Here is a 72,089-nt window from a genome sequence, read left to right as displayed (position 1 = left end):
CTTTAAAAATACTCTTCTATTTATGAAAAAAATCTGGCTAGCTGAATTTTCTTTGATTTATTTTCTTGACCATGCTTGACTTATGATACCTATAAAACCTGACACGTGCTTTGGTGTTGGTTGTGTTCCCAAAGCAGAATTGTATCAGGGCGCGATGTTATGGCGCTCTGTAGTTACTGTTATCAAATGCTGAATCTCATTTTAGCTATGATAAAAGGCCCCTAGTATTAAAACACTGGGTTTATAGATGATAGATGAAAAATGTATTTTTCAAACCATGGCCTTTGTGGTAGAACATGACTTGCTTACTATGGAAATATCTCCAGCTGCCTAGAAACGTTGCCTAGCAACCCCTGGAAACACAGAAAATCTAATATCATCCCTGAGTTGCTTGTGGGTAAAGGGATTATTAAAAATATCAGTTAGAAAAAAAGGACTACCAAGTTTGTTCTTGGGCACCGCAACAACTAATACTTCTGCGTTTAATAGTGCCTCTGTGCCCCTCTCCCACAGAATTTCAAGCACTTTGTGTGTGTTCCCCCATGAATGCTCTTGTTTCTAAGTCTCAACAGTGCAGAAAGGAGGGTCATTTGAAAGGTCACGCCCTTGCCATCAGAGGATTCAGTTCTCCTTCCCCTAGCTCTCGGACCCCTTCCTGCTCTCTGCTTCAGTGAACAGCAAGCTTTAGTCGCTGCCTATTCCCACAGCCTCCAGCTTCCTTCAGACCAGGCGATTTCTGGGTGGACTACAAGTGATTTGTAGTTGGCTGCTGCCTTGAGTCTGTTCTGCTGCTCAGCCAAGGCTGGAGGCAGTTTGTTCCTGGAGGAGCACCCTACGATCCTGCCCTCTGGTCCACTGCCCTTGCTTCTGCCCACACGTTCCACTTAAGTGATGGCACGAAGCTTGGGGAGGCTCTTGCCTTTATAGCAGGAAGATATGTGTTCTGTGTTGTAAGCAGAGTAAAATGCCTGACTGGGCTCTGGCTTTACTCTGTTCAAAGTCCCCATTCTGTTCATAGGATTAGAAGATTTAGTTTGATAAATGTATTGATGGATTTTTGTGTGTGACAGTAAATGAATCTTCTGAAATTCATTTGAACAAATGAGTTGTATACAAACTGAAACTGAGTATGGCTTTGAGTATGAATATTTTCTCCTGGGCAACTTTCAAAAGCCCTTCTCCATGAGAATTTAAAGTGTCTTTTTTTTTTTTTTTTTTTTGGACAGAGTGTGTGAGCAGGGGAGAGGGGCAGAGAGAGAGAGGGGGGCGGGGAATCTTAAGCAGGCTTCATGTTCTCTGTGCTATCATTTGATTTTTTATAACTGTCTCTGAGAGGGATAGTGTTATGTCCATTTTATATCCATAGAAACTGATGCTCAGGAAGTAAGATGATTTGTTCAAGGTAGTAAGGGAAAGAGGTGTTCTTGAACCCAGTTTTCTGGTTTTCAGTTCAGTGTGCTTGTCAATAGGCACTTAGGACAAGGCTTGTCTATAGGAGAGAGTGCATAAGTGAACAGTGTGAATGAAGGTCCTTGCATTGAGAGGGCTGTACTGAAATCATGTGTATGATTTGGGGGGGAAATCACAAGTTCTGTGGACATGAATTTCTTCATTTGTTGTATCAGGAATTAAGCCAAATCATGTTTAAATTTTAAAATTCTTTAAAAAATGTTTTTTAATGTTTATTTTTTGAGAGAAAGAACAAGAGCAGGGGAGGGGCAAAGAGAGAGCGAGAGCGAGAGAGAGAGAGAGAGAGAGAGAGAGAGAGGGAAACAGAGAGTATGAAGTAGGCTCCAGGCTCTGAGCTGTCAGCACAGAGCCCGATGTGGAGTTTGAACTCATGAACTGTGAGATGATGACTCAAACCAAAGCTGGATGCTTAACTGACTGAGCCACCTAGATGCCCCTAAATTTAAAAATTCTTAATAAAGAATGAAAATAGCTTGGATAAAGCCACAAACTAGTTTCCATTGCTGTGAAAAACTTCCAAAGAATTAGTGATGGTGCATGGATGATTAATTGAGGAGGCAATTCCTGGTTTCAGGATCAGTCTTCATTTAATTTGTCTTCTGCTGGAGAACTAATTTTACTTTTTTGGCAAAAGCCTGAAAGAGTGGGAATATCAGTCCCAATGTTCTATTAATTTAATGTTGAGTGCTTACCATTGTCTTACCCCGAGCTAAGCACCTCACATACATTACTGGGTTAACCATTTCACCAACCCTGAGGAGGGGTTGGTATTCATTTTACAGATGGCAAAGTTGTTCAGTTTGCCCAGAGTTACACAGAAGAAAGCTTCAGAACCAAGCTGAAGCCAGGCCGACCTGCTGCCATTCTGGGCTTTTTAATCACAGTACTTCACTGTCTCCAGCACATGGCTGTGAGGGGGACACTGTAACTGACCCATTAACAAAGAGGCCTTCATTTTAAGAATTCATTTGGGCTCAGTTTCTTTGCAGTTAGGATGGATTATGCATGAATTTACATGTATTTGACTGTATATCATCAGGACCTAAACAATATTATATTCCTTCCTTTCTCTTCCCAAACTTCCCCTAACTGAAGTGGACTTTCTCCCTGGACATACACACCCTTACATATATGCTATTAATAAGTAATACCTTGACATGGGCCCATGCATAGACGACAAGATTATATTTTATTCCTCTACTGGTCACCTGAACTAGGGGCCTGCTTATATCAGTTTTGGCTCATTCAAAGATGACTCATTTTAGTTTCAGGAAATCCTTAAGCCAAATGACTTTTACTAGATCACCAGAGCCCAGGGTTTCTAACAATATGGCCCATGGACCTCTACATCACAGTCACTTGAAGATGTTTTTATTAGTTGGATTTCTGAGTACTACACCTAAACCTAACGAGTCATAACCTTTGAGAAGGTGGAACCCTGGAAAATGCATTTTTTGGTTAAAATTTATATTTATTTTTTGTTTTTTTTTTTTAAACAAGTTTTTAATTACAGTTAGTTAACCTAGTTTGGTATTAGTTTCAGGTGTACAATATAGTGATTCAGCAATTCCATACATCACCAGGTGCTCATCATAGCAGGTGCACTCCTTAGTCCCCATCACCTATTTCACCCATCCCCGTACCCACCTCCTTTCTGATAACCATTGGTTTGTTCACTGTAATTAAGAGTATGTTTCTTGGTTTCTCTCTCTCTTTCTCTCTCTTTGCTTATTTGTTTCTTAAATTCCACATATGAGTGAAATCATAGGGTATTTATCTTTCTCCGACTGACTTATTTCACTTAGCAGTATACTCTCTGGCTCCATCCATGTTGCTGCAAATGGCAAGATTTCATTCTTTTTATGGCTGAATAATATTATGGCTGAATACACACACACACACACACACACACACACACACTACACACTACACACTACACACTACATCTTCTTTATCCATTCATCAATCAGTGGACACTTGGGCTGCTTCCATAATTTGGCTATTGTAAATAATGCTGCAGTAAACATAGGAGTGATTTTGTCTTTTGAATTAGTGTTTTTGCATTCTTTGGGTAAATACCCAGCGTGTGATTATTGGATTGTAGGGTAGTTCTATTTTTAACTTTTTGAGGAAACTTCATACTGTTTTCCAGAGGGGCTGTACCAGTTTGCATTTCCACCAACCGTGCAATAGGGTTCTTCTTTCTCCACATCCTTGCCAACATCTGTTGTTCCCTGTGTTGTTGATTTTAGATATCCTGACAGGTGCTATCTCATTGTAGTTTTGATTTGCATGGAAACTGTATTCTTAACAAACTGCTGCCCAGGGGACTCCTGAGCACACTGAAGCTTGAGAATTCCTGAGGGGCAGGCATCTTAGGCCTTTCAAAAAATTTATTGCATTAATGATGCCTGCTCATGCCTGCTCCCTTACTTCTCCATTTCACATCTTCCCTCCTTTCTACCTAGAGGGAAAATCTTAAGGGCCTCCTGACTCTTTCCTTCATTTATCTCTTGCTTTCTGCTGCTACCACTTCTTGCAGCCTCCTTCCTTCCTCTCATGTTAGGAAGAACCACAGTTATTCAGAGAAGAGTTATTGCTTCCTTGAATATTTGCAAAGTTTACACAGTACTTATGTATCTTTCAACTTGGTAATTGTCCAATACAGTCATTGAAGAGGTGCTGTGCATACTTCACACGCCGCTGAATTTCAATTTCACGGAAATCATCAGTCATTCTCCCTTCTGGGCTGGTTGTTTGCATCTCTGTCACCGAAAGTCACCAGACCTTGAATGTGAACACTCAAGGAAGAAGGTGTTCCGTCAATGTTGCTAGATGGAGTACAGGTCTGTCAAATTGGCCTCTCAATCTTTTTCTACTCATTTCTTTTCTTCCCCTTTTACTCTCCAACTCCCATAGGTACTATCCTTACTCATCCATGAATAACTCCTTTCTTGCATGCTTTCTCCAACCCTTCTGATATCCATGGTAACCAGGCCAGATCTAGAACATATGCCACAAAGAGGTCTGCTTATGAGAGCCCTTGGAAGGACTAGAATTTCTATAGTCTTATAATCTCTGTGTGTGACTGTTTACAGAGAAAGAAGTAGGCAACTTATGATGTACAGGGCCCTGCTCTTCTGCCATCATTTTGGTTTAATCATTTCATCTCTGGTTTCACTCAAAATGCTCATGCCTTGTAGGGTTGAGCTGGCTATTCAAAAACACTGGGCTATTAGTCTCTTTCTATCTGTTCAACAACGTAAATAGCATGTCGTAGAGTGTGTTCTTACAGTTCCTTTAGACTCTTCTGGTAGGTGGGGGTGGTATAGGGAAGGGTACTGAGAGCAACTTGGACACGTTGATTTTTTTTCTTCCTCTGGAGCATCCCAGTGAGGAGTCACTTAGGAGAGAAATTTGATTAATTTAACTTAATTTTACAGTTATTCCATCTCGAAACACTTATTAATATAGGGTTCTGTGGAACATAATCCTGTGGAATTCTCTGGGAGATGTAGCTGAAGAACCAAGGGATTTTGTTATTTAACTGGTAGGTTAACCATCATTGTTGTTTCTTTGGATCTACTACTGGGCATTTGCATGTCTGTCAGAAGACAGAAGAAGAAAGGTTAAACCAACATGGCTTACAAATGGCTAACAAGCTTTTACAATTCCCTTCTTAATCCAGGATCCATTTTTTACCTCATCCTGACAATGTAGGTCATCTATCGTGTTGTATTACCTTTCCAACCATCACCCTTCCTGTGTTTCTGAACATTTTTTCTGCTCTAGCCACCTGCTGCTTCATGTTTTCTCTCCTTTATGACCTTACTTATGCTATTACCATGTTTAGAATGGCCTTTGTTTTCATCTGTCTCTTTATAAACCTTTTCCTGACTGACACCTCCCCTTCTTCTGCTTGCTTAGCCAGTGAATTCATTGAATGCATGCCAATTGAATGCTTATTGTGTGAAAGACTAGGTTGGGCCCTCATGATACAGTAATAATGAAGATAGACCTGGTCTCTGTTATTACAGAGATGTGATTCTCTATCTTCTGAATCCCACCTCAGTTTGCTTATACTGCCCTTGCAGCAAGTGCTTTGCTTCTTTTCATAATTTTTATTTTGAAACAATTTCAAATTTATAGAAAAAGTTAAATAGTATAATTGGCTCAAGTATATCCTTCACCCAGAAACTTCATTTTAATTTACCTTATGACAATGGGATACGATCAAAGACTGTATTTTACATCTACTTGTCATGTTTCTCAAATCTTCAACCATTTGAGAACAGTTCTTCAGTCTTTCTATGACTTTCTATGATCTTGAAGAGTTTAGAAGATTATAAGCCAATATGGGTGTATTTGATATTTCTTTATGATAAAACCCAAAATTTTGGGCCAGAATTTCACAGAAGTGATGTTGTGTTCTCATTTTATCTTATCTGGTGACAGTTGCTGTCTACTTGTCTTATTGCTCTTGTTAACTTTTGATCCTTTAGTAAAGATGATGTCTTCCAGGTTTTTCCACTGTAAAGTTGCCTTTCCCTTTGTAATAAGATATTCTGTGGAGAGACACCCATCCCACATTTAAATATCTACCAGTTTTAACATCTATTGATGTGTCTTGCCAGAAATAATTATTACTCTAATGGTGGGCAAATGGTGCACAAATAATCAATTAATTTTCTAATTTCACTGTTTACTAGTTGGCATTCTATAGTATGTAAGTTTGTGTGTCTGTGCATATGCATGTATTTATATTAGTGTATACTCAGAGGATTACATTTTATTCAATGAGTTATAACTCATTATAATCATTATTTATTTTGGATCTCAAATTGTTTGTTTGTTTTAATGGAGGAGTGACATTTAAAAGTCAAATCTATGCTTTGTGTACTTTATTGTGGCTCAGATGTTGTTGATCCTAGGCCCTCTTAGTGGACAGAGGGAGGAAACCTATACAAGTGTATATATATATACACACACATGTGCCCATATGTATTATATATATGCATACATATATATACCCCCTACACACATATACACACATTTACAACTCTATAGATTTCTCTTTATTTCTAGATATAAATTAAAAACTGTGTGTCCCCTGATTCCTTCAATTCCAATCTAATACTGTAGGGATTATTCCTGCTTCCCCCTTTTCATATTGTACCTTCTCTGACAATGAAAGGCTTGGCCCCCATTATCCTCCATATATTTACTTATTTACTAAATTTCCCAATCTTCTGACCTTAGTGGGCTCCCATCCTGCTCTGAGTGTCTGCTTGTGTGGACCTTGGCTGTCACTGGACTGCCTTCTAGCCTTCCTGCCAGGCTCACAGCTTGGGCTCATCACATGGGACAAGGAGAGGGGGTAAAAAAAAAAGAAGTGCTTTTTAAAAAAAGTGACATCTTGAAAAATTGTAAATTTTATCTCTACCTATCTCTTTTTCATACATAGATAGAGATATAGATACAGATATAGATATATGTAAACTTGTTACTTTCCTCTAAAGTCAATAAGTAAAAATGATGACTGTATTTGAGCAAACATGTTTGATAGACTTTTTTTTTTTGATAAAAAAGGGTTAGTTTGCCTTTTTGGCTTAAAACCAAAGAACACTATTTAGAGTCATTTGCACACATGTTTTATTCCTACCCCAGGACTCTAAGCTCCTTGAGGTCAGAGGCTGGCTTCTGTCTGTTATTAAGCCAATGGAACACCTTGCACAGTGTCTAGAGTGGGACATGTGTTTGATTTGTTTTAAAAAAAAATTTTTTTTTAATGTTTATTTTTGAGAGAGACAGCGACAGAATCCAAGTGGGTTAGGGGCAGAGAGAGGGAGACACAGAATCCAAAGCAGGCTCCAGGCTCTGAGCCATCAGCACAGAGCCTGATGTGGGGCTCGAACCCACAGAACTGTGAGCTCATGACCTGAGCCAAAGTCAGGCGCTCAACCGACTGAGCCACCCAGGTGCCCCATGACTTGTTAAATTAATTACTTTCCTTCTCTCGGAACTGATCAGCTATTTTGCAGCATTGAATGAACTTATCCCAACATTGCATACAGGTTGCTTCAGTCTACACAAATATCTCACCTGCAATGTCTTAGGAACTGTGTGGGGAATGCAGAGGTCAGAAGTTTATGCACTAGAAAATCTTTTATAAACTGAAGAATGCCTGGAAAGGAAAGGAAAACAGGAAAAATTGGTGTGGATGTAACAAAGGAGGCATGGTAGAGACGCTTTGTTACATAAAATTATTGGGGATATTTACTTTTTCTAGCATATGAAATTCTATGCAGTGAATAGATTCTGTTTAAAATAAAAATAATCAATTAAGGGAGATAGGTGCAAAATTTTTATATTTGAAATTGTAACATGGAATAATAGTACATTGTAAAAGGTAAGTTTTAAGCTTAAGAATAGACTTGTTTGAGGTATAATTTCACACTGTTGGCATCATGACTGGTGTGTGGTAGTCCTTACCAGACTTTGAGTACCCGCTTATACTATGTTCAAGTTAACAACAACTTTAAGCTCCCACTTGATTGTGGGACTGTGGCTGCAAATCAGTTGTAATTCTTATTGCCACTGCCATCTTAAGATGAATTCAGGAAGGGTCTATTTTCACCCCTCTCCTGGCCTAATACATTAGACTTTGGATCCACTTAATTTAGTCTAGTTGGGATAGATTAAAGAAATGATGACTGATATCTGGTAACATATCAGCCAAGGTTGAAATGCAATTTTCAGTTCATTAAACTCCACAGAAAAGGTCAACCTTAATAATATTATAATCTGCTAAGATAGGTTCTCAAGTCTTCTGGTAGGCTAGCTTGTGACAGAGATGTACACATTTGAGAAAAGATGACCTCATTATGCTTAAAAATCATGTGTGTGTGTGTGTGTGTGTGTGTGTGTGTGTGTGTATGTGTGTAGCGAGAGAGAGAGAGTCAACTTGAGATTTACTTGAAAAGACTCATTTAGAAACAAGTTTAGCCTAAACAAAATATAAATTGATTTTCTTCTTTTTACTGGCATTAGTGGGACTCTCTGGAATTGAAGATGGAGGCTGATCTGGTCTGTAGGATTGTCAAAGATGCATTTAACTCATGGTGTTCATGGCATTATGGGAGTAGGCAACACATTTCAAGTCCTGCTTACAAGCATAAGCTTTCTCAGAAAGTTATATATGTGAAATGTCTCTCTACAATATAATAGCACTTCCCAATCTCTCCCAATTCAGCCTTTTCAGTTACCATGGGAACTCACATCTTATAATAAACAGTGGTGATCACTGTCCACTAAAGGGGAGAAGTAAGCTGTAGGTTTGTCCTCAGTTGTCTTTTGTAGTGGTCCTAAATTTTCTCCTGGATTCTTTTTTTTTTCTTGTTGCCTTTTGAAGTCTTTTATTTTTTGTTTTTTTTTTCAAGTTTTTATTTAAATTCCAGATAGATAACATATAGTGTAATATTAGTTTCAGGTGTAGAATTTAGTAATTCATCACTTATGTATATCACCCAGTGCTCATCACAAGTGCCCTCCTTAATACCCATTGCCCATTTAGCCCACTCTCCCCCGTCTACCTCCCCTCCAACAGCCTTTTCCTGGGTTCTTAACATGCTGGGATACAAAACCTGGACTGTTGAGCATTTAAAATTCTCTATCTGGATTAGTGCCCAAGAAAAAGTATTCACTTCAGTGTATAGTATTCATACATTAAAGATATGATTAAAAACTAGGTTAATTTAGTTGTGAAAAAAATGTTCTTTTAGTGTGAAACAGATGTAGATTGTAATCTTGGCTCTGCTACTTTCTAAGCAAGTTTCTTTACCTGTCTAAGTCTCAGTTTTCTTGTCAATCAATTCAGGATATTAATACCACAAAGAGTGGATGTAAAGATCATATGTGATAATATCTACAAAATGTTTTACATAATGCGTGATATAGAATAAGCATTTAGAAGTAATAGCAATTATTATAATTATATACATGTTTGTGGAAGAAAAGGAATGTCAATTTTTATTTTCGGCTCATATCCCATTCTCCAAATGAGACTGTGAGTGTTTAACTCAAAGTATTATACAAGTTATTACAGGGCAAATAATAAGCTGATATACAAAGATACAGGAAGTGAGTGGTATCAACTAATCAGTTTAAAAGGGGCCAGGAGAGGAGAGGGATGCAGGGAAAGAGCGAAGTGGGTTTAGAATATGTACTGCTTTCCTTTTTCCTTGATTTTAGATGAACAGTAGAGCTGTCCCCTTTCAATTGAAGTGACCTCTTATGGGCCTCCTTTGAATCCTTCACAGGATTCACAGGGATTCTTCAAGATTACCATTTTAAAGCTAAAGTAATCCTAATTACTAAAGAATAAAACACAACTAAACAATCCTGAACAGAAGTCTTCCGTGTACTGTGAAGAATATCATGTTTTCATACTCAGATCACTCATTTCATTTAAAGTTCCTCTGAGTTTGGGTCCTGGGCTATCTGGCTCAAAGGATCAAGCAAAATCAAACTGATGCTTTCAACATGCTTTCTCTTACTGCTTTTAAAAAAGTACCTTCCTCTGGTTATAAATAAGAGATCATTTATAATTGTAATAATATTAAGAACATGGTTGGAGTATGCAATTTTGGTCAAACTGATGCCTGATAACTGAAAAAACTATCAGAGCATTTCCTTATGGTGTCACAGTTTAAAATTTACACACTAAAAAGTCTATTGAGTAGAAATCTTAGACACAGTAGATGATAATGTTAAAAACAAATAATTTAAGTTATTGAAAGAGGCTATGAATCAATGTACTCTAACCAAGGCCATACTTGTTAGTAGGTCTGCTGGTGGCTCAAGAGGGATTTTGAATATGCCCATATATTCTCACAAGGCCAGACATTTCGTATGTCCTCCACATCTCCATGTTTCCATTTAAACCACACATCCAGCTCCTCAGAATAGGGTGTGTCTTACAGAGATCACACAAGGAAAGGTGTAATTGACCAAAAAGTATGTTGTGTCTCTTCCTGGGCATCCTGTAGCTCTTGTAACATCTCATGTCCTTTTACTAAAGAAAGAAATATTTCATTGTGATCAATACTAGTGTACTCATTTACATAATAGAAGTAGATAGCATTCAGATATAAAATGTGTATCTCTGGAATTGTAAAGGGAGAAGGAAAATCAGAGAAATACAGTGTCTTGAAATTCAAGAGGAGAAACTATTTTGAGAAGGAGGTGGTAGTCAGTAATACTACGTACAGTCTTGGAAAGTGAAAGTCAAGAAAGGAAAGTGAAGGTCAAGAAAAAGCTACTAGATTTGGTGAAGTCATTGGTGACCTTGAGGAATTTCAGAAGAAAAATGGTTTGGAAAGTCTGAAATTATTTTCTTAATGTTTATTTATTTTTTTATTTATTTTTTTTTTTTTTGAGAGAGTGAGAGAGCGAGAGAGCGAGGGAGAGGTAGAGAAAGAGAGGAAGACACAGAATCTGAAGCAGGCTCCATCCTTTGTAGCTGTAAACACAGAACCTGATGTGGGGTTCAAACTCATGAACTGTGATATCATTATCTGAGTTGAAGTCAGATGCTCAACTGACTGAGCCACCCAGGTGCCCCTAGAAAGTCTGAGTTTTAAAAAATGAATGTGGAGTGTTAGTGGTGGGTTATGACAGAAATTTGAAGGTGTATGAGTCAGAACAGAAGCACTGTAAGTAGAATATCCTTTAAATAACTTTGTGAAAGGAAGGCTACATTAAATATGTTGCTGGAAAGATCCGTAGTAGCATCAAGAAAAGGCAATTACACCTGTGTATCTTTGAATACATGGGGGCTCATACCTGTGAAAGAAGAGGTTGCAGATTTTGAGAAGGGAATGTTTGGATATAAGAACTAGATCCTCTGGATGTAAGGAATGAATTTCATTTTATACTTCCTAAACATTGAAAATAGTATCAGCATTTATTAGAATGGTGATATGATATAGGCTTTGTAAAATGATATCAGTTATGCAGAAGTCTTTTTCCCACAATTTATGACTAGAAATCAATGCTGACAGTCTTGAGTATGACCTATTCTACAAAGTTTTCTGGTTAGAAACACTTTTTTAAGCAGAATGTAGGCTAATAGAAAGGACTTGTCAAAGTTTTAGGTTATATTAGTTCACTGAGGTTGGGGTGGTTATGGATAGTTTACATCAACTTGTCACACGCTGGTACCCAAATATAGTAAACACTCCCATCAGAGCACAGAACTTAAAAATGGTGCCATAAATGGCAATTCTAGGTTGTCAGTGAGGAGTGATTGCTGCTCCCAACATCCCGGTTCTACTCTTTCATTCTAAAGGGCAAATGAGTTCTGAGAGTATTTATGTTCTATTCAGATTAACTAATTGAGATTTTGGCCTTTTTCTCTAGTTGCCTATTCCTTTACTTAAAATTAATTTGTTACAAGGCACGGTGAGTTAATTAGTATGATTAGCTCCCTCATCTCTATGCTTGCATTTTTAAGAACCTTAAAGGCAAGGTACTGCTTACACAGATGATTATTTGCAGGCAGTTAATTCTTGAGTTATTGTCTTGGGATGGGCATTATCATATTATTACCATGTCTTTCATATTTCCTGATTGTTTTGGAAGAAGTGTCTCATTTTTACATCTCTTTTTAGAACTTTCATTGTCAGTAAACATTAACAGTAAGCTTCTGATCTGTCAACAACATTTTTGTGAAACCCTGCAGAGATGGTTGGCATAGGAAGAACCTGAAGCCACCTCTTCCCATGGCCACAACAGATTTACAGCTACATATGGAATAATTTCCTCTGAAGAAAATCTTGAAAAATAGATGGAAAGCACTTCCACAACAAAGGATAAAAGGGCTGCATTGAGATGGGTAGGAGAGGCAGAAACCCCCATGGCCCACATGGTGACCCACAACTGGGAGGGATCTTAAAAATATGGAATTTTTCTCTGAGGAGCAAGGGGTTTCTGCACACATAAGGCACCCCGACCCTTGGGTCCTGCACTGGAGAGATAAGCCACCAAAAGGTAAAACCAATGGAGGTGATGTCCAGGAGACCATAGAACTTGAGGGAGTAGAGAACCTACTCTAACAGAGCTCCCATGCAGACTCAGTCACCCTAGGTCCAGTGCAAAATCATCAGTCTAAAAATGCCAGACCATGTGTGAAGTTGACTCACTAATCTTAAAGTGGGTGCTAAAGAGAGGCAGGAATCTGTTGGGACTCTCTCCAGGCATGGAAGCACTGTTAGGTGCCATTTTTGCCATCTCATGCTACCTTGCTAATGCCAATGCTGGCAGGTACCATTTGGCAATCTTCCTTTAACCTGCTAGCACAGGCAGGAGCTCTCTACCCCTTGTGCTGCAGCCATGTCACAGCTGGCGAGGCACCCTACCCCTTCCAGGCTGTGATTGTGACACCCCAGGAGCTGGAAGGCACATGCAACCCACACAGGGAAGGCCCTGGAGCACTTGGCTCCAGTGGGCAGTGAAGATTGCACTTCTCAACCCCACAGGTCATCTCCTACATAAGGCCACTTTTTCAAGACTCGGAGAGTAAAGTATTTTGCCTAACACATAGAAATGAATACAGAGAATCAGGCAAAAGGAAGAGTAGAGGAATATGTTCCAAATGAAGAATAAGATAAAATGTCAGAGAAAGACCTTATGAAACAGAAGTAAGTAGTCTACCTGATAGTTCAAAGTAAATGTCATATAGATGCTTTCCAAACTAGGGAGAAGAATGGATGCATATAGTGAGAACTTCAACAAAGAAATAGAAAATATAAGAAAATACCAAATAGAAGTCATAGAGCTGAAGAATATAATAACTAAACTGGCAAATATGCTGGAAGAGTTCAATAGATGACTAGATGTAGATGAAGCAGAAGAATGAATCATCAAGCTGGAAAACAAAATAATAGAACTTACCCAGACAGAACGGCAAAAAGAAAAGAATTAAAGAAATTGGAGTACCTTAAGGACATGGGACAACATCAAGCAGGAATACATCCGCATTATAGGGATCCCAGAGGGAGAAGAGAGAGACAAAGGGACAGAAAACTTATTTGAAGAAATAATGGCTGAAAACTTCCCTAATCTGGGGATGAAAACAGGCATCCAGGTTCTGGAAGCCCAGAGAGTTCCAAATAATATGAACCCAAAGAGTTTCAAAGAAAGACACATATAATAAAATGTCAGAAGTTAAAGATAATCTTCAAAGCTGCAAACAAACATAAAACTTGTTACATACAAGGGAAGCCCTATAAGGCTTGAAAGTCAGCAGATTTTCAACAGAAACTTTCAAGGCCAGAAAGTAGTGGCATGATATATTCAAAGTACTGAAAGGAAAAAGCTTTCGACCAAGAATACTTACACCAGCAAGTTTATAGCGAATGGAAGGAAGAATTTTGTAGATAAACAAGAGATAAAGAAGTTCATCACCATTAAACCTGTTTAAGGTGAAAAGAAATGATACTAAATAATGACAAGAAAACATACCAAAATAAAATTATCACTGGAAAAGGTAAATATGGAATAAAAGTAGTAGATTAATCACTTATAAAGTTACTATGAAGGTTAAAAGACAAAAATAGTAAAATTACTAAAACTACAATAATTAGTTAAAAGGTACTTAAAAAGATGTAAAATATGACATCAAATGTATAAAACATGGTGGAGGAATAAAAAGTTAGAGTTTTGGAATGTATTCGAATTTAAATTGCTATCAGTTAAAATTGACCATTATATATATGATATTATATGTGAACCTCACAGTAACCACAGCAAAAATTTACAGTAAATACACAAAAGAAAATGGGAAAGTAATCTAAACATAGCACTAAAGAAAGTTATCAAACCACAAAGGTAGACATCAGGAGAGGAAAGGAACAGAGAGGAACTACATAAACAGCCAGAAAAAAAATTAATAAAATGGCAATAAGCACATATCAGTAATTACTTTAAATGTAAATAGACTAAAATCTCCAATCAAAATTGGAGAATGGACTGAATGGACTAAAAAAAAACCCAACAAAACTCATCTATATGTTGGCCACAAAAGACTCACTTCAGAAGTAAGGACATACCCAGACGGAAATTGAAGAGATTGGAAAAGATATCCCATATAAATGGAAACAAAAAGAGAATTGGAGTAACTCTACTCATATCACCCAAAATAAAATAAAGACTGTAATAAAAGGCAAAGAGGGATAGTCTAATCAATAAATGGTGTTGGGAAAACTGGACAGCAACATGCAAAAGAATGACACTGGGCTACTATCTTACACCATATATAAAAATCAACTCAAAATGGATTAAAAACTTGAATGTGAGATCTCGAACAATAAACCTCGTAATAGAAAAAAAGGTGGCAAGTTCCTTGATGTCCATCGTAGTCCTGGTTTTTGAATCTTACTCCAAAGGCAAGGGCAACAAAAGCAAAAATCAGTGAATAGGACTACATTGAACTAAAAAACTTCTGCACAGTGAAGGAAAATATCAAGATAAAAAGGAAACCTACTGAATGGAAAATGATATTTGCAAATGATATCTCTGATAAGGGGTTAATATTTAGCATATCTAAAGAGTTCATATAACTCAATAACAAAAAAACCAATCTGATTAAAATACAAGCAGATGATCTGAATAGACATTTTTCCAAAGATGACCAACTGATGACCAACAGGCATGTGAAATGATGCTCCATTTCACTAATCATTAGGGACCTGCAAATCAAAACCATAGTGCGGTACCACCTCTCAGCTGTTACTATTATCAAAAAGACAAGAATTGGAGAGGATGAGTAGAAAAGGGAGCCTGTGTGCACTGTTAAATGAGTGTAAATTGGTACAACCACAATGGAAAACAGTACAGAGGTTCCTCAAAAAATTAAAAATAGAGCTACGATATGATTCAGCAATTCCACTTGTGGGTATCCATCAGAAGAAAACAAAAACACTAATTCAAAAAGATATGCACATTCATGTTTTTTTGCAGCATTATTTACAATAGCCAAAATACAAAAATAATCATAGTGTTCATCAATAGGTGAATGGATAAAGAAGATATGGTACCCCCCCACCCCCACACACAACCAATGGGATAGTAGCCATGAAAAAAGAATGAAATCTTGCCATTTGCAACAACATGAATGGGCCTTGAAGGTATTATGCTAAGTGAAATAAGTCAGACAGAGGAAGACAAATACTGCATAATTTCACTTATAAGTGGAATCTAGAAAACAAAGCAAGCAAACAAACAAAAAACCAAAACCAAATGCAGACTTACAGATACAGAGAACAGAGTGATGGTTGCCACAAGGGAGGAGGCTGGGGGCAAAATTGGTGAAAGGGATCAAGAAGTACAAACTTCCAGTTATAAAATAAATAAGTCATGGAGATATAATGTATACCGTAGAGAATACAGTCAATAACATTGTGTTAACTCTGTATGGTGACAAGTGGTAACTAGACTTATGGTGGTGATTATTTCACAATGTATGTAAGTGTTGAATCACTATGTTGTACACATGAAACTAATATATGGTTGTATGTTAGTTACACTTGAATAAAAAAAAGCCCCCAACATTTGTGTTATATACTATCAAAATATGAGATTACAAATTCCAAAGGATTTGATTTCCTATACATAGGCTTAGGGAAGTAGTGGCAGTCAGCGTTTTCATTCATGATGTTGCAATCATAATGAATAATCGATGAATGTACTTGTGCCTGTTGAAATTTGATGCCAAGCAGAAAAGTGCACCACTAGGTGACACTCTGATCTTAAAACATGAACCAACTAATGACAATTACAAAAATGACAATGAAAGTGACATCAATAGATTATTTATGGTACAATGGAGGAAGTTAGTGTGAATTTAATATTGTAAATCTGGGACATCAATTTTTAGGCTCAGTGAGGATTTTTGTTCACAAATAATTTTTTTTAGATGCTATACAGATGCTTTGTATTAGTTGACAATACTAAATCATTCTCCATATCAGCAAATTTGGAAATACTACTAACTTTCATGAAGGAGAAAGGTACAGTTTGATTAGTCTAGGACAGGGAGCCATCAATTTAGCATTGATATCAACTTTTACTACCACACTGGGAAGGGTATTTAAATGTTCTTTTCTGGCTTGATTACCCATAAAGAGATAATAAGCTTCTCTGCCTCTCAGGAATGTTATAAGGAAGAGTTGGTTAAAATGTGCAGTGTCCTGATGACTATAACTATTAAATATTGTGTAAAGCAATGCAATAATAGTAAAATCAATAAAATGCTTGAATGGAGTTGTTTGGTGATCAAGCCTACAAATTAAAATATCAGTAATGTGTGGTAGATAAAAGTTGTCTCTGTACAGAGTGTTTCCATACAAAGAAGGCAAAGAAAATTTCCCTGTATTGTTGATATTTGGCTTTAAATATAGTTACTGTTTCATAAAAACCTACTTGAGGATCAGACTAATCTAATTGACCTAGGATTTGTGGTGGGAGAGCTGTGAGGGGCTCTCTTCACCCAGAAGACTTCTGTGGAGGAAATCCTTGATATTAATCATCAACAAAGCCTAAGCTAATTAACGTATGTGCTTGGAAGTCTGTACCTTTCATAAGCATCTCAGAGAAATCCGTGACACAAAGAAAGGTTATACCCACTGATTATGGATGATAGTGGCAATAGCTAGCATCTTATCCAAGGGCCTAATTTTAGGCAAAATGCAGTAAAATGTACATCAAAAACACTGTAAAGTGTAGGAAAGTGACAAAAGTTCCACCTCAGATCTGAATAGGAATTTTGGTCATCATATGAATTGCATATGTGGTTCTATATAAAAAAAGGTGCCAAGGATTCTTCTTTTTAAAAACTATTTTTAGAATCATATCTTCCTTCAAGTGCTGCCTTTTTTGTTTCTGCCTATTCACTCTCAGAATTGTAGTCCATTTTCCTCTAGCTTTTCAGGAAGCAAGAGCTTGTGTATGACCTTTGAACCAAGTCTCCCTGCCTATCATAGTCATAATGTATTCTTCTATTATATATGGTCCAGTGGGAGAACTGCAGTTAGAATAATTCTTCTTGGCCTGGAAAGATTTCCAGGGAGAATGAATGAAGAGAGAAGATATGAATATTGAGGAATAGGCAGAACTCGCGAACTCAGTTAAAATGAAGAGACATTGTCTCCTGGAGGCCTGTGTTGGGACAGTCACAATGCAGTATGGGTAAATGAATTGGCTACATTCCCAGCCTACAGGGAATCAGAACTTTCTCCAGTTATGGCTGGATCATATATTGAGACACATCTAAGGGAAAATTCATACTTTCTGATTCACTGACACTGAAAAAATGAATGCTTCCATATTATGGTAACTAAGAAATTTTGGTTGTCGTCTCTATTCACATTTGAGTAAGATACTGCTCTATGACTGCCTTTAGGTTGTGCAGCAAGTTAGTTTAAGGGCCCAAACTGCTGCTTCTGACTCTCTCCTGCTCAGGTGGAACAACTTTCTTGTGCTTCTTATTAGGTGACTCAGCTTTCCCTCTCCTGGGCTTTTCTTCTATTATGAGCTCCAACACAGAAGAGAATTACTGGATCTGTGTGGTCCTTGGCACCTAATTATTTTCCTGTCTCTCATGCTGCTCTGATATATCTGGGTTTCCTAACATGTTTAATCACAGTTTTACTGTGAATTTAATTTACTTACATCTTACTGTTTTTTAATCAACCAAAGATTTAAAATGTAGATAATAATAGCATGTACGTACTGTACTTCAGATTATAATTTAAGAGAGTATATTCACCTATATGATTAAATTATCATTACTCTTAATGAAAATGACAATAACAGAAACACATACTTGAATTGACTACATGCCAGGTACTATACTAAGCACTTTACATGTATTTACTAATGTGATCACTACAAGAAACATATGAAGAAGATACTATTAGGGATAGAATTTAGATATAATCCAGTATTACTTTAAAAAAGAGAAGCAAACACCTAGATATATATTTAGGAATAGCACCTTTAGTTTGAGCTGCTGTATTTCCTTATTTAGACTCTCAAGTTAAGGTCCTCTGGGTTTGCAACTGTCAGTTTATAGCTGACGATTATCTCACCTGGTTTGTCACAACCAGAAAGTGACATAAATTGCAAACAGTTTATTAAAAAATCAGGCTTTAGGAAGCAAACTTCAACACCTGGAATGGCATTTGTCTAATGAGTAAGGAAAAGAGGACTTGAGAGTCTTGATGAGAAAAAAATAAATTAAGTGCAAAAGTAAATACAGTTAGCTCTGAAATAGGAAAAATCTACCTTGTAGTTAGTAGCCTTGGAAATGTCTAATAAGTATCACAGGATAACCTGTGAAAAAAGTGTGACACATTCTCTGACCCCCTGAAAAGTGTATATGTGTGTGTGTGTGTGTGTGTGTGTGTATATATATATATATATATATATATATATATATATATATAAAAATATGTGTGTGTGTGTGTGTGTGTATACATACACACTTTTTTGTATATACATGTATATATGTATGTATGCATACATGTATATATGTATATATACAAATACATATACACATATGTACATATATACACATATACATATATATACACACATATATACATACATACACACATATACATATATACACACATATATACATACATACACATATATACATATATATACATATGTATATACATATGTATATATACTAGATATATATACATACGTATATACATACACACATATATACATACATATATATATACATATATATACATATGTATATACATATGTATATATACTAGAAGTTCTCTGGCATTTATATATATATATAAAGAAGGGAATGGGCATATAGAATGAAAAGGGAGGGGATACAGGTAAAAAAGGCTTAAGCTTAGTTATAAGGCTACCAGAATGCCAGAGAACTTCTAGTATAGCATTAATCTCTACTGTAGACTAATTGTAGGGGAAGGAAAGGAGGGAACTCAACATAATATTTGAATATAGTAATAGTTCCTGGATGTTCAAGAGCTATGGTAGTGCTCAAGAGCCACAGTATTCAATTAATCAGAACTCTTTTTTTTTGAGTGATGTTTTCACTTTATTTCACCTATTTTATTTTATTTTATTTTATTTTTTTTGAGAGAGAGAGAGAGAGAGAGAGAGAGCGAGCTTATGTGTACTGGGGAGATGGGAAGATGGGGAGAGAGAGAGAGAGAGAGAGAGAGAGAGAGAGAGAGAATCCCAAGCAGGTTCCATGCTCATTGTAGAGCCTGACGTGGGGCTTGATGTCACTACCCTGGGATCATGACCTGAGCTGAAATCAAGAGTCAGATGCTCAACAAACTGAGCCACCCAGGCGTCCCTATTTCACTACTTTTAAAAGAAGGTAAAGAAATCAGAGAGAGCTGAGATAAAAAACACAAGATTTATTCATGAATTCATTTGTTCAACCTACTTTTTCTGCCACACATTGTATTTGGTATTGGTGATATAGCAACAAACCCTTAGGGAACTTACATAGTATGTGGAGTTCATGGAGTTGCCATGAACTGAAATGGAAAAACTACAAGAGGGGAATGTTTGATTTGAAGTGGGGAGAAAATTAGGAGCCCAGTTTTGAGGATGCTTAGTTTGAAATTTCACTTAGATGTCTAAGTGGAGATGTTGACCAGAAAGTCAGATATATGAATCTTGAGTTTAGGGGAAAGCCTATGCAGAAGATATAAACCTGGGAGTTTTTGTATTCATTACTGCTGTTTACCAAATATTTCCATTTCCCCTTCTAATATGGCTTTATGTTAGACTAGTATTTTTCTGCTTATGGTGATCATATGACTTTCTCTGACCAATTGAAATAGAGTTCAAGTATGGGTGATATGTGTTACTTCTGGATTGAAGCTATAACAGTCAATGTACAATTTGCCACAGCAACTGGAAATGCTCCAATGGTAGCTGCTTTATCAACTAGTGTCCCAAAGAGAGGACAATGTGGAGCAGACTCCCAGGCAAACCGCAATCAATGGGTAATATGAATAAGAAAGTTTATTAAGCTACTGACATTTGTGAGGCTGTGGTTGTTACCACAGCATAACCTACCTTATTCTGACTTGAATGGGAATCATGATAGGTAGGTGTAGATAGATATAGAGAGATAACAGGAAAGGGAATTTCCAGGCAAGTAAGCCTGGGAGCACTCCAGCCTTAAAAGGAGGAAGCAGCCAAAAGACTGAGAAGAAGCATTTGGAAAGTGTGGTGTCCTGGAAGTCAAAGTGATTCCCATTGTAAATATCATTGGAGAGTTTGGCAAGAAAAATTTTGAGGGAACAATCTGCAAAAACATAATCTGGGTTTACATGAAAGCAGGAAGAAGGAAATTGAATAGAGCAAGTATATTCCTCTGTTGCAAGTTGTTGGGTGGGGTGATAGGTGGAGAGGGAAAGTAGGATCATGAGTGCTTTTTAAAAAAGATAGAAATACTGCATGACGAGTACAGATGGGAAAAATTAATGATGTAGGAGGGAGGAAAGATTATGGGAGTGCTATACTTGGAACAGAAAAAATGGCATGAGATCTAGTGCTCAAATAGAAGGGTCAGCTTTGTTGGGAAACTGGTGGTTATGAATTTAAAGTGAGATCAGTCAGCACAATTACGTGTTTTTCTTCATACTCATTCAGCTGTGTGGTTGCATGTGTAGACTAGATGAATAATTGGATTCAACCAGGCTTGGAAATGACTGACTTGATTACCATTTTAAAGTATATTAGTTGTTCTCAGTGTTTGTGGGAAATCAAATAAGAGGAATGGGTTTTAATAAAAGCAAACCCAGCCAACTAACCAACTGCTGTTGTCTCCACCCCCATCCTGAGATATTTGAGAGAAGACATTCATGGCCATTTAGAACCAAAGAAACAACAACAGCAGCCATGAAATTTCATTCCTGAAGAAGGTTGGATGATATCTCTTTCAGCTGATCTTCAGTAAGAGAGCAAATATTCTCTGTTACAGATCCTTAAGAAAAGTGAGAAATTCGAGTCGACAATCCAAATACCAGCAGATGCTAATTGTTTTCCAATAGGAAATAGGTCTTTGTGTTTTAGTTACTTTTATTCCTTGCATATTAATCATTTTGTGTCAGTAGGCCTCTAAGAGGGCATTAAATAATGAGATAGTAATACAAGCAAGGGGTTTTGAGCTCAACTCCAGCTAAGTTATTTGCACATGTTTTATATGGCATCTGTATGGGAACTCCATAATGAGTGAGATTAAGGCAATGAAGTGAGAAAATGAAAAATTCATCCAGGAGGCAAATGTCCATGGCCAAATTTCCAGTGTTCATATACATATATAACAACTTAGCATCAATGAGTTCGTTGCAGTAGTTATAACAGGCCTTTGCAGGGAATTTTAGGTTAGAAGAGGATTTGAGTTTATTATAAAGTGGAGTGTTACGATGTTTTCTTCAACTTGTTGGGGTTTCTGAGCCAGTCCCTCTGATGAGGGGAGGAGACATGACTGAAATTAGGATATCTGGGAATAGTTGGCTATTCCAGCACAGAGGCCAGCTGTGCCACACCTGTTCAGAGCAATGGGCTATTTATATGAGACGATACCAGGCAGAGAATGCTGGGAGAACATTGTTGAAACCATGCAAAGCCAAATGTTTCAAATGTGTCTTTGAGAATGGCTCACTTAATAATGATGATAAAACATGCTTACGATAGGATGTTAAGTGAAATAAACTAGGTAGCAGTTTTATGTATAATATGCTTTCAACTGTTTTTTAAAAGGCATGTAAAAAAAGCCTGGAAGGAGATGTATGTTAACAGGGTTTGTCTTTGCGTGATTGAAGCCTGGAGCATTAACTATATTGGGACAAATCTTGGTCAGACACTTAGGAGTATTAAAAGTAAAAATTATTTCTGTGTTTATTTCCTTTTTGATTGCATATTTTGTTTGTATTATAATCTGTACACATGCAGTCTGCTAATAGTGATTTAATATATGGTTATTGCCTCCAGTACTGTATTAATGACGGCAGGATATAAGTATTTAGATATAAATACCATGAGTTCTGTTCAGAAACCTGAAGATATATGTTTGTATAACATGTAACATATTTATTGAACAAGTGTTATGTGTCACATACTCAACTAGGCATTGGATATATCAGACAATAACTAACCTCATGAACTTTGCAGTCTAATGGAAGGTATATTAGTTTCTATGGCTGCATAAGAAATTACAATACACTTAGAGGCTTAAAACACTTTTATTATCTAACAGTTTCTGTAGTCAGAATAGTGGCACAGATGAGCAGGAACTATCAGCCAGGCTGTGTTCTCATATAGATGCTGACCTGGGAAAGAATCTTCTTTCAAGCTCCCCTGATTTGTTGACAGAATGATTTCCTTGCAGCTGTATGATTGAGGGTGCTAGTATCTAACTTTCTGTTAGCTGGAGGCCAGCTCAATTCTTAGAGACTGCCCTCAACTCTTTGCCATGTGGGCCTCCCAACATAGACAGTTCTTCTGAGCCAGCTAAGGAGAGAGAATCTCTAGAGTGAGTCTGCTAGCAAGATGGAGTTGTATATAATGTAACATAATTATAGGAGTGCCATCTCATCCTCTTTGCATGTCCTGGTGGTTAGAAGAAAGCCACAGTTCCTATAAATAGTTAGCCACTGCTGTTTGCTATTGGGAGCTTACTCTGCTGGGAACACCTTGTAGAATCCATTCAGAATTGACTGTAGCTGATGTTCAAGGTCAGGCATGGTTTGCCATATGGGGGGAGAACTCTCACTTCAAAGGGTGTAGATGACTCATTTCAGAATGACCTAGTAGGTTCTCAAAGGCATGTCTCCTGGGGGCAGCAGAGAAGCCCAGGGTGGAAAGACATAGCTACCTAGAGCAGCTGAAGTCAGGTGTTGTCAGGTTACAGATGTGCAATGCTGGTTACCACAGTGATGGCTGGAGTTAAAAATGTGGGTCCTCAGGGTGTGAGTTGGGGACAAGTGTTTGATACACACAGCCAGTGAGAGGCAGAGCTGGTGGTTCAGCCTTCCAGACTTCACTGTCCCCAGCTGCCGTATCACCATCTCCTGCACTTTAACAAATACCTTTTTCATATGCACTGCATTTCTTTTTTGCACTGAAATTCTCCATTTAATTTTCATTGCTTTTAGTAAAACTATTTACAGCAATGCCTCTCAGAATTTAATGTGCATACAAATCACCTGGGGATCTTGGTAAATGCAGATTTTGACTCAGAACATTGAGATATGGACTTCTAGTCTGCATTTCTAAAAGGCTCCCAGGGGATGTGGATGCTGCTGGTCTGGAGACCACACTGTGAGGAGCAAGGTCATAAGGTAAGAACCTAAATGAAAAGGGATGATTAGGTTGTATATTTGAATGAAATGAATAAAAGACAGGTGTTGTGATGCACCTTGAAGCTGCTGACTCAACTTCCAGCAGAGCCTTTGTCAAACTTACTTGCTTTCTTTGTGGCCTGAAGGTTTATAAGACCCTCTAAATGTATTTTGAATGATGATTTGAATAATACTGTTATATAAAACCTTCTCCCAAAGCAGTTCAAAGTGCTTTTTATAATGTTAGCCATCTGGTCATTGCTTTCTGAGGGTACTAATCTCCTTCTAGGAAAACACTAATAATATACGAGTAATGTGAAAAAATCAAATACATACTCCCCACAGAACGTCATTTTCTTGCTCTGCAAGTACATTCTCATTACAAACTGCATTCCCTAAACCAAAATAGCAATATTATGAGGGTGCACTGGGCCTATTGTAGTTTTGTCTCTACTTCCTAACGGGACAAATAGGGAATTTCAAAGTCCTGCATCATCTGCTAAGAAGTTTTGTTCTGGGGACGCTGTATTTACTATTGACTGATTCAGTTTGATTAGATTTTCATTCATAGTATCCGCAATTTCAAAGAAGAAATAAATGAAGTAATCTCAGGGATCCTATCATACATTTATGTAGTTCTGTAAAGGATGTGATTAACTTTTGCAGTATGGTTTATGAAGAAGCACTTTGAAAGGAAATACGTAAAAGCGTACTTCCAAGGTTTTCAGCTAAATTGAGATTTGATGTTGTAATATGATAGAGCAGATAAGGCATGGACTTGAAACACAGAGCCTTAACAAAGCCATCATAGGGATGATGGTTTTTAAAAATTACTTTGATACTTTTTCTTCTCTGGGGCTTATTACGTGTTCACTTAGTGTTTAATATGCATCTATTGAGCATCCATGGTGAGCACTGACCTATCCCTAGGCTTGCAGTGGGAGACAAAATAGTTACCGACCTCATGGAAGTTACACCCGAGGGGAAGGCAGGCATAAAAAAAATAGCTACACAAATACATATATGATTACTCACTGTGGTAAGTGCTACGAAAGGCAGTCCCTGGGTAGAGTCATAAGGGTAAAAGAGAGTTCATCACATTTGAAGAATTAAAAAAGCCAAGTGCTGCTAGAGCGTAGTCAATGAAAGTAGCAGTGAATACTTACATAAAGTGTGCAAGGTACCAGGCATGGTGCTGAAGCCTTACAGGCCACAACACATTAAGGCCTTACTACTACCATATAAAGTCAGTACCACTATCCTCATTTCCTATATCAGAGGCACAGAGAGGGTTAAGCGAGTTGCCCAGTGTTTCATGGGTGGAGTGTTTGAACCCAGAAGGTCTTCATCACTGCCCAGCATTGCCTCAGTGCAGAGAAAAGGGGGCAGGGCCCAGCTTGGCAGCTTGATGTTCCCCTCTCTTAATATAATGTGCAGCTTCAACGTTTTAATCACCATGTGAAAGAACAGGAGGTTAACTGACTTATTCAAATACAAATAACAGTGACATAAAATAATAATGGTTTGCTATATCATAAGATATAGCCCTGGTAAGTAAACTCTAAAAATGCATAGCCATCTTATCATTTCTAAAAAATTCTCCATGAGGGGTGACGTGAAGAGGCAAATAGCCATAAACTATATTCACATCTCGGCATGGATGATTCAGGTCTTCATTTTCTGACTATGATATTAATATGCCCTTTCTGTAATTCATGGAGGATATATTAACTAATAATCCAATGAGGAGACCTATATCTCCTTTGTATTTTCTATGGCAGGACAATGCAGCAAGAGTGTAGATGTCATGGTAGGATACGAAAAAAATGGAAGTTTATATGATTACTTTTTGTCATTCTGAGTAGATCAGCTTTGCTATGGATTTATTTTAAGTTTTAAATAATGAATCACTATAAACTTAAAAACACTTACTAAAATTTTCATTTAATTTTCTATTTATTTCATATACATTTCCCAATGTAGAAACCAAGCCCTGGGATATATTATTGCAGTCATAGTTCTGTAAGTGACAACGCAGTGGAAGAGAACACAGCAGACACCAGGCCATTTCTTATCATACCAAGTCATCCAGAAGGCTCCAAGCAGTTGGAGTGTCTGATGAGAAACTTGGAAAAGGATAGATAAGGCATTCTTAAGTCATAGTCTATGCTTTTCAGGGCTTTGCTTTTTGTGGCTGAGTTTTAACAAATGTCATGGTTCATTGTGGCAGAAAGAAAGGAAAAAACATAAGTAAATCACAAGCCGGGTAATATGTCTTCGAGAAGCTAAAAGTTGCCCATTTGGAGTTTTGATTATCATAAAGTGATGGGAGTCTTGGAGTAATGTCACTTGAATTTTCCCCTTTAAGGATGGGAAACAAGGCTGAGGCATCAAATGAATTTCCTGAGGTCATGTATCAAGCTGGTAGCAGCAGAGCAAAAGCTAGAGCTCAGCACTCCTGACTCAGGCTGTGCACTTGGGGCAGGCATGTGTATGAGACATTGTGCTTTAGGGTTTCTTCTGACAAGGGCATGGAATTAGAAATACAGTATGCATTTTTTAAGGAGTACACACACCCAGAGAACACAGATATTCCAAAACTTGTGTACATGGTTTATGAAGCAAAGATAAGTCAGTAAAGATATGATACTAGGACAACATATGAACAATACCCTAATATTGGTCTTAAAAATAATAGAACATCTTAACCTTGATGACACCCATGGTCCTTCTCTTTGACCTAACCAGTCTTTCTAAAGACTAAAACACCTTACAAATAGTTTTCACATGTGAAAAATATTAGGGTCATTTCATTAATTCATTATGTCCTGATTTACTCTTGGCCATTAGATGTCTCTTCTTTCCTGTGAGAACCCAGAATGATCCTCTACTGGTATACTCCTGTGTGAAGCCCACTCAGGGCCCCGCTAGAGCTATGACAAACAAGAGACTGAGGTAGCAAGGTTTGTGCAGGATTCAGGGAATAAGGGTATGTGCTTTTTATTATTGCGTTGAGTCTGAAATTATAAGCACTGTCAGCGATAAAATCTTTTCCTTGATGAGGTTGACTGCAATGCTCCCTCCACCTGTGTGTACTACTACTCTGGGGAACTATGAGCAAACTAAATCCAAGGGCAGGGAAGGGGGGCGGAATTTTCACCTGGATAATAACACTTGCTTCTCTTCTAATCTTCGGACCTTCATGCAGAATATCCATGAAAATCAAGTAAACAGTGAATTGTACTAATATGAGAAATAATTAAGATTGTCTGCTTCAAGTCAAATGTTAATGAAAAGAGTAAATTGTATCTAAAAAGCTTTCCTTTATACAATAGAAAAGTAGATATATAATGGAAAACAATCACTTGCAAAGTAATAGAAATTATAAAATATCTAGAAATAAATTTTATCCCAAATGCATAGATATATATGAAAAAAACTATAAAACTACTGAATTACCATATTTAAAAAATTTTTTTTAATGTTTATTTATTTTTGAGAGAGAGAGAGAAAGAGACAGAGTGCAAGCCGGGGAGGGGCAGAGAGAAGTGGAGACACAGAATCCAAAGCAGGCTCCAGGCTCTGAGTTGTCAGCACAGAGCTCGACATGGGGCTCAAACTCATGAATGGTGAGATCATGACCTGAGCTGAAGTTAGATGCTTAATCCACTGAACCACCCAGGCACCCTAGGCATACCATATTCTTGGTTGAAAAGATATTTCTTTCTTCTAATTTAGTCTATCAGTTTAATGAAATTCCAATAAAAGTCCAATAGAATTTAAAAGATTTCCTTTTAATTTGACCTTGGATATGATAATAACCTCTTTGGACTTTAGTGTAAGACTAAAGTGATCAATGTTTAAGACATTTTGGAATTATGAATAATGGCCTTAAAATGCTCATATATTTTAACTCAGTAATTTCACTTGTAAGAGTTTATATTAGGTAAGTAATTGGGAGAGGACCATAAATCTCCATGTCTAAGAATGTTTGTTAAAGTTTTATAAAAAAAAATTGGCAAAAGACAATGAGGTATTTAGCTTAAGCACATTTTGGCATGAACATAAAGTGAAGTAGTACATAATTATTAAAACCTCTTTCAAATACTAATTAATGGAAAAAATAAATGTAAAATTACATTAAGTATTTCCATTAAAGTACACACATACATATGCAAAGAACATCTGTAGGTCAAGAAAATATATAGCAATGTTTCTAGTAGCTATCTCAGGATGGTGATATTGTAAGGTGTGGGTTCAAATCTCATGTGCCAGCCGTGAGATCCTGGCTTAATGGTACTGTTACTTGAAGTCTTAATTTCCTCATATGTAAAAGGAATAAAATGTTTTTGTGAAGGTTGAAGTAGTTAATATATGTGAAGCTTAGCATTTACCAGGTGCTCACTAAATGGTGTTTAATATCAATAATACTATAGATTTCTGTATTTTATAAGCCTACTTTTATTATTTAAAAGCCTGAGATATATTTGATGTATAGCATTATGTAAGTTTAAGGTATACAGTGTATTAATTTGATGCATTTATATATTGCAGTAAGATTAACACTGTAGCATTGGTTAACACCTTTAACATGTCACCTAATTATCATTTCATTTTGTTGCAAGCAAATGTAATATCTAGTCTCTTAGCAACTTTGAAATATATAATACAGTATTATTGACTATAATCACAATGGTGTGCGTTAAATCTCCAGAACTTACTCATTTTCTAACTGCAAGTTTGTACCCTTTGACCAACATCTACCCATCACCCCCTGCTCCCTAGCCACCATTCTACCCTCTGTTTCTAGGAGTTTGGCTTTTCTACATTCCACATATAAGTGAGATGATACAGTTTTATCTTTTTCTGTCTGATTTATTTCTTTTAGCATAATGCCTTCCAGGTCTGTCCATGCTGTCACATTTTTTTTTTTTAATTTTTTTTTTTTAACGTTTTTATTTATTTTTGAGACAGAGACAGAGCATGAATGGGGGAGGGGCAGAGAGAGAGGGAGACACAGAATCGGAAGCAGGCTCCAGGCTCTGAGCCATCAGCCCAGAGCCCGACGCGGGGCTCGAACTCACAGACTGTGAGATCGTGACCTGAGCCAAAGTCAGACGCTTAACCGACTGAGCCACCCAGGCGCCCCCATGCTGTCACATTTAAACATTGCAGATTTATTAATTTCATGATCAGAAACGAATGATGAATATTACACATTTTCAAAAGAGAACATTCAGAAAGTTGAGGGAAAATGAAAAACCAATTGTGAGAAGAATTGGGAAATGAGCAGAAAACACAAAATAGACCCCATGATGTAGGAGCCTTAAGTATACCAATTTAAAAGGGAAATAATATTTACTGAGTTATTTTTCTGTGCTTTGGGTATTGTGTATGTATAATTCAGTTTAGTTTTTGATATCACCCCGTGAGACAGGTACTATTCTTATCATCATTCTACAGATGAAGAAACTGAGGTACAGAAAACTTAATGCATCCAAGGGTGTAGAGCAGCAGAGTGGGGCTATGAAGCAGTTTATATCAGTTTAACTACTGGTATAGTTAACTACTGATATAGTTAACTACTGATAGTACAGGCAGACTACTTTCTCAAGGATGAATTCTGCGTGATTCATGTAGTATAAAAGCAAATGAATTGCTTAGGATAAGCACAACAATTCTTGATTCTGAGACAAGAAATACATTTCTCCTGAATGGCCTCATGCAGTTGACACTGCTCAATTCCATGATGAACATCCTCAAAAATACCCTTACAGCAGACATACTGACAAGTTTCATAGGACTGTTTATTATAATGTCCTTCAATGTGATCCTCTGGCCTTGCATTTAAGCCCAATTCACTATAAAACAAACAAACAAACAAACAAAAAAGGCTTTTTGTTTTAGAAGAGTCCATAAGAAGATAGTGGACTGGACTTGAATTAAGCCCAATTCACTATAAAACAAACAAACAAACAAAAAAGGCTTTTTGTTTTAGAAGAGTCCATAAGAGGAGAGTGGACTGGACTGATTGATGGAGGGATACTGACACACTGAGATATCATTAAAATAATTCTCTTTTGTACTGAAAAATCTTCAAAATAACTTAGAGGAGTTAAAAATGTTATGGCTTTGCCATATACTTGAAACTCAAACAGGACTTTAAAGGGGCAAGAAATCTCCCAAGACATAGGAATAAGATCACAATTAGTTTCTACTATTCTTCAACAATTTTGTTATGAGAAAGATTCAAAATGTAAGATGTTGACTGAAATAACTTATAAAAAATTGCATGTAGTTGTGAACTTGGAAATTATCTTGTTGATTTTCCGTTGGAAAAATGATATTCATTAATTTGGGATAGCATATTGAATAATTAATTCAGTTGTCATACATAGAGTTTAGGTCTTTGTCACAAGTTGTCACTCTCCAGAAGCAGACCTTGAGATGGAGTTTGGTTCAAGATGTGAAAGCAATGGGGATGTAGCAGGATTGTTCACATTGGGGCAAAATGGCCTGACATTTATACACATGCCTTGCTCAGCTTCTGGATGTGAGTTGCCCTGGGAAGGGTGTGATCTGGGGAGAAGCAGCTCTCCCAGCTGAGGCCGATCCTGAGGGAGCTGGCCCTGGGCGCACTGTGTTGACTGCATGTCCCGCAACTGGGCATCAAATCTTCCCTTTAAAGAGGATCTGAGTAATTAATTTCCATCCCCATACACATATGATAAAGAGTTCTCTAGCCTATTTAAAGAGATAATGGAACATTAGATTTTTGCATAAGTTTTGAATCTGAGTTAGGAAGTGACCTTGAAAAATTTGGGCCTTATTATGTCTGCTTTATAACTGTAGCCGATAATCTATTTCTTTAATCTCTTGATACACATTCAAGCTGAATGAAGAATCTTGCTTGTTGTAGCTACCTAGAAGAATGTGGTTGATTTGTAGTGTGATTAGCAGGTGTCTCAGTCTGCTTGGGCTGCCATAACAAAATGCCATAGACTGAGTGGCTTAAACAACATAAACTTATTTCTTACATTTCTAGAGGTTGGGAAGTCTAAGATCTAGGTTTTGGTGAGGTAGTCTTCACTCTGCGGCCTCTTCTCTTGTCTTGTATGTAGCCGCCTTATCTTGCTGTGTGCTTATGGTGTCTTTCCTCAAAGTATATGCATGAGAATGAGAGAGAGAGAGAGAGAGAGAGATTACTCCCTTCCTCTTTTTATAAGGCCACCAGTCCTTTTGAATTAGGACCCCACTCTTATCCTTAATAACCTCCTAAAGACCTTATCTCCAAATACAGTCACGGTGGAGATTAGGGCTTCAACATATCAATATAGGAGGGACACAATTCAGTCCATAACAGTTGGTAAGCATTAGAAGAGCAATGCTTAGAATAGGGTAAGCAAACTGTTTTGGACCATGGGCCAATAAACAGCCACTGGCCCATTTTGTGTGGCCCATGAGCTTGGAATGATTTTCCTGTTTCTAAAAGATTACAAACAGATAATACCCCCAAAGAATAGTGTGATGGGCACTGTATTTGATTCACATAGCTTAAAATATTTACTGTCTTGGGGCGCCTGGGTGGCTCAGTTGGTTAAGCGTCAGACTTCGGCTCAGGTCCTGATCTCGCGGTCCGTGAGTTCGAGCCCCGCGTCGGGCTCTGTGCTGACAGCTCAGAGCCTGGAGCCTGCATCAGATTCTGTGTCTCCCCCTCTCTCTGACCCTCCCCCATTCATGCTCTGTCTCTCTCTGTCTCAAAAATAAATAAAACATTAAAAAAAATTAAAAAAAATATTTACTGTCTTATTCTTTACAGAAAGTCTGCCAATCCCTGGCCTAGAATCATGACCAGACTTACTTTCAGATACTCTGGACCTAGTTTCTGCAGCTCAAAAAGTGAGAACTAGAAATTATTTTTATTGCATTCCTTAAAAGGAAGGGGTTACTCTGTATATCAGTTGAACAGGAATTATTTTGTAATCGGACAATCAGAGTGAGAGAGTCAACCCAGATGAGGCCTTTTAAATTGGTTTTCTAGTCACTTAGGGCTTTTTGTTCTCTCTGTTCTGGAGAATGATGCCACATACACTTGATATGACAGATATGATATGATGTGATATGATATCATTTGATGTGATAGAGACAGCTTGGAAGGTCTGGTTAGGGAGAATGCTCAAACCAAATTGGGTTCCTAGGAGATTGGTAATAATGAGTGACAGGAATGTCAATGAGTGATGGAAGTTTAGATGATACTAGAGTAGGGAGCATAGATGGTAGTCTAGTTAGGACCCCAAGAAAAGAGGGAAGACACAAGATGAGAAACTATTGATCATGCTGTGGCTAATAATTTCAGAAACCCAGATATTTCTTCGTGCTTTGGGTCAACTATTTTGGTGAAATTTTGCTTTGTTCCTTTGAGTCAGTGAAAAGTTACTGGAAAATTATAGGCCATTCACATTCAAAAGGTTTTACCTTGTTGGCCACAAATGGTCTGTGCTACACCAGTCTTCAGGATGTCCAGTCTCTAACACTTTGCTATCCTGGAAGAAATAAATAATATTTAAAGGATAATTGGGATTCTCTAATACAGAAAAAGAGTAATAGTCCAAATGATTGGATAAGATAATCTGTGACTGATGGTATAGTTGTAGACTGGGCCACGAAATCAAGGATGAATTTATCTATAAATTCAAGGCATACTCAACAGAGGCATAATTTCAAATCTAGTATGTTTAAAGTATACATCTTTTAAAATTTTTCAGTTATAATTCCTATATTTTTTAGGTTATGAAAGCAACCAGGAATTTGAGACATTGACTACAACTTAGCTGAACAAGAACTTCAGTCTTGTAAAAATGTTATTTTCTTCATGGTAGAATTGACATTGTTACAGCTTTGAGTTTCATACGGTTTCACTGAACTTAAACTTGTTTAAGCTGAAATCCCCGTTGCCTGACAACCCCATAAGTGCATGCTGGGTGTTGACTATTTGGAGAGAACTCCTTACTTGATCATTTGGTTCAGTGACCTGTGTTATATATATTTTTTCTCTTCTCATGCCTTATTACCCATTTAAAATACTTTCATTAGAACAGAGAACTGTGTACATTTTGTTCTTGGGTTTTTACTCAGCTAGACTCAACTACCTCCTCCTAGAGAAAATTTCACACAAAGGAAAATGAAAACTAGCCCCTATTATGCTTGTTGAACATAATAGGACTGGAAAGAGCTTTTCTAACTGGAATGTGGTCAACCATGGTGGGAGAGGAAAATGTGGTGCTCACAGTAGATGCTGCCATGCATCCTCAGCTGTTTTCTTCTAACTAAAGGAAATGGCAGGTTATGAGTTCTACAACAAACAAAATCACAGGAGGGTAAAGGCTTATCATTAGCAGAAATGTCTGGTCAGTGGGAATGCAAGCTGGTGCAGCCACTGTGGAAAACAGTTTGGGGGTTCCTCAAAAACTAAAAATAGAACTACCCTATGACCCAACAATTCCACTGCTAGGCATTTATCCACGGGATACAGGTGTGCTGTTTCGAAGGGACACATGCCCCCCGCCCCCATGTTTATAGCAGCACTATCAACAATAGCCAAAGTATGGAAAGAGCCCAAATGTCCATCGATGGATGAATGGATAAAGAAGATGTGGTATATATATACATACACACACAATGGAGTATTACTCGGCAATCAAAAAGAATGAAATCTTGCCATTTGCAACGACGTGGATGGAACTGGAGGGTATTATGCTAAGTGAAATGAGAGAAAGACAAAAATCATATGACTTCAGAGAAAGACAAATATATGACTTCACTCATATGAGGACTTTAAGAGACAAAACAGATGAACATAAGGGAAGGGAAACAAAAATAATATAAAAACAAGGATGGGGACAAAACAGAAGAGATTCATAAATATGGAGAACAAACTGAGGGTTGCTGGAGGGGTTGTGGGAGGGGGGATGGGCTAAATGGGTAAGGGGAATTAAGGAATCTACTCCTGAAATCATTGTTTCATTATATGCTAACTAATTTGGATGTAAATTAAAAAAAAAAAAAAAGAAATGTCTGGTCAGGGGTTTTGGTTCTTAAAAAAAATTAGAGTATAATTTTAAAATATTGTATCCTGTGTTGGCTCAGATAAATTTTTGGTTAAGTTTTCCTTTTTTTTTTTTTTTTTTTTTTTTTTAAGTTAGCAATTCTCAATTTTCCATGATATTGTGGTCAGGGAAAACATGGGTAACAAATCCAAGGACAGGAAATTTTTAGTCCTTAATAGGCCCCATTAATTCTGTATCCTCCAGCATTAACCTATGACCTTCACCTGGTGATGACTGTTTCATTTCTTTTTTACTTCTTTGTTCATTAAAGATTCTTGTGGATAATGAAATAGAAGAACAGGGACAGAAGGCCTCCATGATTAATCAATGAACTGGGTAAACAGTCCTCGCAACTGAGAATTTATTAGGTAGTGAAATACTGTATTTTAAGTACTGACTATCCAATTTTTAAGTCCTAACCTTGTTTTAGAGCCTCAGCCTTTAATTTTTCTAGCAAGTTGGTACTTGGACAATATAAACTCTTAGTCCTACCCAAGGAGAGGCTATTATTTTAAATCATGCAATACATTTCATGAAAGTACACATTAGTTTTAGTTTTTTAAGGGAAACAACTAGTGCCATTCCCCCCCTCCTTCATTAGGGAGATAATTACTGAGGTATCTTTTATGTCTAATGTACTGTCTACAAAATAGGTAATAAAGTTTCAGTGTCTACCAACTTGCAGAAGAGTACCTGCCACGCCTTGCATGGGGTTTGTATGCATTTACATGCATTTAACAATTTAAAAAAGGAAAGACTCCACCAAAAAATTGGTAGAACTGATGCATGAATTTAGTAAATTTTCAAAAAAACTAACATACAGAAATCTGTTACATTTCTATACGCCAATAATGAAGCAGCAGAAAGAAAAATCAAGGAAGCAATCCCAATTAATTACATCAAACCAATAAGATACCCAGCAATAAATCTAAAAAGGTGAAAGACCTGTATTTTGAAAACTATAAAATGATGAAAGAAACTGAAGATGACACACAAAAAAATGGAAAAACATTCATGCTCGTGGATTGGAAGAACAAATATTATTAAAATGTCTATACTACCCAAAACAATCTATATATTAAATGCAATCCCTATTAAAATACCAACAGCATTTTTCACAGAGCTAGAACAAACAATCCTAAAATTTGTGTGGAATTAGAAAAAAAACCCTTATAGCCACAGCAACCTTGAAAAAAAAAAGCTGGAGGCATCATAATTCTGGACTTCAAGTTATATTACAAAGCTGTAATCATCAACACAGTATGGTACTGGCATAAAAAAACAGACTCATAGAACAATGGAACAGAATAGAAAACCCAGAAATCGACCCACAACTATATGATCAACTGATCTTTGACACAGCAGCAAAGAATATCCAATGGGAAAAGAGTCTCTCCAACAAACGTCTTTGGGAAAACTTGAAGCAACATGGAAACAAACCGGACCACTTTCTTATACCATACACAAAAATAAATTAAAAATGAATTAAAGACGTAAATGTGAGACAGGGAACCAGTAAAATCTTAGAGGAAAACCATTAAAATCCTAGAATCCTAACTTCTTTGACATCAGTTGAAGTAGCTTCTTATTAGATATGTCTCCTGAGGCAAGAGAAACAAAAAAATAAACTATTGGGACTTCAGCAAATAAAAAGCTTCTGCACAGTGAAGGAAATAAGCTACAAAACTTAAAGGTAACTACAGAAAGGAGAAGATATTTGCAAATGACATATGAACGGTTAGTATCCAAAATCTAAAAAGGACTTACCAAACTCAACAGCCAAAAACAAATAATCCAGTAAAAAATGGGAAGAGCTATGAAAAGATATTTTTCCAAAGAAGATATACAAATGTCCAACAGACATCTGAAAAGATGCTCAACGTCCCTCATTATCAGGGCCATACACATCAAAACTACAATGAAATATCACCTCACACCTGTCAGAATGGCTAAAATTAGCAACACGGGAAACAAAAGATGTTGGTGAGGTTGTGGAGAAAGGGGAACCCTCTTACACTGTTGGTGGGAATGCAAACTGGTGCAGCCACTCTGGAAAACAGTATAGAGGTTCCTCAAAAAATTAAAAATAGTACTACATCATGATCCAGCAATTGTACCACTAGGTATTTACCCAAAGGATATAAAAATACTAATTTAAAGGGATACATGCATCTTGATGTTCATAATGGCATTATCAGTAATAGCCAAATAATGGAAAGAGTCCAAATGTCCATCAGCTGATGAATGGATAAAAAAGATATGGCACGCGCGCACACACACACACACACACACAATGGAATATTACTCAGCCATCAAAAGAATGAAATCTTGCCATTTGCAGTGACGTGGATGGAGCTAGAGAGTATTGTGCTAAGTGAAGTAAGAGAAAAGCAAATACATATGATATCCCTCATATGTGGAATTTAAGAAACAAAAAAAATGAGCAAAGGGGAAAAAAGAGAGAGAGAGGCAAACCAAGAAACAGACTCTTAACTATAGAGAACAAACTGATGGTTATCTGAAGGCATGTGAGTGGGGAGATGAGTTAAACAGGTGATGGGGATCAAGGAGTGCACTTGTGATGAGCTCTGGGTGTTGTCTGGAGGTATTGAATCACTAAATTGTACACCTGAAACTAATATTATACTGTAAGTTAACTAACTGGAAATTGAATAAAAAGCTAAAAAATATGAAGCGAAATAAGCACAGTAAAAAAAACCCAGTTACTGCTATGGCTAAAAAAAGCAATAAAAAAGGAAGCAGTGGTTATTATGTCTAAATTTTTGTGGAATTTAAACAGCTTAGCTATAAAATGATTAAAATGAAGTGTCCTGGGAGCACTAGTTAAAAATATTAATTGGTAATAAGAATTTTTATTTATTAGTACTGCCTTTAGAGTAGTTTGTTCTAGACTCTTCAGTATGACAGGTCCTACAATATGTCATCTTCATCTTTTAGACCATGAGCAAATGTCTGCTGCCACCTACAAATGAGTTTTTTCAACTTTAGTTGAGATTCTCCTGAAAGCGACTTCTAGGGTTCTTGGTACTTGTGTACAGAATAGTGCACCAACTTAACGATTGTGTGTTCTAAATCCAGCTGATTTGAAACTCATTGTTGTATTAAAAACTGCATTGGATGGACTCCTATGTTTGTAGCTGCTCCTGCCTATTTTGGTACAATTATAATCATGAGTTCTGGGTCCTTTTGAGCTGGTGTCTTTACGATTTGAATTTTAAGTGTACTAAACTGGACTTCTACTTTCTTAAAAAAGTTTTTTTAATTCTTTATTTTTGAGAGAGAGAGAGAGAGAGACAGTGTGCAGGTGGGGAAGGAACAGAGAGAAAGGGAGACACAGAATCTGAAGCAGGATCCAAGCTCTGAGCTGTCAGCACAGAGCCCAACACGGGGCTTGAACTCATGAACCACAAGATCATGACCTGAGCTGAAGTCAGACGCTTAACTGACTGAGCCACCCAGGTGCCCCTGTACTTCTACTTTCTGATGAAATAGTTAGGCCAACTAGAATCAGTTTACATTAGACAGTCCATAGAGAATGTGTTGTTATCCTGCAAAAAAATTATACTTGCCTTATGTTAGTGGAGCAACATACTTCTCCACTAATGGGACTGTCAAAATTTTGGAATAAAAATAAAATGTAGAGGTGAATGAATATCTTTGAGTTTCTCAGATCTTTGAGCCTGAGTGACATTTACAGAGCCTACTCCCCATTTCAAGAAGTTGAGGAGGGGAATTCAACTGCTCCAAACTAATAGTAATACTCCCTTAACATTTATAATCCTTGGCACTTGCTACTCAAAGATCAAGGACATTTAAATTGGCATTATTTTGGTTTCTAAATTAAGGAGGAAATAATTTATGAATTTCTCTCTTGGACTTTTTTTTTCTTTCAAAAACCACATAGAAAGGTAGAAAGAATTCTATAATGAACCCCCATATACATCTCATCCAATTAAAACCGTATTAAACCCATGGGTGAGTTTGTTTTATCCATCCAGGGTTATTTTGAAGCAAATTCCAGACATAAATTAATTTCATTTTTTTTTCATTTTTTTTTTAAAGTTTATTCATTATTGAGACAGAGAGAGACAGAGCATGAATGGGGGAAGGTCAGAGAGAGAGGGAGACACAGAATCTGAAACAGGCTCCAGGCTCTGAGCTGTCAGCACAGAGCTCGACGCGGGGCTCGAACTCACGGACCGCGAGATCAGGACCTGAGCCGAAGTTGAACGCCCAACCGACTGAGCCACCCAGGCGCCCCAATTTCATTTTTTTAAGTACTGAAATATGTATGTCTAAAAACCCCTTCCTATTTTAATATGAAAGAGGAGCGACAGGTTATCAGTTCTAAAAAAAACCTAAGGAAGTGTTTATCATTGACATGTTTTTATTTCTCTTGGGTAAATGTAAATGCACACTAGTGGGATTCCTGAATTTTATGGTTAGCATATGTATAACTTTGTAAGAAACTTACAGATCTTTTCTAAGTGAATGTAGCATTTTGCATATTCACCAGCAATGTTGAAAAGTCCCATTTGCTTCACATATAGGTCAATCCATTAGTATTGTACAGAAATGCAACACGTTTTTGTATTTTACCTTGTGCCCTAAAACTTTGCTAAGTTTATTAGTTCTAACAGTTTTTTTGGTGGTCTTTAGGGTTTTCTATACATAATATCATGCCATCTTCAAAGAGTGACAATTTTCATCTTCCTTTTCAATTTGGATGCCTTTTATTTCTTTTTCTGCTTAATTGCTGTGGCTAGGACTTCCAATACCATGTTGAGTAAAAGTGGGGAGAGTGGGCATTTATGTCTTGTTCCTGATCAGAGAGGAAAAGCTTTTGGCTTTTCACCATTGAGTATGATTTAGCTGTAGACTTGTCATGTATGGCCTTTATTATGTTGAGGTATGTTTCCTTTATAACCACTTTATTGAGAGTTTTTATCATGAATGGCTCTTGAATTTTGTCACATGCTTTTCCCACATCTGTTGAGATCCTCATGATTTTTATTCTTCATTTTGTTAATGTGGTGTATCACATTGGTTGATTTTCAAATGTTGTACCATCCTTGCATCCCTGGAACAAATCCTTCTTGGTGTAGGATGCTTTTACTCTATTGGTTGTTTGCACTCTTAAATTTATTCTAAGTAAGAATTGTGCACAAAACAGGCATATTATTTTCACACAAAAACTGGCACCACAATAAAAATATTTAACACTTTTGCCATGAAACTCAAAAGATATTTGAAAAACTTCTCAAGAAGTTTACTTTAAGTCACTGGATTCTTTAATATTTGTAGTCCATGCTTGCTCAATTATAATTTATAAGGTATATTACAATTATATTGCTCATTATACTATCCATTATGCTTATTATATATTTAAAACTTTTCTGGAAATTTTATGTTCTCCAAAAAATAACTTTTACGTAACTTATGTAGCTCTCAGCAGTACTACCATAAAACCAAAATTGTGTTTTCTTTTTTTTTTTTTTTTTAATTTTTTTTCAACGTTTTTTATTTATTTTTGGGACAGAGAGAGACAGAGCATGAACGGGGGAGGGGCAGAGAGAGAGGGAGACACAGAATCGGAAACAGGCTCCAGGCTCCGAGCCATCAGCCCAGAGCCTGACGCGGGGCTCGAACTCACGGACCGCGAGATCGTGACCTGGCTGAAGTCAGACGCTTAACCGACTGCGCCACCCAGGCGCCCCCAAAATTGTGTTTTCAAATAGCAAGTACTCAAGCCACACCATTTCTGATTACAGATATAATGAGCATTCAGTTTTACAAATGGCTCTCTTTCACTCCTTGCTCCTATTTTAATATGCCAACCATCACTGATATCCCAGAGTTTTCCTGTAACAGATTCATCCACAGCTTTGGGCAATAATTCTTCCTGTTTACAATTTCCAAAGTACTTTCCTGGACACAACTTCTGTCTCAGGTGAAGAGGCTAAATATTAAGCTGAAGTCCGGGCACTTTCTTCTGGGGTTTTGAAAAAAGCCCATGACACCAAAGTCAAAAGTGTTTTGACCAACAGTGGAATATATATGTATCTACTGAGATTAGTCTGTGAAATACCAGGGTGTAATATATGTTGACAGTAACATCTGTGCCTTCTAAACCATGGGCTAGTTCTCTGGCTAAAAAAAAAAAAAAATGTTAGCCAGTTTGCTCCAGCTATAAGAAAAGGTTTTTTTTTGTTTTTTTTTTTTTTTTAAATGTTCATTTATTTTTGGGAGAGAGAGAGAGAGAGAGAGAGAGAGAGAGAGAGAAAGAAAGAAAAGAGGGGAGGGGCAGAGAGAGAGAGACAGAGGTCCCAAATGGGCTTTGCAATCACGGCAGAGAGCCTGATTGGGCTGAAACTGAAATTGACCGATGCTTAACTGACTTCAGGCACCCCAACAAAGTTTTTATTTAGTTTTGTTGACACTTCAAGTCTTCGTAGTTGATGTCTCCATATTTATAAGGTTTGGAAAAAACTACCACAATTCTTCTTGGAGCTGACCTTTTGAGGAATCCAAGAAGATTTGTGAGTAGGAAGTGCCCCAGATGGTTCACTGCAAACTGTGTCTCAAACTCATCTTTGGTCTTCATATACGAGCAATGGAAGATCCCTGCATTGTTGATTTAAGACGTCCAGTCAAGGCTCTTCCTGGAGCATCCCCTGACAGAAAACATGCACCGAGCACAGCCAGGCCAGGTCCAGCTCCTTGACCACCAGCTCCCAAGCCTCATGACCTTGCCAGCACTGGCTAGGAGCCTGGTTTGGCAGAGCTCTTGGTGGAGTTGACCTGCCGCCTCCTGGGCTTGCTGGTGTAGATGCAAGTTTGCCTCTGCTCACGACCACCCATGCCCCTAGGCACAGCAGTTAGCCACATGATCAGCACAGCCTTCCAGTGCATGAGGTCAGAGTTCTTGCCTCTGTGCAGCCACTGGACATTGGGCCCCACCCAGTGTGGCCAGGAGGGCTGCTACTATAGCCACTGGGCCGAGGGGGCACCGGTCCCAGAGCAGGACTTCCTCTTTCAGTGTATTGTGGACCTGGGTTTGTTTTTACCTGGTGAAGATTTTTGGATTATGTTTATCGGGGATATTGGCCTGAAATTTTCTTCTCTTGTGGTGTCCTTGTCTGGCTCAGGTATGAGAGTAATTCTGACCGCATAAAATGAGTTTGGAAATATTCCCCCTGGTTCTGTTTTTTAGGAAGTTTGAGGATTGGTGTTAGTTTTTCTTTAAATGTTTGGTAGAACTCATTAGTGAATCCATCTTGTCCTGGCTTTCTGTTTGTTGAGATGTTTTTGATTACTGATTTAATCTCTTGACTAGTAATCAGTCTATTCAGATTTTCTATTTCTTTATGTGATAGTCTTGGTAGATTGTATGTTTCTAGGAATTTATCCATGTCTTCTAGGTTGTCAGATTTGTTGACATATAATTGTTGTTGGGAATATTTCTTGTGTTGAAATTTTCTGATATTGATGTAACCATGCTAGTGTTTTCCTGATACATCTTTTTTCATACTTTGGCCTTAAATTTTCTATGTTTAACTTTTTTATATTTCTTTTTGTTTTGTTTATTTATTTTGAGAGGGAGAGAGAGAGAGAGAGAGAGAGAGAGAATGAATGAATGAATATGAGTTGGGGAAGGGCAGAGAGAGAGGGAGAGAGAGAATCCCAAGCAGGCTTCTGCTGTCATCAAGGAGAGCCTCACTTGGGGCTTGATCCCACCAACCCTTAGATCGTAACCTGAACCAAAATCAAGAGTCAGAGGCTCAACCAACTGAGCCCCCCAGGTACCCCTAACGTATATTTCTTATGACCAACATATAGTTGACTTCTGTTTTCATGCAATCTGACAATCTTTGCATTTTGATTAGAGTGTTTAGGCCACTTAAAATTAATATAATTATTAATACAATGAGTATATATCTACCAATTTGTGATTTTTTTATTTGTCCCATCTGGTTTTTGTTCATTTCCCCCCTTTTTATGCCCTCATTTGAACTGAATATTTTAAATGATTCTTTTTTTCTTCACCATCGTCTCAGTTATGCTGCTTGTTTATTTTTCCTGTGGTTGATCTAGGGCATACAATGTATATCTTAATCTTAGCATAGCCAACCTTCAAATATTGTTATGCCCTCAATATAAAGAACCTCACAAGAGCATATTTCCATTTACTCCCTCATCTCTCTCGTACTATTATTGTCTTACATTTTACTTCTACATATGCTGTAAGCTCCACAGTACGTTGTTATTAACTTTGCTTTTAAGAGTCAGTTGTCTTTTAAGGTGACTAAAAATGACAAATAAATTTTGAAAATATTTGCTCACATACTTAGCATTTCAGATTGTCTTTATTTCTTTTTGTAGGTTTAAATTTCTAAATAGCATTCTTCTCCTTTCGCCTAAATAATTTTGTTAATATTTCTTGTAGTGCATGTCTGCTGGCAATGAAATCCATCAACTTTTGTTTGTTGGAAGTGTTTTGTCTTTCCTTTTGAAAGATATTTTTCCTGTTTTTTGTTTTGTTTTGTTGTTTTTTGCTTTTTTTGTTTTTTGCTTTCAGCACTTTAAAAATATTACTTTATTAATTTATGGCTTCTAGAGTTTCTTATCGGACATTTTCAGTCAATCTTAACTATATTCCTCTGGATACAATGTGCCTTTTTTATGACTACATTTCATATTTTTTCTTTATTACGAATTTTGAGCAATTTGAGTGTGATCTTCTTTGGTGTGGTTTACGATTTATGATTCTTTTTCCTAGAATATGTTGAACAGCTTGGATCTATGAATGTATGTCAAAACCATATGTGAAATGGTTTGAGACCTTACCCAACTTGCAAAGTAGTAGAGTTCCAAGGAGTACTTTATTATTCACAGCACAGGTATTAGGTAGAGTATGAGCATTCTCCTTAGTTCCAGTTCTCACACTGGTGATGTGATGCAGTCCAGGAGACATCTGAATGTTCAAGTGAGTAGTGTTATAGACAAGGTTCCTAAGCTTAGGTAACCCACATCTTTATAATGAGCAGGAAGCATGCCTTTCCTTTGCACTAGAGAGTGATAATATCTCTACCTTCTAAGACTGTAAGCAAACCTACCTTTTTGTCTAGAGGGAGACAGTCTATCTTCTAAGGTTGTTTGCTATGCAAACATCTTTCAAAACAATTCAGAACAAAGATAGCATCTCTGGTTGTAATGTAGGAATGTGAGAGACCCAGGGACAATTATTTCCCTATGATATATAGTTTTAATCAATTCTGGAAATTTTCCAGATAATGTTTTTTAAAATATTTTTTTCTGATGCCCTATTCCTTTTAGAACTACAATTAGATAAATTTTAGAATGCCTGATGTTTCTCCACATGTCATTTTGGCTGTGTTATTTATTTTCAGTCTGTTTGTACTCTGTGATTTATTTTGGGTAGTTCCTATTTCTATCTTTTCAAGTTTACCAGTCTTTTCTTCTGCAATATCTAATATATTATCAGTCTCTTACACTGTAGTTTTTATTGTAGAGATTTTTTGTAATCTCTAAAATTTCTATTTGGCTGTATTTTATATCTTACATTTATGTCTCCATAATATGCATGTTTCTCTCTACCTTCTGGAACATTTAGAATATATTTATAGTAAGGGTTTTAAGACTTTTATCAGTTAATTCCATCATTTCTGTCATTTATGACTATTTCAATTGGTTGATTTTTTTTTTCCCCTGGTTATTGCTCAGATGTTTCTGCTGCTTTGCTTGCCTCATAATTTTTGATTGGATGCTAAACATTGTGAATTTTACATTTGGAGTCCTAGATATTATTTCATCCCTTTAGGTAGTGTTGGACTTTTTTTTCTGACATGCAGTTATTTGGAATCAATTTGGCCTTTCTTTGGCTTGATTTTAAGTTGGTTAGAATGGGTCAAGAGCAGTGTTTAGTCTAGGATTATTTTCACCTCACTAGTTAATGTGATACCCTCAAGGGAATTTTGTCTGATGCCAATGTATTATGAGGTCTTTCGACTGTGGCTGGTGGGAATATAAACAATTCCTGGCCCTAGTGAATTTTGGTTTGTTACTTTCCATTGGTTCTTTTACCACCCTCATCTTCTTATTCATATATATATGTGTGTATGTATGTATGTATGTTCATGTATGTGTGTGTGTGTGTGTGTGTGTGTGTGTGTGTGTGTGTGTGTTTAGATTCAAGGGAATTGGATCACTCTGTGTATTTCTGAGTTTCTCTCTCTCTGTAGCTTCTTTCTCTATGTGCCTCTGAAGCTGTAACTGCCTTGGCTTCTCTGGACTCTGATCGCTATTTCTTCAACTGATAAAGGCTGTAGGGCTTTATTTGGGTTCTCCCTCACTGCAGGACATGAACAATTAGGCAGTGACCTGGGGGCAATGGTAGGGCTAACCTCATTTGTTTCTTCACTCTTAAAGATAACTACTCTTCACTATCTATTGTCTAATATCTAAAAATTACTATTTTATATAGTTAATCTGCTTGTTTATGTTAGAAGGGAAAATCAAATCCTTTTTACTTTATTATGTTTGGAAGCAGAAGTTTGTCATTCCTTCTTAATTTGTTAGCTCGGATAATTCTAAAAGAGTAAACTCCTTTCATCAACTTGGTTATCCTGAGTATAGTCTATATATAAAAGGTTAGATTCTTTACTCATTTACAAAATGACACGTTTCTTAGTACATCCTAAAGGACAGAAGTGGGTTTTTAAGTATTATGTATTCATAATAATAGCTTTGATGTTTTAATATTGATGTTATTATTATCATGGATGTTCAAATTATCTCTTCTTTCACCAGTGCTAGACTCTTCAGTTTGATGCTTGTATCCTTTTGACACAATTTAATAGTCTTTGAATACTATCTTGCTTTTCTGTTATGACAAAATCCAATGTAGATGCTAAGAGACTCCTTGATTCCTTCAATCATATCCCCATGAATTTTATCTAGTCTGGAACTACTCATATAAGAACAATTTGGAGATGGACAAAACTGCCATCATTATAGATAATTATTCCACATGTTCTGAAAGTGACAGTACATTACAATCTATCAAGTTCTGAAAAATGGCTGGGATATTACACAAATCAAAGGGCATCATTAGGTAATGAAATCATACAACTTCGGGTAATTCAGATATGGGTTATTTTTTGGACAAAAGGAATAAGAAAAATGCAACTCAAGATAAAACTGAATGGAGGGGCGCCTGGATGGCGCAGTCGGTTAAGCGTCCGACTTCAGCCAGGTCACGATCTCGCGGTCCGTGAGTTCGAGCCCCGCGTCAGGCTCTGGGCTGATGGCTCGGAGCCTGGAGCCTGTTTCCGATTCTGTGTCTCCCTCTCTCTCTGCCCCTCCCCTGTTCATGCTCTGTCTCTCTCTGTCCCAAAAATAAAAATAAAAAAACGTTGAAAAAAAAAAAAAAAAAAAAAAAGATAAAACTGAATGGAAAGATGATTATAGAGGGCCTGGGAAGAGTGGCAGAAACATAGTTTGAAGGAATGAAATTAAAAGCAGAGATATATAATGCAAAGGGTATGTTTAAAATGGTAGGCAGATGGGGCACCTGGGTGGCTCATTTGGTTAAAACATCCAACTTAGGCTGAAGTCATTCATGATCTCACAGTTCGTGAGTTCAAGCCCTGCATCGGGCTCTGTGTTGACAGCTTGGAGCCTTGAAGCCCGCTTCAGATTCTGTGTCTCCCTCTCTCTTTGCTATACTCCTTTCACACACACTCTGCCTCTGTCTCTATCTTTCTCTCAAAAATAATAAATAAACATAAAATAAAATAAAATGGTGGGTAGAAGGCAGAGCCTGAGGGTCCCCAAGGCACTGGAGCTCTTAGCAGGAGGAAGCCATAACTGTACTTGGGAAACCTCATTATATTCATGATGGCACCATAATAAGTGGATTTGGGTAAATGAGGCTGATGATGAGTGACATGAAGTTACATTAATCTGACCCATGTTTCTTTATTATAGATCTCCAACCAATACAGAGACAACATTCTTCTTTGATAATCAAGGTGTTCTCTGAATGGTGTTAGAATTTTGTTCCTCTAATTTCCCCTTTTATAATGCGCTGTTCAGTCCTTTTATGATAGCACACTCTTTCTTCACACAAGGCACCACATAATTAATAAGGTTAAATGGCTAGAATCACAATTTTGTCACATTTCCTTGAATTTATACCTTTATAATTAGGCTTTTGGATGCACTTGAAACTGTCAATCTGAGATTAAGAGTCTCTTGGATGGTGTTGTTGGTAGAGATGACGTCTTATCATTTAAGTTTGATTCTTTTATTTTTTTTTAAATCAGGTATAATTGACATAAAATGATTTCAGTTTCAAGTATACAACATAATGACTTAATATTTGTGTATACTGTAAAATGATCAACACAGGAAGTCTAGTTAATATCCATCATCATACATAATTAGTTTTTCTTCTTGTGATGAGTCCATTTAAGATCCGGTCTCCTAGCTACTTTTAAATATGCAATACGGTATTGTTAGGTATAGTCACCATACTATACCTTACATCCCCATGATTTATTCATTTTGTAACTGAAAATGTATAAATTTTGGCCCCCTTCACCTGTTTTGTCCACTCCCCATCCCCACCACTGGTCTGTGGTCTATATCTGTGAACCCACTTTTTGTTTTGTTTTGTTTTGTTTTGTTTTGTTTTTTCTTTAGATTCCACATATAAGTGAGTCACATGGTATTTTTCTTTTTTTGTCTGACTTATTTCACTTGGCATAAGGCTCCCAAGGTCCATTCATGTTATCACAAATGGCAGGATTTCTTTTTTATTTTTATGGCTGACTGATATTCCTTTATATATATATATATATATATATACACATATATATATACCCATATATATACACACATATATATATATATGTATATATATATGTGTATATATATATGTGTATATATATATATGTATATATGTATATATGTGTCTGTGTGTGTGTGTGTATATATATATATATATATATATACACACACACACACATACCACCATTTCATTCATTCATTCATTCATTCATTCATCAATCAGTGGACACTTAGGTTGCTTCCATATCTTGGTTATTGTAAATAATACTACACTGAACATGGGGGTGCATATATCTTTTCAAATTAGTGTTATTATTTTCTTCAGAAAATACCCAGATGTAGAATTGCTGGGTCATATGATAGTTCTATTTTTATTTTTTTGAGGAACTTCTGTAATGTTGCAGTTTAATTCTTCCTAATTGCGCTCTCTGGTGGTAACTTAAACTTCAGATTAGGGATTAACACTTTCTGTTCTATATACCTTCATTATAGATATTTATAGGGTTTCTGAGAGTCAAATAAATAAATATTTATAGAGTATATACTGTTTCAACTTAATTCTGATACAAGCCTAAATGGAATCCATGTTGTAAACATCAATTATGTTTTATTGATTTTATTTTATTATAACACTTAGATTTGTTCATAATTTCCTGATTGTGTTTTGATTTTTATGTATTACCTTTGCCAAATAGGTATACTATATGGTATAATTTCACTCTTTATATTTTATTTTTTCTCAGTATTGGAAAATTAATTGAAAAAGGAAAGCTAAAGTAGCTAAGAAGGCATTTTATGTGTTTTTTTTTTCTGTATTAATTTTCTTTTTGGCTATTATATTGCTTAATACTTCAAGCGTTCTTCCATAAACAGACAGTGATTATAAAGTAAGTCCATTTAACAACATGAATTTAAAATTCTGAGCCAAAGGTTGACTCCCCTTATTTTTAGCCATATATTTTTAAAATCACATTACATTACTACATTTCTATTATTTGAATATATGGCTTTTCCTCCCATTTATGCTTTCCTTTGAGGATAGAAGTCTTCAATTATAACAATTTAGGTGCATAGAATGCCTACTCATGGTACATATTATGGTAAGCATTTATAAAGATTATTTTATTTAATTCTTGCAGCAACCTCATAAAGATAGGTATTTTTATGATACTTAACAGATGTGAACATTTAGGATTAAAGCACTCTTGTAACTTTCCCAAAAATATACATTTGGTGTCAAACCTGGGCTCTCTGATATCAGAATTCATAATGTTATTGACTATGCTTGTGATAGGAATATTAGTGGGAGTGATAACACTTGTAGTTAAGCACTTATGGATTAAGTGTATAGATAGATAAGTGGATAAATAGAGCTGTATTTAGATATAGAGAGCAAGAGAGAGAGAAAGAAAGAGAGAGAGAGATTATCATTATGCTTTTAAATGAGTCTTGGAACTTGCTGTTTGTAGCATTTACTTGGGGCACTGCATCAGTTTCTGATTTATGAATTTGGATACATGACATTATCTCCCATTTGATTATACTTTCATTTGAGGACAGGAGTCTTACTTTACTTGTAACATCTTAGGTGCCTACTCCTTCTTACTTTTAAAAGTTTCATTGAAAGCTGCTTGTAATGCTGAGGAAAGCCTGATGTACATAGACAGTGAAATCCTCCACATTCACAGAGAGACTGTATTTAAAAAAATAAATATATTAGTGAATTTGTAAAAAATGAAATGATGCCATTTCTTTTAAATCATGGCTAATCTGGAAAATTGTTATATAACCATGCCTTTTAAATATTCAGTTTTTATATATCATCTATCATATTAACATAAACATAAAAATCAGTCTAGAAAGATATACAGCAGGTTATTAACAGTGGTTATTGCTAAGTGGAGGGACTAGGATGTTTTCACTTTCTTTTTTTTTCCTAAGTAAACACAATGGATATGTATTGGTACGGTTGTAGGAAGAAAAAACAATAGAAGTTATTCTATATTTTATTTTATTTATTTATTTTTAAGTTTTTAAATTTACTTTGAGAGAGAGTAAGTACTGGGAGGAGGAGCAGAGAGAAGGAGAGACAGAATCCCATGCAGGCTCCGTGCCATCAGCGCACAGCCCATGTGGGCTCGAACTCAAGAAACATGAGATCCTGACCTGAGCTGAGATCAAGAGTCGAACACTTAATTGACTGTGGCACCCAGGTACCCTGAAGTTATTCTTTATTTTAAAGAACCATCCACATTATACATGATCCTTCACTCTGGCAGAGAAATTCAGGGCTGACCCTGTAGAGGTCATGGTTGGGGCTGGGACCATTTGGTGAGTGCAGTACTTGCTTAAGTGCAAGACTTAAAGGCAGGCCAGAAAACTCAGTAATGAAGATAATAATAATAATAATAATAATAATAAATAAATAAATAAATAAATAAATTTTATTTAAATATATTATTTATTTTATATTTAAAAATATTATTATATCTATATATGTATATAATGGAAGTATAGCTGACGCACAATATTGCATGAGTTTCAGGCGTACAGCATAGCGATTCAACAAGTCTGCATGTTATGCTACTGTCACCACTAGCATAGTGACTCAGATGACAATATTTTAAAAATCAAAATTAACACAGAAAACTACAATGTACAAAGTATCAATATGTTAAATAAAGGCAGGTTCACACAGGGCTGGCATTAGGGTGAGGTGGGTGGGTTGAATTGTGCAATTGTGGTATGGGACCCGGTGTTTATGATGCATGTTTATCTCAGAGCTTTCTGTGAATTGTGTTTCTTTAGGGCAAGAAAATTATACACTTAATTTCCAGGAATCATTCTTGGGCTGGACATGGCTCTACAATGTTTATTAATGTACCAAAAATAATATTCACTGAGTTTCCTGTAGTTCTGCCCTTGATAGACTGGAGGTGTTTTAGAAACTGACTGTGGAGTAACTTGGCTGCTTATTTCTTAGCATATATAAAATACTGTTCCTCAAGCAATTTTTCAGTGAACAAATCACTTTATAATAGCTTTGTACAAAATCATTTTTTGTGAAAGGAGAGAATAAGGGGCACTAAAAAAAAGCATTTTGAAAGAGATACACGTGACTGAGCGGTACATGTTGAAGTGGTCTTCAGGGAGTTCATGTTTTGTTTGTCTCTTTAGTGCTTTTAAATGGAGATGACAAAATAGACCCCATTCTCCATTTTCTGAGGTAAACATATTTAGTGGTTTTTGAGCAACAGAGGATTCTGATCTTTAAGGAGAAATCAATATGGTGCTCCTGTAGAAACTGCTTTCTGATGCAAAGAGAAGAACCCTAAATAGCTAGAGTTTTCATTTGGAAGGAAGACAGGTGGAGGGAAAAATCATAAAAGAAGGTGAGAATGCATGTTTCAAGGATAATCTTTAGATTCATTTTTAAAATCTTAACTGTATGAAAATTTCCCCAGTCACATCACCATGGAGGTATCTATATTCTTGAACAGGTATAGGTTATTTAGAAGTTATCATTTTCTTTCTTTTTATTCAGAGTTTATTCTTTTCTGAGCAGAACACCAAAATGACGTCTTTTCTGATGTTATTCGACACATGAGAAAAACTACAAAGTGAAAAATACTGCAAGTTCCCCTTGCCAAATAACAACAAAGAATTTTTGATTAAGATACGTATACAACCTAAGTGTCCATCAATGGATGAATGGATAAAGAAGATGTTACATATACGTACAATGGAGTACTAAGCCACAAAAAAAGAAGGGAGTCTTGAAATTTGCGACAATATGTATAGACCTTGGGGGCACTAAAGTAAGTGAAAATGTCAGACGAAGACAAATACTGTATGATTTCACTTGTATGTGAAATCTAAAAAACAAAACAAGTGGCCAAACAAAATAAAACTCATAGATGCAGAGAACAGAATGGGGGGCTCTGGCTATCAGAGGGGAAGGAGGTTAAAGGATGGGTAAAAAGGGTGAAGGGGGTCAATGGTGTGATGGATGGTAACTATTATGGTGATCACTTTGTAATGCATGCAAGTATCAAATTATTATGTTGTACACCTGAAACTAATAAAATGTTATATACCAGTTTTACCTCAGTTAAAAAAGAATTTTTGGTTAGAAATCCCTTTCCTATAATAAAATGAAAACCTGGATTTATTTTAATAATAATTTTTACAACTCAGTACTCCCGTGATAATCTGTCAGCAACATGAGACTGCCAGTTTAGTAATTCAAAGGTTGTTTCTGTTAATTAGTTTTACAACTGGATGGCTTGACTCTCTTGCTGCCATACGAAAACTAGCAGAGATGAATATGTTATGCCTAACAAAATAAATAACTCTGCCGAATTTGAAAAATGGACTCAATTTGTCTTCTCTGTTTTCAGTGGCAGATGCGAGATGACAGCTAAATGAGTGATCAGTCCATTTAAGAGGAAAATGTATATCAATATTGCCATCCATTGCCATCGAACACACATACATAATTTGATAGGCTGGCATACTTCTGTAGGCAAGCGATATAAATGCCACTAAAATTATGGTAATCTTGATGTATGGTGAGGAACTTTGAGCCCTTGATCATTCATTTATCTAAGTACTGGAGATATTTACAAATAACTTCCAGGGAGAGTTTGGGCCTTGCCTTTGGACACTTTCTTACTCACCTTCTATTCAAGACCTCTTTGGCAGGGTCTTCAACTATCCTCAGGCCAGGTGACTGTTAAAGCCACAGAGAAGGCATCACTTCCAGGTCCTTTCAGCCAATGTGAACACACACTCTCTCCTGTTCAACTTTCATTTACCCTGTACAGATTTATTGAAAGCTTGTGTCATGCAAGGATCTACACTGGGGGATAAGGCCATGTGAGTGAACAAAGGACTGTCAAATCTCATTTGAGAGAAAAGGAATTTATAGGAAAACATACAGACTGTGTATTCTTTGATAACAGTGATTCCAAGTCATTTTTGGAGTGACAAACCCCTCTGAGAATCTGATAAATCTACATAGGCATTGTTCCCTGAAAAATTCTGATGTGTACAAACTGAACTGAATTTCGCATTCAGCTTTTTGTACATAATTTTTCAGTGAGGGTGAGATGTGAGGGTATGGACTCCAGTTCAAGAAATGCTGCTGTAGCTGTCCTCGTATCCATCTATTCAGGAGCAGACCACTTGGCCTTTAGGCCACCTGTCTTCTTGTGAAATTCTTTTTTTTTTTTATCTTATTTTTAAAAAATTAAAAAAATTTTCCAGTTTTATTGACATAGAACTGACATACAGCACTGTGTAAGTTTAAGCTGTGCAGCATAATGGTTTGATTTCCACGTATTGTGAAATGATTATCACAGTAGGTTTAGTTAACACCCGTCACCTCATACAGATACAATAAAAAGAGAATGTAAAAAAAGCAAAAATTTTTTTCCTTGTGATGAGAATTCTTAGGACTTACTCTCTTAACAGTGTTCCCATGTAGCCTACAGTAGTGTTAGCTATAGTCACCATGCTGTACATTATATCCCTAGTACTTATTTATCTTCTAAGTGGAAATTTATACCTTTTGACCACCTTCCTCCAATTAATTCCCCCTCCCCCATTCCCCACCTTTTGTAACCATGAGTCTAATCTCCTTTTCTATGAGTTTTGTCTTTTTTAGATCCCACATATAAGTGAGATCATATGTATTTGTTATCTCTGACTTATTTCACTTAGCATAATGCCCTCAAGGTCCATCCACATTTTTGCAAATGGCAGGATCTTCTTGTTTTTTGCTTTTTGCTTTTGTTTTTTTAAATGACTGAATACTTTATAGCTGAGTTACTCTATAATGTTTTGCTGGCATGGGATACCATAACTTTGAAGGACACTGACAACCCACTCTGTGAAACTGATATTATGCCTACTGGACAGGTGTCTCTGAACACTGCTCACTGTAGTTAAACTGTTGTTTTATTAGGAGCACCGGATAAATGTTTCTTCAGAACTACTACTACAAACATTTGCTTTTTGGGCAACTGGATTGATTTGTAATTATAGACATGGTGAATAAAAGCCCTTAGGCTTACAGAAACTACTAAAATAACCCATTCACAGAAGTGATGAAATAGCTAGAATCAGGACAAAAACATCTGTCTGTCTTCTCCCTAGAAGAGCACTGGACATCTTCATCACAGAATTGGACCCTAGAGCCTAGACACTCTATGGAAGAGAGAATGTCCTGAGTAGTATCCAGGACTCCTGATGACCAGCAGTAGATCTGACAGTCAGGATTGTACTAGTGTCTTTATTGTCACAATAGTTTGGTTAAAAATGTTATCTTTTTGTACAAAAGATGTTGTTGGGATTGTTACTTTTGCTTTTAGAAAACCATAACAATGAAAAGTCATTGTGTGCATGTGTGTGTGCAATGTATCAAATAGTAAACTAAGGTCTAAAATCCCATATTCCAGGGTTCTCAACTCTGGCTGCACCTGGACGGAATTACTGGGTTAAACATACACAGGGCTTGGCCCCACATCCAGGAGATTCTGATGTGCATCTATGGTTGAGAACCACTGTCTGGGTTAGCTGAAGAACCTGTCCAGAGCCACTTCAGGAATATATTGATTCTTTTAGATAAAAGAAGATCCTTGATATTCCATATATTGGTAATGAGTGGTAATTCACTGACCATGGAAAAATGTCTTGAAAATATTTTAGCCAGTATGTATGTGAGAGAAGAGAGGAATAGCTTGGTATGGTAGGAATATCATCGTATTTGAACCTGAGTTTGATTAATATTCGAATCTCCTTCTACCTAGCTAAGTAATCTTAGCCCCCTCTGAATTCAGCTACTTCTTCTGCAAAATGAAAATATTAGCACCTCATTTACTGAGTATCACTATCAAATGGGGGAGCTTTGTCAGCTACAAAGCAGTCTGCTAACACACAGAGAAGAAGGCCATGTGAAGACAGAGGCAGGGCCTGGAGCTATGCTGTCACAAACCACAGAACACCAGGAGCCACAGCACGGATGCAAGAGGCAAGGGAAGGGCTTTCTCCTCTAGAATGTGGCCCTGGAAAGCCTTGATTTTGGGCTTTAAGTTTCTCTTGTTTAAAGACACCTGGCTTGGAATAATTTGTTACGGCATTCCTAGGAAATGAACACACAGCTCAGTAGGAGACCTTTGGGAGGGGTGGTGGTCAGTGCAGGATGGCTGTTCCTGAAGGACAGGCTGCTTTGGGGTCTGACTCCTTACTTCTCCCAGTTTCTTCTTTTCCTCTGCTTTTGGACTCAGAGTTTTCCACCTGATTTCCATGGGAGCAGGCGTTAGCGCTCTTATGTTGCTGTTGTGGTTGGGGGCAAACCTATAATGATGGGAGGAAACACAGGCACCATGTGCAGGATTTGTCTGTGAGGCCCAAATCACTTAAGACATGGAGTAATTTAAAAACACACAGGCATGAGAACTAACAAGTGCTGGTGAAGGTTGTTCTGTGCTTAACTGTAAAAATAAATAAGGCTGGTTTGCCATTGGGAGTATCATTGGCACATGAAGAATTAATATAATAATGTGCTTAAAAAGTGTCTTGTAATTGTGTTTGCACTATTGATTTGCTTAGTAAATTATTTTGGAAAGATGGTTCAAACTTCAGTCCCAACCTGGTTAACTTATGGGAGTCTAATTTAGTTGATTCTAAATTGTTGACATTTTATTGTACACAGATGCAAATCATATATTTGCTTATCTGCTTGCACTCAACTTTACTGTAGGTCATATAAATAGAATAAATTAAGAGAAAATACCTTGGGACAAAGAATTATGTGCTTATATATACTGATATGTGGCCAAACTGAAGAGTCATTTTTGCTAACCTGAAATTTTTAAATCCTTTTTTGTCTTTAGGGGAAATGTATAGCTCTAGTTACTAATTAGAATGCTCCTTACTATGTATTTTTAATGTTAAGTTATTCTGTTTTAGACGTGTTCCACATTATAAGTGATTACATTTTTTTAAAAAGCAGACATAATCCTAAGTAAATAATCAGAACATCCCTGGAAGAGTGAGGTCTTCCTTCTGTTTCACTGTGACATTCTGTGAACATTTAGGGGCTATCTCTAAAATGCAAATAATCCCTTGGGCAGTAGGTCCTTTCATCTGTAGGAAAAGGGAATTCTGAAGCTCTTTCCCATGTTTATACAGAACTTTTAATGTCTCTCTGTAAGGGGAAAAGTATAAATGACTTTTTAATAGCTTTATTATTATTATTACCTTTAAAATATATTATGACAATTCCTCTTTGCTTTTTTTAGTAAGGCAATTTTTGTCATCTGCTTTCTTGTTTTTATTCTTTCATTTTATTGTCCTTGATATTCCACTGCTTTTTTGACACCTGACAACTTTTTTTTTTTAGTTTGGTGCTTGCTGAATTAAAACTGAGCTCTATGAATTAAGATCATTGTTCATAGAGTGGGTAATAGATGGATGGTAGATAGATAGAAAAAGATGCATAGAGGTAGGATTTCTTTTTTGGTGATGTAAGGTTTTATTTGCGGGGGTCTTTTTTCCCCACTGAATCAGATAATATAGTCTCTATTATGAGAGTTGCCCATTAGTCACTCTGTTTACTTTATGGATTCAATTTGGTAAGACAGAGATAACATGTAGTAGTGCTACCTCACTGAGTGTGCTTTATGAAACATGAGCCCAACTATGTCTTAGCTGAGCTGTAGTGTGTGGATCAAGGTCCATTAATCAATATAGAAAATATTAATTAAGCCTCAGACTTGTCACTTTGTTTAAATCAACAACACAAGATGAGGCTTAAATATGCAGAGGCCTGTAACTGGTGAGAGATTGTGAGACAAACGTCTTGTATCATTTGAAGTTAAAGTTCACCGGAAAACAGAGTAGATTAAAGTGACAGAGTAGATTAAAGGCTGGCTTTAGCGGAGGTGGGGGGGGGGAGATTAGAAAATTTGATTTCTACAGATTTTTGGAAACAAGCTTTTGAATAGTTGTGAAATAAAGTTATAGCTTTCTTTTAGCTTTATATGGCTAAATTACAATGTAAGAGTTCTTGAAAAGTCTTATAAAGCAACAAGACCCTTGAGTACCTTATATATTTTTTTTTTCCCCAGGGAGGCCTATAGACTCAATTGACCTTAATAAAGAACTCTACAGAGACAACCAAAGGAATATAGGAGGTAAGGGAGTGACTCCTGTTGGATATTCGCTTAAGGCTTCTAACTTGGATGGATGAATGATTTCAACTGTCTCTCATTCTGCCAGATGCCAAGGTTGTGCACATCTAGGAGAATGCCCCAGGCTGCAGTGAGGTAGATTGTCTTCAGATGGAGCGAGTCAGAGCAGCTTAATAGCTATATTTATATTTCAGACAGGCCAGACTCCTTATGTTGATTCCATCATCTGTGGTATTGCTCATTCTACTTCCTCTATCTTCAGTCGTCCATATGAGTGGTTCTCAAAGCATGGTTGCTAGATCAGCAGTATGAGCACAATTTGGGAATTTGTTAAAAATGCAAATTCCTGTGCCTCACCTCACATCTACTGAATGTGAAACTCTGGGGTGGACCCAGCAATCTGTGTTTTAACAAGCCCTTCAGGAAATATTGATCCATGCTAGTTTGAGACCCATGGATCTTAACTATCCTGTGCCTAATTTACTTTCAAGACTTGATCAGATCTTTCCCTTTTCTTAGAAGATATTATGCATGTCATATACAGCATATATTATACATCATCTGACAAAATACCTTATGCATCAAAAGTACTTGATAAGTAGTTGTCCCGTGAGTGCTCAGTACTTCTGCAGAGTTTTTGAAAGAAAGGAGAATGTCTTAGTCCTACTCTCTAGCACACTGCTTGCCAACATGCTCCCAGTTGCCTCTGTCTACCACTAGAAGTGCTCTAGTGTTTTTGTGTGCAAAATTACAGGTGTTCCACAAATAGCAGTAAAATAAAACCTGCCCTAAGGGAGCCACAAGTACAATGTGCCAGCCACCTACAAAACAGTTAAACTACAGTGTGTACAAGTGATGTGTTTGTAAAGAATATTCTTCCAGAATTTCTCAGTGGAATCAATCATAATTATTTTATATCCTTTTCCTCATAAATATCTGTGTTTCTCTCTGATCACATGTTCCAAATTTTGGTTCAGAAAATACAATGACTATAGTCATAATGAAGCTAATGAAATAAGGGCAATAGGTGTGTAGAGAAATTAGGATTTTAATATAATCAAATCTGTAAACTGAAGACAAGACACAAACCATTCAGGTGTTTTGGCTTGGATAGGAGTGGGGCAGTTGATTTATAGTTTGGAGGGCTGTGGGATCCTTTCAGCTTAATAACAATTTTTAAGGTAAAGTCAAATGTAGTTGGGTGATAAGAGTCTGGTTTGAAGTCCCAACACTTCCATGTATTTGGTATATAAACTTTAACTTATTTATTTTTCTGTGAACCACGTATAAAATAAAAATATTAACATTCAGGTCAGACTCTAAGAATTTTCTAATATTCGGCCTTTTTGACCTATGAAAATGGAAATTTCACATGACTCAAACCAATATCTGGCTCAAAGAATTGTCATGAGGATTTAGTGAAGTCAATATGTAGAGTTCCTGGTACATAGTGAGTGCTCAATAAATATTAGATCTAGTCTCCTCATATGAAAGTGACTGACACACGGTGTTCGATAGATATTTTTAAAGAAAACAATCACAAGAGAGAGCCATCTTCACAATCTAAATACAAAGCCAGTCTTTGATATTGTCACTCTAACGGGCACTTCCATGGTAAGTAACTGTCTCCATACTGATTACTAAATTATTTTCCAGAATATTCATAGTTTGGAAGGGGTCTGTTTTTTTATCCAATATTTACTACTTTTGTGGGCATTAAAAATGCGATATTTTTATGCATATTTTCATTATTTAAAGTATTCATAATTTAGTGTTGGCATTTGTCTTGAAATGGATTTTGAATTGCATAAAACACTTAACTTCTATTGTGCTTTGGTTCAAGCAGGGAGAAAAACAACTTAAGGCAGTCAGCCTTTGGTATATTAAAAAACATTATTCATGCTTTCGTTTAGGCTCTCCTGCATATCACAAAGCCTGAGAAATGACTCGAGACTGGCTTTAACCCCTCAGTAACAGTTATGTTTCCACTGTGGAGCATCTTTGAGAGTCAGGGGATTGTCAAATGTATGTCAGTGGAATACATTCCACATTGATTGAAATTTGGTCTCCAAATACCGGCAAATAATGAATAGTCGGTTTTCAAGGAGAAGGCAAGAAGTAGTGATAATGCTATATAGAAAACACTATCAAAATATAGGACTAGCTGCATGTTAAGAAAATAAAGCACAAAAAGAATTTGACCTGTTGCAGGTTTTTGTTCTCAAAAAAAAAAAAGAAAGAAAATAGTCATTGTAGCATTTTTATCCTTGGGTGTCAGCATTGACCATGGGGGCTAGAAAACCTTTCCATCTTTAGTCTTTATCTTCAAGTCAGGGTTGTGTTAGATTTTCCACAGCTCAGAGACAACATCTAATGCTGGGTCAAAAGATCACGTAACTACTTAATGTTGCTAGCAGAAACCATCCAGATGGTATCACGCCTGCCATTTGCTTAGGCAGTGGATCTTAAAACGGTTTCTGTCTTTTCATTTCTTTCCTTTCTCAACCAACATAAAAAAATTGTCGGAGGAAGATATGCAGTGTCCTTATGCCTATTTCTCTTCTGATTCATCCCTCTTCCCCAGATGGAAATTGCAAAAAAGTTTCTGTGATTGGGAAGCATAGCATCTTGGGATGTCATACTCTTTCTTTTTGAAAAATTTGTTTTGCTTCTAACCAGAAGAAGGTAGAAGGTACAGGTATGGTGGAAAGAACATAAAACCAGGTAGCTTCACTGATTCCTGATGGTTTCACTGATAAAATAAGGGGGTTTGGATTATCTTATGAATAAATATTTCATGAAGCCTTTGCCTGCTCCAACAGTTCATATTAAAAGCTAACTCTCTTTTAAAGGAAAGAGAAACATTGCTCTTTTCAATGAACTTTCTTGCTGTGACTCTGGAGACATCACCTTTTTTTTTTTTTTTTTTTTTTTTTTTTTTTTTTTTTTTAGCAGCCAAGGATGCTCTCAGCATAAAATGTTTACAACCTGACTCTAACCAAGACACATGAGTAGACAGAGCACTAGATTTTATGTTCCTTTTGTACCCTCAGTACCTGATATATAAAAAAATATAAAATATATATAAATTTCTGCTGAACAAATTTTTGCTGAAGGGAAGTCAGAAAATCTGTGTCCTATTGTTGGAATGAACTAACTGTGAAACTGTAGCCAGGTCACTAGAGCTCCCTGGGCTCTATGGTGAGGAGGTAATTCCAGGTGACCCCTGAGATCTTTCCTAGCTTTAAAGTCTGTGAACCTGGATTCCAAACCAAATTGCTCTCTGAAAGCACTGTTTATACTTTTCAGAAACTTTCACATTTTGAACACTTGTGTAACAGAAAACAGTTATGGTTAAGTATGAAAGTTTAAAGTGGATGCAGTTGGAGCACCAATAAGGGTTAATTAGACTAACCAACTCTCACCTGGAATCTCACAGGACATGAGGACTATGCCACTTACTTTGTTTCCTTTTTGAGCAGCTGAGCTGGTGCAGGGAAAGGAGTAAGAAAAGTAGGAAGAGGGGTAAACTGTAGTGGTGTTCAGCCTCGGGCAGCTGGAAAAACTAAGTGTGAAGGCAGAGCCTGGCCCAGGGTGGGACAAGAAGTCAGAGAAAAGAACAGGATACCTCTGATGGATTTGGCCAAAGACAAAGGCCTAGAGCCATGCATCACATGTGCCCATTGGCTGGTTACTTTTTCCTGTGGGTCGGTGGCCACTAATTCTTAGCAGTCATGGCCTAGTTGTTTATGCTTTCTCTATTTGAGTCCCAGGTCTTTGGGAGAATTTTTCAGTTCTGTATGTTTCAATGTTTTCATCTTTAAATGGGTAATAATAATGAGGATTACATGACAATCCATGCAAAGATCTGTGTGCAATGCATGTTAGCCTATTAATATTAATAAACATCAATGCATTAGCTATTATTTTTATTACTGCTACCACCACTCATTCACTAGAAGAGATAGACCAGCTCACTGCCTAAAGGGGAAATAAGAGGTGTGCTAAAAAGATAATTCCTGCTATGATCACTGAAAACCTCCTTATCTCTCTCTAAAAATAAAGCCCTCACCTCTTATGTGACTTTAATTCCATTTTTATAGTAACTCATTCTCTTGAGCAAAGCATTGCCCTCTTGCTGTGGTCCTCTCTTAAAGTGGAAATATTCACTGGGGACAGCATATTATGTCCCTAAAATCTCACTATGGAACAATATCTAGAATTGTTAGAATAGGGAGAGAAAGAGGGAAAGAGAGAGAGAATGGGTTAGAATAATAAAGGGAAAAAGTGCTTGGTTCTAAAAGGGCAAAGGGAATGTGGAGGTGAGTAGGAAGACTAAGAGGAAAACAGGAACCATGAAGGACAATTACCCCCTATTTCAGAGTTCTGTCCAGCAGAGTGTGCTCTACTCACCACTTGTGAAAATTTAGATACAGGATCATTTGTGGTTCTGACAAGGAGATCCTGGGAGCTTTAGGATTTTTATATCCAAAATTGAATCTTCATCTATAACATCACCATATTTTCAAAAAAAATTCTGCAAACTATGTTTTGGTGCTATCTCCAGTCTTCTATTTCTCGTTTATGTTTAACAGAGACACAATGGGGCTTGTTGGATATAGTTCTAATAGTAAAACAGGCTATAAAAGATAAAAAAGATGGAGACTAAAACATCATCCGGGGAACTCTGAAAAAGATCATATGATTATAGGATCCTGCAGAATTAAGAGAACTCTTGAGAATGATTAGTTCTAGTCATAGGAATTATAGAAATATGGATACTGGCTAAGAAAGAAGCTATGTAGAATATCTAGGAAGATGAGATCAGAATGGAAATTCTTTATATGAGAAATTGTATTAAAATAAAATTTAAATTGATTAAAATCAAAGTCAGTACATTATGAAGCTACATACAACCATTAACAATTTAAAAGCTAGCTCTTGTTGTAGAGGATAGTCATTGATCTCCCTTTCTTTAGCGTCACCTTCACACTCAAGAAAGCATATGTTTTTCCATTTGTTAAACTCTTCATGGCTCCCTCTTATACAGCTCTCGGTCCATTTCCTCCAGGAGACTTTTCTTCATACCACTGTACATGGGTATTCCTCTCACTTTTGATTCTCCTAAGCCCTTCCTGTTGGGGCCATTTCATGGATACTGACTTTTTATATCTATACCTGTCATTTTTGTGTATGACTTATCTCCTCATCAGTATTATAAAGTATTTGAGAGGAAGAATTACACATATCTGTGTATCCCATACACTGTCTTTTTCTGTGATGTGGACGAAATAAATACTCAAGTAATATTTGTGGTTGAGTAATTTAGTTCTTGTAGGGAAGAAAATTTATGATTATGAACCCAATTTAAAAGGAATTTGTCTATTTGGAATTGGTGATTTGAAAGTAAGGAGTGTCACCATATTGACCAAACAATTGCTAGTGATTAATCAAAGTTCAAGTATATCAATGAAAAAAATTTCATTTTAAGGCAAAGTCAGTAAGGTAATATTAGGATCCATTGGTTTATGCATCATTATTATGCTTGCACTGTTTACTCCATTTTCTTTCAACTAAAAAATTCTATTGATGTCAATGGATTGGGATTTCCAAAATACAAAAAATTATAGACATGATTATTTTTAAGGGACATTTTAATAAAAATTTATTTGTAAAAATTCTCAGAATCCTAAGCAAATGCTTTTAGACTTAAGATGTAGTTTATGACTTTCTCTTAAAACCTGACTTTATTCCACACAATCCAGGGGTGTTTTCTGATTATTTATTGTTGGTTAGTGTCTAATATTCCCCTAGATGTCCTAGAATTGGAGAGTTGATTTTAAACAAGTGTCATAAGTACCAGGCAAGTTATTGCAGCCAAGGAAAGGTGCACCAAATTAGGGGAATTGAATTGTGTGTGTAGTCTGGACCATTCTGCACAGATGGTGCCTGCCTGGGCCCTGATGTGGCTCTGTTTGCTCCATTTTGAAGTGAAACTTAGGGGGGCCTAAGACTATCTGAGGTCTTAAGTGAAGAAACTTTACCTAAGGGGTGGGCTTAACATTCTGACGTGGAATAGAGGGGAGAACATGAGGCCCACCTACTCCCCAGCAGCACAGCTGGGCAAACAAATTTGGCTTTATACATGTAATTGCCCCCATGGAGTGTGGCAACATGGGCACTTTCCCCCCTGACCTCACCATTTTGCCTTTTCCTAAAGGACTTATGAAATGTAGGATTCTCAGGTAGCAACAACTGCAAGAGTAAACATTGAGTGGAGGAGAAATACAGCATACATGAATTTATAGTGGTAAAGCTTTTCTCCTTTTCTATTTTGATGGAAATTTTGTATTGGACTTCTAGAACAAATTACCTGTTGGTTTATATTTTAAAATTTATAAAACTTCATATCCCTTTGAAGCATTATTTTCCTGTGGTGATGACATCTCAATTGACTCCAACTCTAAATTCATTGTGACTTTCAATTAATTACAGTACTTCTCCTTACACCCATTTGTATTCAGTGTTCTTCCACTATGACAGCATCTATCGCAGTTTTTCAAAGCATCCAAATCAGAGTAGGGGAAGGAGTTCTATCTCCTATAGTTGCTCAGTGAGCCTCTAGCACTTACTCACCATGCCCCCAGCTGTACTGAGATATAATTGACATTTAATGTGTAAGTTTTAAGTGTGAAACATGATGATTTGATACATGAATATATTGCAAAATGTTAACCACAATAGAATTAGTTGTTGTGGGATTTTTCCCATATCCAGGATATGGAAACAACCTAAATACCCATTGATGAATGAATGGATTAAAAAAGGTGTGAGGGGCGCCTGGGTGGCTCAGTCGGTTGAGCGTCTGACTTCGGCTCAGGTCACGATCTCACAGCTCTTGAGTTTGAGCCCTGCGTCAGGCTCTGTGCTGACAGCTCAGAGCCTGGAGCCTGCTTCTGATTCTGTGTCTCCCTCTCTCTCTGCCCCTAACCCACTTGCATTCTGTCTCTGTCTCTCTCAAAAAATAAACATTAAAAAAAATTTTTTTAAAAGGTGTGATTATATATAATTGAGCCATAAGAAAGAAGGAAATTCTGGGGCACTTGGGTGGCTCGGTTGGTTGAGCATCCAACTTCGGCTCAGGTTATGATCTCGTGTTTGTGATTTCGAGCTCCACATCTTGCTCACTGCTGTCAGTATGTCAGTACAGAGCCCATTTTGGATCCTCCCTCCGTCCCCCTCTCTCTGCTCCTCCACTGCGTGTGCTCTCCCAAAAATAAATATTAAAAAAAAAAAGGAAATTCTGCCATTTGTGATAATATGGATAGACCTCAAGAACACTATATTAAGTGAAATTAGCCATATAGAGAAAGAAAAATAAAAAGCCAAACTCAGACCCCCAACACTTCTTTAGCCTCCTGGAGGTACAATTTATTGCCAAGCCTCTTTACCTTACCTACCTGTCTCCCAGGGTAGACACCAACACATTCTCCAGCATGCTTTGTTTCCACCTCCTAAAGAAAGCAGAACAATGCCCTTTCTAAATTTTCCAAATAACTGATACTACGTATCTCATGCTTAGTATCTTTCTATTTGTTGACATTCATAGTTTCTTTAAATAATTTGAAAAAATGTAATTGAAACGAGTAGGCTAAGTTTGGAACTCTGTATAATGTTTAACTTTTTAAAATAATTCTTATTTATTTGTATATTTGTATATTTATATGTATGCTGATACATAAGAGACAAAAAATCATTACAAATCAGGTAATACATAGGAAAGTGGGGTAGTATGTAAGTCCGAAGTATATTAATAAGATATTGTTGGCCCCCCATGAATATAAATATTACTTTCTGTAGAAATTTGCCTATTTGATGCATTTAAAACACAAGGTTGATTACAAGAACCATCTAAAATATGACACAAATTAGTCTAAAACATGATACAGTATTTTAAAAAACATTTATTAAATATCATGTGCTGAGTACTGTGTTAGGAACTATGTATATTTTATTTATTTATTTATTTATTTATTTAATTTTTTTATTATATGAAATTTTTTGTCAAATTAGTTTCCATACAACACCCAGTGCTCATCCCAAAAGATGCCCACTTCAATGCCCATCACCTACCCTCCCCTCTCTCCCACCCCCCATCAACCCTCAGTTTGTTCTTAGTTTTTAAGAGTCTCTTATGCTTTGGCTCTCTCTCCCACTCTAACCTCTTTTTTTTCTTTCTTTTCCTTCCCCTCCCCCATGGGTTTCTGTTAAGTTTCTCAGCATCCACAAAAGAGTGAAAACATACGGTATCTGTCTTTCTCTGTATGGCTTATTTCACTTAGCATCACACTCTCCAGTTCCATCCACGTTGCTACAAAAGGCCATATTTCATTCTTTCTCATTGCCACGTAGTATTCCATTGTGTATATAAACCACAATTTCTTTATCCATTCATCAGTTGATGGACATTTAGGCTCTTTCCATAATTTGGCTATTGTTGAGAGTGCCGCTATAAACATTGGGGTACAAGTGCCCCTATGCATCAGTACTCCTGTATCCCTTGGATAAATTCCTAGCAGTGCTATTGCTGGGTCATAGGGTAGGTCTATTTTTAATTTTCTGCGGAACCTCCACTCTGCTTTCCAGAGCGGCTGCACCAATTCGCATTCTCACCAACAGTGCAAGAGGGTTCCCGTTTCTCCACATCCTCGCCAGCATCTATAGTCTCCTGATTTGTTCATTTTGGCCACTCTGACTGGCGTGAGGTGATATCTGAGTGTGGTTGTGATTTGTATTTCCCTGATGAGGAGCGACGTTGAGCATCTTTTCATGTGCCTGTTGGCCATCCGGATGTCTTCTTTAGAGAAGTGTCTATTCATGTTTTCTGCCCATTTCTTCACTGGATTATTTGTTTTTCGTGTGTGGAGTCTGGTGAGCTATTTACAGATTTTGGATACTAGCCCTTTGACTGATATGTCATTTGCAAATATCTTTTCCCATTCCGTTGGTTGCCTTTTAGTTTTGTTGATTGTTTCCTTTGCTGTGCAGAAGCTTTTTATCTTCATGAGGTCCCAATAGTTCATTTTTGCTTTTAACTCCCTTGCCTTTGGGGATGTGTCAAGTAAGAAATTGCTGCGGCTGAGGTCAGAGAGGTCTTTTCCTGCTTTCTCCTCTAGTGTTTTGATGGTTTCCTGTCTCACATTCAGGTCCTTTATCCATTTTGAGGTAATTTTTGTGAATGGTGTAAGAAAGTGGTCTAGTTTCATTTTTGTGCATGTTGCTGTCCAGTTCTCCCAGCACCATTTGTTAAAGAGACTGTCTTTTTTTCCATTGGATATTTTTTTCTGCTTTGTCAACGATTAGTTGGCCATACTTTTGTGGGTCTACTTCTGGGGTTTCTATTCTCTTCCATTGGCCTATGTGTCTTTTTTGTGCCAGTACCATGCTGTCTTGATGATTACAGCTTTGTAGCAGAGGCTAAAGTCTGGGATTGTGATGTCTCCTGCTTTGGTCTTCTTCAAAATTACTTTGGCTATTCGGGGCCTTTTGTGGTTCCATATGAATTTTAGGATTGCTTGTCTAGCTTTGAAAAGAATACTGGTGCAATTTTGATTGGGATTGCATTGAATGTGTAGATAGCTTTGGGTAGGATTGACATTTTGACAATATTTATTCTCCCAACCCATGAACACGGAATGTTTTTCCATATCTTTATATCTTCTTCAATTTCCTTCATAAGCTTTCTATAGTTTTCAGCATACAGATCTTTTACATCTTTGGTTAGATTTATTCCTAGGTATTTTGAGCTTCTTGGTGCACTTGTGAATGGGATCAGTTTCTTTATTTGTCTTTCTGTTGTTTCATTATTAGTGTATAAGAATGCAACTGATTTCTGTACATTGATTTTGTATCCTGAAACTTTGCTGAATTCATGTATCAGTTCTAGCAGACTTTTGGTGGAGTCTATCGGATTTTCCATGTATAATATCATGTCATCTGCAAAAAGCGAAATCTTGACTTCATCTTTGCCAATTTTGTTGCCTTTGATTTCCTTTTGTTGTCTGATTGCTGATGCTAGCACTTCCAACACTATGTTAAACAACAGCAGTGAGAGTGGACATCCCTGTCGTGTTCCTGATCTCAGGGGAAAAGCTTTCAGTTTTTCCCAATTGAGGTTGATATTAGCTGTGGGGTTTTCATAAATGACTTTTATGATGTTTAAGTATGTTACTTCTACCCCGACTTTCTCAAGGGTTTTTATTAAGAAAGGATGCTGAATTTTGTCAAATGCTTTTTCTGCATCAATTGACAGGATCATATGATTCTTATCTCTTCTTTTATTAATGTGATGTATCACGTTGATTGATTTGCGAATGTTGAACCAGCCCTGCATCCCAGGAATGAATCCCACTTGATCATGGTGAATAATTCTTTTTATAAGCTGTTGAATTCGATTTGCTAGTATCTTATTGAGAATTTTTGCATCCATATTCATCAAGGATATTGGCCTGTAGTTCTGCTTTTTTACTGGGTCTCTGTCTGGTTTAGGAATCAAAGTAATGCTAGCTTCATAGAATGAATCTGGAAGTTTTCCTTTCCTTTCTATTTTTTGGAATATCTTGAGAAGGATAGGTATTATCTTTAAATGTCTGGTAGAATTCCCCAGGGAAGCCATCTGGTCCTGGACTCTTATTTGTTGGGAGATTTTTGATAACCGATTCAATTTCTTCGCTGGTTATAGGTGTGTTCAAGATTTCTATTTCTTCCTGTTTGAGTTTAGGAAGTGTGTGGGTGTTTAGGAATTTGTCCATTTCTTCCAGGTTGTCCAGTTTGTTGGCAAATAATTTTTCATAGTATTCCCTGATAATTGCTTGTATTTCTGAAGGATTGGTTGTAATAATTCCATTTTCATTCATGATTTTATCTATTTGGGTCCTCTCCCTTTTCTTTTTGAGAAGCCTGGCTAGAGGTTTATCCATTTTGTTTATTTTTTCAAAGAACCAACTCTTGGTTTCATTGATCTGCCCTACAGTTTTTGTAGATTCTATAGTGTTTATTTCTGCTCTGATCTGTATTGTTTCTCTTCTTCTGCTGGGTTTGGGGTGTCTTTGCTGCTCTGCTTCTATTTCCCTTAGGTGTGCTGTTAGATTTTGTATTTGGGATTTTTCTTGTTTCTTGAGATAGGCCTGGATTGCAATGTATTTTCCTCTCAGGACTGCCTTCGCTGCATCCCAGAGCGTTTGGATTGTTGTATTTTCATTTTCATTTCTTTCCATATATTTTTTATTTCTTTTCTAATTGCCTGGTTGACCCATTCTTTCTTTAGTAGGGTGTTCTTTAACCTCATGCTTTTGGAGGTTTTTCAGACTTTTTCCTGTGGTTGATTTCAAGCTTCATAGCATTGTGGTCTGAAAGTATGCATGGTATAATTTCAATTCTTGTAAACTTATGAAGGGCTGTTTTGTGACCCAGTATATGATCTATCTTGGAGACTGTTCCATGTGCACTGGAGAAAAAAGTATATTCTGTTGCTTTGGAATGCAGAGTTCTAAATATATCTGTCAAGTCCATCTGATCCAATGTATCATTCGGGGCCCTTGTTTCTTTATTGACCATGTGTCTGGTTGATCTATCCATTGCTGTGAGTGGGATGTTAAAGTTCCCTGCAATTACTACACTCTTATTAATAAGGTTGTTTATGTTTGTGAGTAATTGTTTTATATATTTGGGGGCTCCCGTATTCGGCGCATAGACATTTATAATGGTTAGTTCTTCTTGATGGATAGACCCTGTAATTATTATATAATGCCCTTCTTCAGCTCTTGTTACAACCTTTAATTTAAAGTCTAGTTTGTCTGATATAAGTATTGCTACTCCAGCTCTCTTTTGACTTCCAGTGGCATGATAACTAGTTCTACATCCCCTCAGTCTCAATCTAAAGGTATCCTGAGGTCTAAAATGAGTCTCTTGTAGACAGCAAATAGATGGGTCTTGTTTTTTTATCCATTCTGATACCCTATGTCTTTTGATTGGCGCATTTAGTCCATTTACATTCAGTGTTATTATAGAAAGATATGGGTTTAGAGTCCTTGTGATGTCTGTAGGTTTCATGCTTACAGTTATGTCTCTGGTACTTTGTCTCACAGGATCCCCCTTAGGATCTCTTGTAGGGCTGGTTTAGTGGTGACAAATTCCTTCAGTTTTTGTTTGTTTGGGAAGACCTTTATCTCTCCTTCTATTCTAATTAACAGACTTGCTGGATAAAGGATTCTCGGCTGCATATTTTTTCTGTTCATCACATTGAAGATTTCCTGCCATTCCTTTCTGGCCTGCCAAGTTTCAGTAGAGAGATCGGTCACGAGGCTTATAGGTCTCCCTTTATATGTTAGAGCATGTTTATCCCTAGCTGCTTTCAGAATTTTCTCTTGATCCTTGTATTTTGACAGTTTCACTATGATATGTCATGCAGAAGATCAATTCAAGTTACATCTGAAGGGAGTTCTCTGTGCCTTTTGGATTTTAATGCCTTTTTCCTTCCCCAGATCAGGGCAGTTCTCAGCTATTATTTCTTCAAGTACACCTTCAACACCTTTCCCTCTCTCTTGCTCCTCTTGAATACCAATTATGTGTAGATTATTTCTCTTTAGTGCATCACTTAGTTTTCTAATTTTCCCCTAATACTCCTGGATTTTTTTATCTCTCTTTTTCTCAGCTGCTTCTTTTTCCATAATTTTATCTTCTAGTTCACCTATTCTCTCCTCTGCCTCTTCAATCCGAGCTGTGGTCGTCTGCATTTTATTTTGCAGCTCATTAATAGCATCTTTTAGCTCCTCCTGGCTGTACCTTAGTCCCTTGATCTCTGTAGCAAGAGATTCTCTGCTGCCCTTATACTCTTTTCAAGCCCAGCGATTAATTTTATAACTATTATTCTAAATTCACTTTCTGTTATATTGTTTAAATCGTTTTTGATCAGTTTGTTAGCCGTCGTTATTTCCTGGAGGTTTTTTTTGAGGGCAATTCTTCCGTTTTGTCGTTTTGGATAATCCCTGGAGTGGTGCGGAACTGAGGGGCACTTCCCCTGTGTACTTCCCCTGTGCTGTCTTGAATAACTTGCGTTGGTGGGCAGTGCCGCAGTCAGACATGTAACTATGTATATTTAAAGAATAATCATACATGGTGTCTGCTCTTAAGACCTCACAGTCCAGCCAGGACATCAGTAGGACAGATTTAACCATTTTAGGGTAACAAAGTTGGAGTTCTAAAGAGACTCCTCCTTACAAATCTCTGGGATTCTATATGTTGAGATCCCTCTTTTTTAAAAGCAAACTGAACGCACCACAGTATGTATCCATTCACCTACTGAAGGGCATCTTGGCTGCTTCCAAGTTTTGGCAATTATGAATAAAGCTGCTATAAACATCTGTGTACAGATTTTTATGTGTACATAAGTTTTCAACTTTTTTTGATAACTACCAAGGAATGTGAATGCTAGACTGTATGGTAAAGTTTGTTTAGTTTTGTAAGAAATAGCCTGCCTGCCAAAGTGTCTGTGTAGTTTTGCATTCCCATCAGCAATGAATGAGAGTTCCTGTTGTATCACATTCTCTCCAGTATTTTCTGCTCTCAGTGCTTTGGATTTTTGGAGGAAAAGATGGGGGAAAGAGGGAAATTTTAATGTCAGAATCAAGAGGATTTACTGATAGATTAGATGTGAGGTGTGAGGAGTGAAGGATAACTGCAAGATATATATTTTTTCCCCTGAGGAGATAGGATAGAATAATTGTATGTACTGAAATGGAAAACTGTTGGAAACAGGTGGTCTTGGGAGAAGGCCAAGAGTTTGCCTTTGGATGTGTTAAATTTGAGATCCTGGGTATATATCTAATGAATATGTTGAGATACAGGGTAGGCCATGTTGACGTGGTGTTCAGGGAAGAGATTTGGGAAAGAGCTATAAATTTGGGAGTCATTGTTCTTGTGGACAGTATTTGACGCCATAAAACTAGATGATATCACCAATAGAGTTTGTGTAGATAGAAACAAGATGCTTAAGAAGCCTAGGATATCCCATTGGACAGTAGTTGGGAAGATTTGCAAGAAATAGCAAAGGAGATTTTGAGGAAGTGGCTATGGATATAGGGGCAAAGCTAGGAATGTGCCGATTCTAGAACTAAGTGAAGAAAATGTTTCTCAGAGAAGGGGGTAATCAACAATGTCAAACTCTTACGATAATTCAGGTAAGATGAGAACTGAGAATGGCTGGTTGGACTTAGCAACATGGGGGTAATGGCTGAAAAGATGGTGGGGATAAAAGTATGATTTGGAATGAGTTCAAGAGGGATTGGGAGGAGATGAATTGGAAACAGCAAGTATACACAACTCCTTTGAGGTATTTTCTGAACAGGGTAGAAGAGCAATGAAATGGTAGCTCGAGGAGAAAGTGATATGAGAGATGGAGATGGGGAGAGTGTCTATTTTAGATAAAGAAATAATGGTGTTTGTCTACATATGGATATGAAAAAGTAGAGAGGAAAGACTTGATAGTGCAGGGGAAGGAGGAAACAATTCCTAGAGAAATGTCCTTGAGTAGGTAAGAGGGGATGGGATTGAGTATACAAGTGAAAGATCAGCTTTGATCCAAGTAGGCACAGTTCATTTATAAAGGCTCCAGAAGGAAAGGCAGGGCTAGAAGCAATGGTTTAGTAGACATGTTAGAATTTTGTAGAAGTTCTCTTCTGACCACTTCTATTTTCTCAATAAGAGCCAAGGTTATCTAATCTTATTATCTGATGAGAGCCAGGAAGGGAGTGGTGTTAGGGATTTGAGAAGTAGGAGAAGGTATATATTAGTCTAGAAGGGTTGGGGAGTGACTATTCTGCAGAAATGCACTAGGGTTCCTGGGTTAAACTTTGAACTCACTTGAGGTTATTAATTATGAATTGAAAAAGAGACCAGTCAGCATTTGGAACATTCAGTGCAGTTTATCTTCATACACATGTAGTTATTTATTTAGGTGCAGATGAGTAGCAGATGGAAAGTTAGATCTAAGCAGGATTGGGGTTTGCCAAATAGGTACAACAAAATGACAGAAGACCAGGAGAGCTGAGAGTATATATACCAGAGTGATTATAATGTTGAACGTTGGAATAGAACTTGGATATAGGGGTGCCTGGGTGGCTCAGTCAGTTAAGCATCTGACTCTTGGTTTTAGTTCAATTCATGATCTCATTGTTCCATGAGTTTGAGCCCTGCATCAGGTTCCTCACTGACAGTGGGAGCCTGCTTGGAATTATCTCTCACCCTTTCTCTCTGACCAGCCCCCTCTCAAAATAAATGTATAAACTTAAAAAACAAGTTGTATATATTGGGAAGTGAGGATATGAAGGGAATAAGGGACAGAAAAAGGTGGAAGACCAATGAATGGATTCTAGGTCCTGCCGGGGTTGTCATTAATAAGCTGCTATTAAATGACTAGTCTGACTAGCTAGCTACTCTATGGATACTGGCACAAAAATAAACATCACAGCTTGTAGAATTGTAAGTTGGCCTGACCGGTGAGATAATATAATATGTATGAGATGAAAGGGTAGTACAGAGAAAAGAATTACGAAAGTCAGGCTCTAAGGGTAAGGTTTTCAAATATAAGACTGGTTGATCTCAACAACCTCAACAATATCAGGTTCCGCTTGCAGACCCATAGTAATCAGGATAAATGTCCTTCATCTCATTAGAGCTAATCTGTTGGAGAGCTAAACCCACAAATACCTATCTAGTGTTACTGAACACAAGGCATTTTGCTAGGCTCTGTGATGAATATGAAGCTATAAGGAATTCCAAGTCCCTACCCAAGGAATTTTCAATCTAAGTTATTGTGGAATGGATCTTTTTCCCTTCCCTCCTTCCTTCCCTGTTTTTTGTCCTTGAAGCCATCTGGTGGAAGTGTTCAGGAGAAAAAAAGTCTAGAAATATCAAAGCAAACTTCTGAGAAATTCATTGATTCTAAGCAC

The 72,089-nt window shown here is 36.9% G+C and overlaps 1 pseudogene; it reads right to left on the bottom strand.

Moving 5' to 3' along the window:
- Positions 1-30,307: 30,307 nt before the first annotated feature.
- LOC144612745 (retinol dehydrogenase 14-like) lies at positions 30,308-63,580 on the bottom strand (annotated as a pseudogene).
- Positions 63,581-72,089: the final 8,509 nt, after the last annotated feature.

This window comes from Panthera onca, chromosome B3 (assembly GCF_046562875.1).
Source record: "Panthera onca isolate mPanOnc1 chromosome B3, mPanOnc1 haplotype 2, whole genome shotgun sequence".
NCBI classification, from domain to species: domain Eukaryota; kingdom Metazoa; phylum Chordata; class Mammalia; order Carnivora; family Felidae; genus Panthera; species Panthera onca.
The sequence above is the reverse complement of the archived record's forward strand: the minus strand, read 5'-3'. Positions and strand labels throughout refer to the sequence as shown.